This window comes from Pecten maximus, unplaced genomic scaffold (genome assembly GCF_902652985.1).
Source record: "Pecten maximus unplaced genomic scaffold, xPecMax1.1, whole genome shotgun sequence".
Taxonomy (NCBI): domain Eukaryota; kingdom Metazoa; phylum Mollusca; class Bivalvia; order Pectinida; family Pectinidae; genus Pecten; species Pecten maximus.
This window is the reverse complement of record NW_022982752.1, coordinates 9,167-72,469: the sequence shown is the minus strand read 5'-3', so window position 1 is coordinate 72,469 and position 63,303 is coordinate 9,167. Positions and strand designations below refer to the sequence as shown.

The 63,303-nt window shown below is 34.5% G+C and overlaps 1 protein-coding gene and 1 long non-coding RNA gene across 2 annotated transcripts; both read right to left on the bottom strand.

The window, feature by feature from the left end:
• Positions 1–3,406: 3,406 nt before the first annotated feature.
• Positions 3,407–38,490, bottom strand: LOC117320901. The gene is made up of 3 exons (XR_004531173.1): positions 38,395–38,490; positions 27,963–28,048; positions 3,407–3,528 (listed from the first exon to the last, which is right to left on the bottom strand). It is a non-coding gene; the product is annotated as an uncharacterized LOC117320901 (long non-coding RNA).
• Positions 38,491–59,008: 20,518 nt separating this feature from the next.
• LOC117320902 (60S ribosomal protein L35a-like) lies at positions 59,009–62,861 on the bottom strand (the record flags this gene model as incomplete). Its single annotated transcript, XM_033875386.1, is given in 3 exon segments — positions 59,009–59,062; positions 60,785–60,932; positions 62,709–62,861. Coding segments are annotated over 3 exon segments (325 nt in total), but the record flags the coding sequence as incomplete, so codon positions are not given.
• Between the last annotated feature and the right edge of the window lie 442 nt (positions 62,862–63,303).

The window sequence follows — 63,303 nt, the reverse complement described above, 5'->3', positions numbered from 1 at the left end:
ATAAAAATTTGAAAATTTTTGAGATAAAGAGTTATCCAAATAAAGAAAACAAATAAATAGATATCTATTACAATTTTAAAATGAGAAAAATGTTTAAATATTAAATGATTGTTTGAGATGATGATGCAGTTTTCTCTTTTTATTAAGCCTTCTTTTTGCATTTTCCCCTTCTAATTAATGAATGGATGCATTCATTTTCCAATTGTTATAAAGCGCACATTTTTGTATTTAATAAATAAATTTTCCAATGACAACGCAAGGTACCAGGATAATTTTTTTTAACTCTTTAATGTATTTGGATTGGTTTCAAATGCATTACAAATTCAATTCATCATAAATTATGATCAAATACGAAACAAGTTTCATAACATTTAAGCCATTGATTAAGAAACAGAATCAACCGAGATTTGACATTTTCAGCGTTTAGCGAAAATGCCTCGTATATTTTCTAAACGACTAGCTAAATATTGATAGTTTTATCAATTGTGATCATTTACCACTTGGATCACTTATGGGGCATTGGACAGACATATTTCTCACCAAAAAGTACCAAGAAGAAAGGTTTTATGTCCGCAATGATTAGAGTGATATTCTAATTGAAGTGGTTTACCTAACATTCCCGGTGATTATATGTGACATTGCAAGAGGTTTACTACGTAGACATAACTGTTGATAATCTTGTTAAATGTGAGATGTTCCAGAGAAACGAACTTTGACTCTAGTATGTTAAGATTGAGACAAGACTGTGCGATAGCTGTCGTAGTAGGAATCGATTACGAATAATGTTAAAATGTTCGGAGTTTTTTTTTTCTTTTCTTCTTTTTTTTTTTAAATAAAAGAAACGATAATATTCACATCGTTTCTGTAACATCTTACATGAAATTACATATGTTATGTAATTCGTTTTGGATTATTTTGTTAGAAATTGAATTAAATGTTGTGGCTTTTGTCAAATGTATAGCATGGACTTGTGATAAAACAAGTCTCTGGTCAGTGGCCTTGTTTATTATCTGCAGTCGTTCCTTGACCCACATTAGGCTGTAATTTTACACTCACATTTACAGTTTTTATAAAATTTTGTTTGACAGTTTACCGAGTAACAAGCAATGTGTGTACATATATGCATGCATATGTTGTATATAAGAAGGGAGCAGTGCACTTTTGTAGGGATTCGTCTACTATAATGTTGTATAATCTGTGTATTTTTTTTGTAGTGGAGTACTAAATATAATTAGACCATAGCCAATCAGAGAGGGTGAAGAGCTAGTGAAGGTCAGAGGAGCTGGAAGAACGGATTGATCTGTGTGAGGATCGTTGGGGGAGCCGGGAGGAGCGGGTTTCGGCCAATGAGATAGCACTATGTATAGGGAACAACCAACCAATTGAAATGTTTTTTTTTTTTTTTTTTTAAGCAGCCCCTGTGTAGAAAGTTGAGTCAAGGATAAAATGTCTGGCAGCCACTGATTGGCCAGTATGTTATAAAGCGAAAAAAAGATATGAAGCCTGATAGGATAAAATAAGAATTTTTGATATAAAGTCTGATTGATTTTTTCAGGTAATAATAATTTACAGGTAAACATTTAAGATTTTTGAAAAGTTTTACTGCGAAATTCACCCATTTTCAAAATGGCCACTCTGGAGAAAATTTGCGCTGAAGGACCTTTTTTTATTAGGTGTTATATCAGACCAAAAAACGTTTGTTATAAACCATAATTGTCATATTAAATTCAAGAATTTGAATGAAATACTCCAAAACGTTAACACTAAAGTCTATCGGAATACAATTGCTTGGTTAGTCCCTGTATGTGGTATATTAGGGACTAAAACTAAGGGAAGAGAAATAACACAGTAACATTTTGAACTAATTTCACGTATCTTGATTGTAGGAATTTTACAGTTGATTTAATTGAAGCACTTCCTTAACATGAGATTTATACGTCATTAGTACGAAATGTTTCTATGAAGTTCTGTGTTTTCTGACAGCATGGATGTGTAAATAAATTCATGTGAACTTATTTATAAATGATGAATATTTCGTTTGAGTTATCCTATGCACTGCTACTGAAAATAGAATGACGTAGGATCACAGGTCAAAAAGGCGGAAATTTCCCAGATGGGGGCTCCCTGTCCACTATAAAAGTCATGTTTACCGTCTTTCGAGTACCCGTTTTTGTCATTATACCTATACAATGACATAATTTATAGTTAACAAAAAAGGAATAACATTAATACGATATCAATTTCACATCGCTTGAACTTCAAATGAGCAATTGGGGGATGGAGACACTATAAGTAAAATATTTGTGTGAGTCCTAAATAGATATGTCTTTACTGTTCTCCCATCGGTATGTATTATCAAAGCAATTCAGCCTTTATACTGATTAAATACAAAAGAATGCGACATTGTAAACAACTGTACTGGTGTATTTTGAAAATAAAAATATGTATTTATTATGTTAAAATACTTTGATTCAATTTGGGAAAAAAAATGTTTAAATGTCATTCTATAAGTTTATTCTATGATGCATTTAAGTTTTAGTTTTTGCTGATTGATTGTTCTTTCTGCATTTTTTGTTTCTTATTAAGCGAGGTTGATGATTGCCGTTTCGTAATTTGATAGTATTCTCTGTTGTAGGTTCAAGACCAAAATTCTTGTTAACCAACAATTACATTTTTTTTCGGTTTCTTGAAAACATTTTTTGGAAATTTTCACGCAACCGGAAAACAATCTTTGGTGAGTGGAGTTAAAACCAAAATTGTGTTCATATATGCGAACACCTTTGCGGTGTTTCAAACGCTGTACTTTTTTCCCCTTTACGTACAGTGGCCAGGTAGTGCAGAATTATGAACTGGACCTCATGATGAATATCCATGACAATCGAGCGTCATGCATACTCATTTATGTTTAACAGGAGGAAACCGATTACGTTCTAAACTTGTGTCTGATATCAAATGTATATTTGTCATTACAATATGTTTAAATAAAATCATAATCTTATGTATAAATATGCTTATTTACAAGTTTACATGTCATACATTTTTATTATAGATGATTTCGATCATACGACGTTATTATCTCGGTATAACCGTATTCTTACTATTTGTTTAACGTTCCTGATGTATATCGACACACCTACATCGGATCCGTTTATTTCACCTATTCAAAAACTAGGTGTATCATCAAAAGTCTTAATGAAAGAGAACCGTTTATAGCTAAGAAACAAATCCCTTTGACAGCTGACCATATACAAGTTGAATTGGAACCATCACAAGATTTAATATTATTTACAGGAGAAATCTCGGAAACAATTCTAACTCCCTCACTGGTTGTTTGAACTAGGAGCCGATGTGACCTATACTTAAGTTTATAAACGTCACACCGAGACCCTTGCATCTGCACACAGGTCTTATCTACTACAAAAATGTACAAGTACATAATACTTACGCCGATATATCCGATCACCGTCGTTTGAGCCGGACGCCATTTCCAAAAGTAGACCAGAGTATCTTTCTGTGCTTATGTAGTCACTGTTAACCGAAATAAAATAATAAGTACTGTCGGTACTGAAGGAAGTCACATGTAACAGTAATATTTGTAATAAAGCAAGAAAAGAAATCATTGATCCGATACATTCACGAACGAGATTTTAAGTAGTTCAACATTTTTATTTAAATGTTTAAAGCCATAAGACGTAATGGTTTAAACTGCTCTGATGTGCATGATATTTTAACCATCTTGAAAGTTTCAAACAACCTTCTACTTAAGTTATTAAACATTTCCGATTCAGTGCCTAAATTCAACTTTTACCGAGTTGGTTTAATATTTCTACTTACAAGTTTAAGTGTTAAAGCCACCTTCCATTAAGTAGTTAAACATTCCTACTTAATTGTTTCAAATACACTTCCACTGTAATGGTTAACAATCATACTTAAGTGTTTCAAACCAATCGGATGTACATAATGGTTTTAACATCCTGTTGGATTTAATTGTTTTTAACCATCGTGATGCATATAACGCTTTTAACTGTCTAAGTTTCAAACAAACTTCTACTTAAGCAGTTAAACATTTCAAGTGTCAAACTTAAACAGTTCAAAATTTACCCTGATCTTTGTTTAAACCCAATTTCTACTTAAGTATTTAAACATTTCTATTGAAGTATTTCTAACCAATTTCTACTTAAATAGTTTAAGATTTATATGTACAATTTGTAAGTCTTCAAAACCAGAATAAATTCCTTCAGAAGTGGAATGTGAATGATGGCAGGTAATACTACCTGCTTGCTAAAAACTCTGCTAGAAACAATTTCCCCTTTAGCTCAATTATAGCCGAATGCTACTCTGGCTATAGGCAGCTGCCCCAGGTTCAATCCTGGGTGCAGATATTAAGATTAAATGTAATGTTATACAATAAAAACTTCGATCGCACATAAATTAAGTAGCAATGTATATCGTTTAGGTGTTTTGTGTTCTTTAATTTATTATTGTTTTATTGTAGCTTGAAATAAAATAATTATTTTACTATATTTACCCATCTTTGAAGTAATTTCTAAAATAAAGCATGCATGTTACTCTGTCCATATGTGTCTTTTCCTGTCTGTAACCTGTTTGTTTTGTTGTATAATGTGTAAAGTGCAGTCATGCAAGTATGTGAGTGTAAAAACTAAGTGGTTGTTAGAATGGGGGATAGGGGTGGGTCGTACTTAATTTATGTATTTTCAACAAAGGGCCACAGGACAAGCGCCAAAACATCTTACTTGCCACAACAATAGTCAGAGGCAGCTTAACTTCGCTAATTTTGGTTAAATGCCATTAACCTCAGACTAATAACTATAAAATTGCTTTATCAAAGAAGAATTATCATACTGATCTACAGAAATTGTCAACCATACTGTTGTGTAATATAATACTATTGTTATTTACGGGGTTCAGTTAATATTGCATTAGATGGCAAGTAAACATATTATTAAACATTTGCAATGTATTTTTACATTTAAAACTGTATCTGTGCATTTTAGGTTAATTCAATTTGAAACAGAACTTACAAGAACACATATTATTAATATGTTGAATGCATTAGGTGAACAAAAACAGTTATATAATATGAGTATGAATTAGGTGAACAATGTAAATACCAAACACAAAAATGTTTTTTCCAAGAAAAAAAAATAGAGCATAAGTATTATGGCTATGATGATGTAAATTGTATTATTGTATTACGAGCTGACAGTTGAAAAGGATCGTAATTCGTAAATCCTGTATATACTGAACTATAATCATATTGTCAGCATAAACCTATTATGTAGCTCCATCTTTGCCTTGTTTGAAGTTTATCAGTTTTCAACGATACTTTTCATATTCAGATGTTCGAAACCTTTTCGAGAGTTGGCTAAATACATTTGTCATTTGTGAAAAACTTTTATCTTCTTAGTAGGTTCAACGACGTTGTTAACGTACATATCCACACTTCTGACATAAAATCTCCGTTCATATTTATTTTACCTGTAAACCCAGGGCTTCTTACGAAGCAACTACGGTAATCACACCTGGTCGTATATGCCCGGGGCTATTGAGACACCACTATCAGTGAGTCTTATTGTTACACCTTCATGCTTGACTGCAGACACCACACTGACTTCCAAACAGTTTTGCTGGTGAGGTACTGCATTGGGTATTTAACGAAACTGAAACACGTTAAGTAACATTCCAATGAAAATTATTCTATACCCGCAATGGACCCCAGGTTACCTTGCACTTTTGCAATCTAAGGACATACTATCTGTGTATTTCACCTATACCTTGCCCAATATTAACAAATCCAATGGCAAAATGTATTTCCTTTCCAAAAAACCCAGAGCCATTTCTGGAACTAGCATCATTTATGCAAAATCTGTTCTCCTTCCCCCAATGATGTTTCTGACCAAATTGGGTTCAAATCCATTAATAACTTCATGACTAGTAGCGATTTAAAGGAATTGCCTCAATTTCCCATATTTGGCCCCGCCCCTCCGGCCCCTTGGGGATCAGAGTCACCATTTATGCAAATTCTGATCCTCTTTCGCCAAGGATGTTTCTGACCAAATTTGGTCAACATCCAATAAGAACTTTAAAACAAGAAGCGATTTGAAGCAAATTTTGACGGACGGACGCCGGACGCCGCACTATGACATAAGCTCACCGGACCTTCGGTCTAGGTGAGCTAAAAATCATTGACAAATGTACCTTCCCCCTCTGAAGTGGTCTGTTGATACATTCTTCTATTCATACAGAAATTGTCATACTCTATAATAAGCAAACTGTTATTAAAAAAAACATATCTACATCAGTTTTTGATATGATCGTAATTAATAAACAATGCTATTAATGTTATTTTATCCATGGGTACACGTACAGTGTAGGGAGGGCGGGGTTTATGCGTGAGAGAAGGTTGTGATAATGTATTGCTATGGTGTTTGCCACGTAGCCACGTGCTTTTAGTGACCCTAAAAGGTGTTTTCGGTGCGCGTGGCCATCGAGCCTTGTATAGTCACTAAGAAAGAAAGAAGAAAAAAAAAAAATAAAAAAAAAAAAATAAAAAAAAAAAAAAAAAAAAAAAAAAAAAAAAAAAAAAAAAAAAAAAAAAAAACACGAAAAAAAACAAATAAAACAAATACAACAAAAAAAAAAAAAAAAAAAAAAAAACACAAACAAAAACCCCCCCCCCCCCCCCCCCCCCCCCCAAAAAAAAAACCATGGGCCCCAAAAAAAACCCAAAAAAAAAAAAAAACCCCAAAAACCCTTTTGGGGGGAAAAAAAAAAAAAATTCCCCACAATAAATTTCTTTTTAAAAAAACCCCCCAAAAAAGGGGGAAAAAAAGGGCCCCCAAAAAAAAACCCAAAAAAAACTTTTTTAAAACCCAACCCCCACCCCAAACAACCCAATTTCCCCCCCCCCCCCCCCCCCCACCCCCCCCCCCAAAACCCCCAAAAAAAAAAAACAAATTGCCCGGCCCTTTTTTATTGGTCTTCCCTTTAAATAGGGCCTTTGAAATTTGAGGGAAAGACCCCAGGTTTTGGAAAAGGAAAAAAAAAATTTTTCAAAAACAAAAGGGTGGGGCCATTTTTTTTTTCCCAAAATGCTAAACCAAGGCCCCGGGGGAAAATTAAATTTAAAAATCCCTTTTTTCGGTGGGAAAAAAATTTTTGTCAGGGACTAGAAGGAGACGGGATTATTCATGGACCAATTGTTTTGCCTAAATCCCAGAGTTTCGCATCTGTCGATTTAATTGTAAAAATCTCCCACAATAAATGGTGCTTTGCTCACTACAGAGGCTTCCTCCCATACAAGTGTTTGTGTTGTGATGATAAATTATTTATGTGCGTTTGAGACGGTCGAATTAGCACATAAATGATATTGATTTGCATTATATATCCCAGAGGGATCTTGGCGCCCACCATTGAATGATCTTTATAGGTTCCATGTCAGATTGATCTTTTCTCTACTTTTACCTTCCTCTAAGTCTTACTAATCTGTGTATTTTCATAAACAGCCCTCTATAGCTAGTACATTTCAAACAAGGGGAACCTATATATAAAATTTAAGATTTAGCGATAATGGCTGTCTGTCGGCCATGCTGTTTTCGGATTGGTCCCAATATGCATAACTAGGCACTGAGGGAAACCTACATATGAAATTTGAGAAAGATCCCTTCAGTGCTTTCTGAGAAATAGCGATAACAAACTTCAATTGTCAAAATACAAGATGGCTGCCTGTCGGCCATGTTGTTTTACGATTGGTCTCAAAATGCAATATGCATAACTAGGCACCAAGGGGAACCTACATATGAAATTTGGGAACGATCCCTTCATTACTTTCTGAGAAATAGCGATAACAATCTTCAATTGTCAAAATCCAAGAAGGCTGCCTGTCGGCCATGTTGTTTTCTGATTGGTCTCAAAATGCAATATGCATAACTAGGCACCAAGGGAAACTTACATATGAAATTTGAGATAGATCCCTTAAATACTTTCTCAGAAATAGTGATAACAAACTTCAATTGTCAAAATCCAAGATGGCTGTCTGTCGGCCATGTTGTTTTCAGATTGGTCTAAAACGCAATATGCATAACTAGGCACCAAGGGGAACCTACATATGAAATTTGGGAACGATCCCTTCATTACTTTCTGAGAAATAGCGATAACAATCTTCAATTGTCAAAATCCAAGAAGGCTGCCTGTCGGCCATGTTGTTTTCTGATTGGTCTCAAAATGCAATATGCATAACTAGGCACCGAGGGAAACCTGCGTATGAAATTTCAGAAAGATCCCTTCATCACTTTCTGAGTAATAGCGATAACAAACTTCAATTGTCAAAATCCAAGATGGCTGCCTGTCGGCCATGTTGTTTTCCGATTGGTCTCAAAATGCAATATGCATAACTAGGCACCAAGGGGAACTTACATATGAAATTTGAGAAAGATCCCTTCAGTACTTTCTGAGAAATAGCGATAACAAGAATTGTTTACGGACGGACGGACGGACGGACGGACGACGGACCACGGACGCAGGGCGATTTGAATAGCCCACCATCTGATAACAAACTTCAATTGTCAAAATCCAAGATGGCTGCCTGTCGGCCATGTTGTTTTACGATTGGTCTCAAAATGCAATTTGCATAACTAGGCACCAAGGGAAACCTACATATGAAATTTGAGAAAGATCCCTTCATCACTTTCTGAGAAATAGCGATAACAAACTTCAATTGTCAAAATCCAAGATGGCTGCCTGTCGGCCATGTTGTTTTTCGATTGGTCTAAAAATGCAATATGCATAACTAGGCACAAAGGGGAACCTACATATGAAATTTGAGAAAGATCCCTTCAGTACTTTCTGAGAAATAGTGATAACAAACTTCAATTGTCAAAATCCAAGATGGCTGCCTGTCGGCCATGTTGTTTTCCGATTGGTCTCAAAATGCAATATGCATAACTAGGCACCAAGGGAAACCTACATATGAAATTTGAGAAAGATCCCTTCAGTACTTTCTGAGGATTAGCGATAACAAGAATTGTTTACGGACGGAGGGACGGACGGACGGACGGACGGACGACGGACCACGGGCGCAGGGCGATTTGAATAGCCCACCATCTGATGATGGTGGGCTAAAAATATGGATGTTAAAGGGACAATTTAGTCAAGCATGATTTTTATAATTTAAGCAGAATCGATAAAACGTATACCCAGACTAAATAATCCGCGGTCAACAGTTATCTGCTACGTAGCCAATGTCCATTATGGTCAGTTTAAGTTTTGGGAAAGCCCACGTCAAATATAGCTATGCTCCAACTATAGTGCAACTTGTTACGCCCTCTGGCGGAAACATAGTAAGTGACGATACGGTAGATCCGATGTATACTCTTTCTTTGGATTTCGATTTAAAAACATGCATGGCAAACAGTTGTTACATGTATTATAATTGATAAATTCAATAATTATTTATTGTTTTGACAATTCAAATCGACCAAACACAGGTTTATCCCAGGATCACCGCACGGGAATTCGTGTTCAGGTAATTGTGTACACACATGCATGTATACGGCCGATACGTATGCAGAAAAGATTGTATTTTCATTTGTGTACGAATGCAATCAAACGCTAACACCGATCTAGGTGATTTATTTCATCCATGATGTAATCAGAACAATACTTATAACAAGTACGAATGGAATTATGATAATGGAAGTTGTACAGAACAACAAAAGATCCCAGAGGGATCTTGGCGCCCACCATTGAATGATCTTTATAGGTTCCATGTCAGATTGATCTTTTCTCTACTTTTCCCTTCCTCTAAGTCTTACTAATCTGTGTAAATTCAGAAATAGCCCTCTAGTACTTTTCAAACAAGGGGAACCTATATATAAAATTTAAGATTTAGCAATAATGGCTGTCTGTTGTTTTCAGATTGGTCTCAAAACGCAATATGCATAACAAGGCACCAAGTGAAACTTACATATGAAATTTCAGAAAGATCCATTCAGCACTTTCTCAGAAATAGCGATAACAAACTTCAATTGTCAAAATCCAAGATGGCTGCCTGTCGGCCATGTTGTTTTCAGATTGGTCTAAAACGCAATATGCATAACTAGGCACCAAGGGAAACTTACATATGAAATTTGAGAAAGATCCCTTAAATACTTTCTCAGAAATAGTGATAACAAACTTCAATTGTCAAAATCCAAGATGGCTGTCTGTCGGCCATGTTGTTTTCAGATTGGTCTAAAACGCAATATGCATAACTAGGCACCAAGGGAAACTTACATATGAAATTTGAGAAAGATCCATTCAGTACATTCTCATAAATAGCAATAACAAACTTCAATTGTCAAAATCCAAGATGGCTGCCTGTCGGCCATGTTGTTTTCTGATTGGTCTCAAAACGCAATATGCATAACTAGGCACCAAGGGAAACCTACATATGAAATTTCAGAAAGATCCCTTAAATACTTTCTCAGAAATAGTGATAACAAACTTCAATTGTCAAAATCCAAGATGGCTGCCTGTCGGCCATGTTGTTTTCAGATTGGTCTCAAAACACAATATGCATAACTAGGCACCAAGGGAAACCTACATATGAAATTTGAGAAAGATCCATTCAGTACATTCTCATAAATAGCAATAACAAACTTCAATTGTCAAAATCCAAGATGGCTGCCTGTCGGCCATGTTGTTTTCTGATTGGTCTCAAAACGCAATATGCATAACTAGGCACCAAGGGAAACCTACATATGAAATTTCAGAAAGATCCATTCAGTACTTTCTCAGAAATAGTGATAACAAACTTCAATTGTCAAAATCCAAGATGGCTGCCTGTCGACCATGTTGTTTTCAGATTGGTCTCAAATCGCAATATGCATAACAAGGCACCAAGGGCAACCTACATATGAAATTTGAGAAAGATCCCTTCAGTACTTTCTGAGAAATAGCGATAACAAACTTCAATTGTCAAAATCCAAGATGGCTGCCTGTCGGCCATGTTTTTATCCGATTGGTCTCAAAACGCAATATGCATAACTAGGCACCAAGGGGAACCTTCATATGAAATTTGAGAAAGATCCATTCAGTACTTTCTCAGAAATAGCGATAACAAACTTCAATTGTCAAAATCCAACATGGCTGCCTGTCGGCCATGTTGTTTTCAGATTGGTCTCAAAACGCAATATGCATAACTAGGCACCAAGGGAAACCTACATATGAAATTTCAGAAAGATCCCTTAAATACTTTCTCAGAAATAGTGATAACAAACTTCAATTGTCAAAATCCAAGATGGCTGCCTGTCGGCCATGTTGTTTTCAGATTGGTCTCAAAACACAATATGCATAACTAGGCACCAAGGGAAACCTACATATGAAATTTGAGAAAGATCCATTCAGTACATTCTCATAAATAGCAATAACAAACTTCAATTGTCAAAATCCAAGATGGCTGCCTGTCGGCCATGTTGTTTTCTGATTGGTCTCAAAACGCAATATGCATAACTAGGCACCAAGGGAAACCTACATATGAAATTTCAGAAAGATCCATTCAGTACTTTCTCAGAAATAGTGATAACAAACTTCAATTGTCAAAATCCAAGATGGCTGCCTGTCGGCCATGTTGTTTTCTGATTGGTCTCAAAACGCAATATGCATAACTAGGCACCAAGGGAAACCTACATATGAAATTTCAGAAAGATCCATTCAGTACTTTCTCAGAAATAGTGATAACAAACTTCAATTGTCAAAATCCAAGATGGCTGCCTGTCGACCATGTTGTTTTCAGATTGGTCTCAAATCGCAATATGCATAACTAGTCACCAAGGGGAACCCACATATGAAATTTGAGAAAGATCCCTTCAGTACTTTCTGAGGATTAGCGATAACAAGAATTGTTTACGGACGGACGGAGGGACGGACGGAGGGACGGACGGACCACGGACCACGGACGCAGGGCGATTTGAATAGCCCACCATCTGATGATGGTGGGCTAAAAATATCGCACTCAACATAACTCCGTAGGCCGATCTAGGTCAAGTCTCGGCAAACTCGCTCGCAACTGTATGAACTTCTTCATTGTTGTCGCATCCGTTCGAAAAACTCCCATTTGTTATATTCATGACCTAACAGTAAATCTCCATATATTCTGTATATCAATTCACTGTCTATGTTTGGTACGAGACCTGCAACCTATAGTTTAAATATCCGCTAACAGCTTCAAATGCAAACCAATGTTGTTTACAGTCACGAGACGGGGCTGTGCTTGCACACATGTATACAAAGTGTAGAGACGACTTGCTCATTTGCATATAAATCGTATATAATATATAACCAAGGAAAGTTCATAAGGAGAACTGAAGTACACTTTCATGAAATAATGTGTGAAATGATTAAAAAGTAAACAAACTTGACTAAATTGTCCCTTTAACGAATTTAATGAAATTCTAACAAAAACTGTCTTGATTAGTTGAAAAATTTGTACAATTTAAATCTATAACTGTAAGGTCTTTTGATAAACCGTGGATGACCAACACAATCAGACTTAAAATGCGTCAAAGGAAAAGAAAGCACAAAACTGCAATAACAACAAACTTAGAACAACACTGAGCAGAATATAGGCAGATCCGTAATACTGTAATTGACCTAATTAAGGAAGAAAAAATGAAATATGTAGAAAAACTACAAACAAAACTGGAAAATAATTCTGTTCCCCCAAACAAATGGTGAAAAATAGCTAAATGTATCAGTAATTTTAATAACAAAGACAGATGTACTAGTACACCACCCTTTGAACATAACAATACACTACTTCACCATCCCATAGAAAAAGCAGAAGCACTTAATGACTATTTCACCTCAATAGCAACTTCATCAGAAACTATAGAAGATCCACCAAATATTCTTAATGCACCACCCTATCACCTGCATTCAATACACATAACTGAACAGGACATTGAAGTCCAAATCACTCTCTTAAATGAAAATAGTCCATCAGGACCAGACGAAATACTCCTGAAAGTTATTAAAAACCTTAAAAGTCTAGTAAAAACCCTATATATCCTCATAAATAAAACAATTGAGACAGGCAGTATACCAAATAAATGGGAAATGGCTAATGTGAGTGCTATATATAAAGGATCTGGGAAACAAAATGACACATCTAATTATCGACCTATATCAGTACTTAACGTCCTGTTTTAGCAAAATAATTGAAAAGGCTATCTTTAAATACCTTTATAATTATATAAAGGAACATAACATTATATCTCAACATCAATCTGGATCTACAGTCTGTGGACAAAAGTAGTGGAACGATTGTGACGTTGCACCGTTAAAAATTGTAGCTGGTGCTTTGTTTCAATGGCGATATTGGCAGTTTGCATACACCTACAACAAAACAAAATATACCACTGCAAAGAAGAAGATCGAAGCAATATTGAGTATTAATTAAAAATAGTATGTTGAATTATTTACCTAATATTTTGTGATGTATCCGCGGGCTCTTCTTACAGCAGAGATTCTTTTTGGAATTGACCGGTAAAGATTTCGGATTGTTTCGACCTCAAAACTAGTCCAAACAGAAACTATTTTCTGATAAAGTTGTTCAGAAGATTCTATTCTTTCAACTGACTGTTCAATTGCCCTCTTAATTATCAACCACAAATTTTCTATAATGTTAAGGTCGGGGCTCTGTGCCGGCCAGATCATTGTGTTTATTTGGCTTGTTTCCATATATGCTTTTGTGACTCTGGAACGGTGGACATGAGCATTATCATCCTGAAATACATAATTATTATCTGGAAAATGCCTAGCAATTACTGGCCACAAGTTTTGGTCTAAAATTTCAATGTATTTGTCAGAATTTATGTTCCCGTCAACACGAGTGAGTGTCCCTACACCGTGATAAGTGATGCAACCCCAGATCATAAGGCTCAGTTTTTTATCTTTTACTCGGGGAGAAATACACTCAGGACGATAAGCTTCGTCAGATTTTCTCCAAATACACACTCGATTGTTCTTGCCAATCACAATATGACTTTCATCTGAAAATATAACTTTTCTCCAGTTCTCCTCCGTGTACAGGCGCTTTTCATTACACCATGTTACCCGTTTCACCCTATTGACAGGAGAAATCCTAATTTGTTTCTTGCAAACACATCTACTATATCCATTTGATTTTAAAAACCTCCATACAGTTTTAGAAGAAACATTTTTGTTTTCATTAGTGTTGAAATTGTTACAAATATTGTCCAAAGACATTCGTCTGTCGGCTTTCAATTCTTGTAAAATTTTCCTTCCGTCACGCGCAGTTAAACTTTTTGGTCGGCCCGTTTTTTCGCCGTTTTTCAAACTTCCACGTTCACAGAAATTTCTATAAATTCTATGTACTGTAGTTTTAGGCATATTCAGTAGCTCACCAACTTTTTGGAAAGATACGCCTTTCTGAACCATAGCTACAACACTTTGTTTCTGGCCTTCACTCGCGTATCTCGAATTTGGCTCCATCTCGCTTCTTCTATTTGTAAACAAAAACCATGCTAGCAGACGACAAAAATAGAACGCCAATCAAAGCACGAGACCATGACCTTTCCGATGATGTAAGCGGTGTCGGTGTGCTTTATATACCGCGTTTATAGTTCCGACTTTGACAACGCGAAAACCGATGTGCCGTCATCGTGGAACGATTATCGTTCCACTACTTTTGTCCATAGACTGTATGCCTGGTGACTCAACTACTAATCAATTTTCATCTATCTATCATACAAAAACTAGTAATTTGGACTCTATAAAAGAAGTCAGATTCATATTCTGTGATATAAGCAAAGCTTTCGACCATGTCTGGCGTAAGGGACTACTTCATAAATTAGAATGTTATTTGAAATATTCTAAATTGGTTTAATAGCTATCTAACTAATAGAAAACAAAGACTTATAACAGAAGGGCATTTTTCTTCATTCAAAAATGTCAATGCTGGGGGTCTGTACTGAGGCCTTTTTTTTTTCTTCTATACATTAATGACCTATCAGATGCCTTATCAAATCAAGTAAAACTTTTCGCTGACGATACACCCCTATATGCAGGAATTGATGATAACCAAGCAGAGATAACTAGTACCCTGAAAACAGATCTAGAAAATATTAGTTTTTGGGCCAATAAATGGGATGTCAAATTCAACCCTAATAAAGCAAAATCTTTTTCTCCAGGAAAAAAAACCACACACACACACAAATTATCCCCCAGATATATTTCCTAGACACACCAATAGATAACTCACATACTCATAAGACCAATACTAGAATATCCATCTGTAGTTTGGGATAATTGTAATAATACATGTAAACATTTGATAGAATCAGTATAGCTAGAAGCTACATATGTACACGTATTATCACTGGACTTAGGAAAGGAACTCCACATAATAGATTATACCGAGAACTTAGATTGGAAACTTTAGAAAGTCGCCGGAAAATACATAAACTTATCTTAATGTACCAAATATTACATAATAATGCACCCCAATACCTAATTGATATATAGTCACTCAATACTTAAATGACAATGAAGACACAGTACATCATCTCCGTAGGCAACGATTATTCAATCAGCCACTATGTAGATCAAAAAATTATTACAACAGCTTTTTCCCAACTATGCTACGTGAATTTAATTCCATTGACACTAAAATTTTAAATTCACCATTCCTAGGTGTTTTTAAGAAACTTATCACTCCCGTCAACTTAGACCAGGGTCTAACCCGTAGAACGGACATCTTTAAAAACAAAGGTAATAGAAAAGAAAATAGTATATTATGTCAACTTAGAAATAATGCAAGTAATTTAGATTTTGACCGTTTTAATGATCATCTTATAGATTCACCATTGTGCAGATGTAATCAAGGGGATGAAACTTCATACCATAACTTTTTGAATGCTGCTTATATGAAGAGCAAAGGCAAGAGTTGAAAAAAAATATCAATAACCAGCATCTTCTAACCACTATAGTATTAACACATGGAAATTACTTGTTGTCTGATGAAATTAATATCAACATTCTGAACGCCGTTCAAAAATACATCAAAGATAGTAAGCGATTTGATCAAACTCGAAATTAACCATAATTATTCAAATGTTTTTTTTTCTAGACCAAGACTCACTCAATTAGTATTTGATTATTATTTTACCTGTATTTACACATATTATATATTGTTCATATTCTTGATATAAGAATGTGGTGAACCTGCGACCTGCTTCAAAAGTCAGCTTATCCCTGAATATCTCGGATTGATTTATTTAATTCAGAACTAGTATATTCAACTACAATATTTTTATTCCAAAGTATAATTACACAGTTTATTATATCTAACATGTGAAAGCTTTGCTTGGATGCAGGGGCCTTCAGTCTGAATCTAGCACACTTAGATGGATGGCTACATTAGGAGGAGTAATGACATTTTATGCATGAAATCTAGTGCTGCTGGATTTAAGACTGGGTGCCAATCCTGTATCTAAGCAAAAGCTATTAACTGAAGACAAAAACTGTTTATAACTCTGAAACATTATCATAATTTGACAAAGGATATACTAGAGCCTGATTACCTCCCTTTTCCACTATCTGTTAGTTCTTTTTATAATTACATCCCTTTGGCCATTAAAATCAATATATTCATAAAAGATGTTTCATCTCCATAGATATTTCATCTCCATTGACTTAATTTATATACATATTTCTTATACTTCTTCACTTTCAATTGTTTTAGTTTAATTCTACTATTGTTCTGTTTGTATTGGGGAAGACTTATATAGGGCTAGCCTGCTGTCTAACCCATTTGTACAATAGATCCCAGAGGGATCTTGGCGCCCACCATTGAATGTTCTTCATAGGTTCCATGTCAGATTGATCTTTTCTCTACTTTTCCCTTCTTCTAAGTCTTACTAGTCTGTGTAAATTCAGAAGAAACCTCTAGTACTTTTCAAACAAGGGAAACCTATATATGAAATTTAAGATTGAGGTACCAAGGGGAACCTATATATGGAATTTGAGAAAGATTCCTTCAGTACTTTCTGAGAAATAGCGATAACAAACTTCAATTGTCAAAATCAAAGATGGCTGCCTGTCGGCCATGTTGTTTTCCGATTGGTCTCAAAATGCAATATGCATAACTAGGCACCGAGGGGAACCTACATATGAAATTTGAGGAAGATCCCTTCTGTACTTTCTCAGAAATAGCGATAACAAACTTCAATGGTCAAAATCCAAGATGGCTGCCTGTCGGCCATGTTGTTTTCCGATCGGTCCCAAAATGCAATATGCATAACTAGACACCAAGGGGAACCAACATATTCAATTTGAGAAAGATCCCTTCAGTACTTTCTCAGAAATAGCGATAACAAACTTCAATTGTCAAAATCCAAGATGGCTGCCTGTCGGCCATGTTGTCTTCCGATCGGTCCCAAAATGCAATATGCATAACTAGGCACCAAGAGGAACCCACCTATGAAATTTCAGAAAGATCCCTTCAGTACTTTTTCAGAAATAGCGATAACAAACTTCAATGGTCAAAATCCAAGATGGCTGCCTGTCGGCCATGTTGTTTTCCGATCGGTCCCAAAATGCAATATGCATAACTTAGGCACCAAGGGGAACCTACATATGAAATTTGAGAAAGATCCCTTCAGTACTTTCTCAGAAATAGCGATAACAAACTTCAATGGTCAAAATCCAAGATGGCTGCCTGTCGGCCATGTTGTTTTTCGATCGGTCCCAAAATGCAATATGCATAACTAGGCACCGAGGAGAACCTACATATGAAATTTGAGAAAGATCCCTTCTGTACTTTCTCAGAAATAGCGATAACAAACTTCAATAGTCAAAATCCAAGATGGCTGCCTGTCGGCCATCTTGTTTTCCGATCGGTCCCAAAATGCAATATGCATAACTAGGCACCAAGGGGAACCTACATATGAAATTTGAGAAAGATCCCTTCAGTACTTTCTCAGAAATAGCGATAACAAACTTCAATGGTCAAAATCCAAGGTGGCTGCCTGTCGGCCATCTTGTTTTCCGATCGGTCCCAACATGCAATATGCATAACTAGGCACCAAGGGGAACCTACATAAGAAATTTGAGAAAGATCCCTTCAGTACTTTCTCAGAAATAGCGATAACAAACTTCAATGGTCAAAATCCAAGGTGGCTGCCTGTCGGCCATCTTGTTTTCCGATCGGTCCCAACATGCAATATGCATAACTAGGCACCAAGGGGAACCTACATAAGAAATTTGAGAAAGATCCCTTCTGTACTTTCTCAGAAATAGCGATAACAAACTTCAATGGTCAAAATCCAAGATGGCTGCCTGTCGGCCATGTTGTTTTCCGATCGGTCCCAAAATGCAATATGCATAACTAGGCACCGAGGAGAAGCTACATATGAAATTTGAGAAAGATCCCTTCTGTACTTTCTCAGAAATAGCGATAACAAACTTCAATGATCAAAATCCAAGATGGCTACCTGTCGGCCATCTTGTTTTCCGATCGGTCCCAAAATGCAATATGCATAACTAGGCACCAAGGGGAACCTACATATGAAATTTGAGAAAGATCCCTTCAGTACTTTCTCAGAAATAGCGATAACAAACTTCAATGGTCAAAATCCAAGATGGCTGCCTGTCGGCCATGTTGTTTTTCGATCGGTCCCAAAATGCAATATGCATAACTAGGCACCGAGGAGAACCTACATATGAAATTTGAGAAAGATCCCTTCTGTACTTTCTCAGAAATAGCGATAACAAACTTCAATGATCAAAATCCAAGATGGCTGCCTGTCGGCCATCTTGTTTTCCGATCGGTCCCAAAATGCAATATGCATAACTAGGCACCACGGGGAACCTACATATGAAATTTGAGAAAGATCCCTTCAGTACTTTCTCAGAAATAGCGATAACAAACTTCAATGGTCAAAATCCAAGATGGCTGCCTGTCGGCCATGTTGTTTTTCGATCGGTCCCAAAATGCAACATGCATAACTAGGCACCAAGAGGAACCTACATATGAAATTTGAGAAAGATCCCTTCAGTACTTTCTCAGAAATAGCGATAACAAACTTCAATGGTCAAAATCCAAGATGGCTGCCTGTCGGCCATGTTGTTTTTCGATCGGTCCCAAAATGCAATATGCATAACTAGGCACCGAGGAGAACCTACATATGAAATTTGAGAAAGATCCCTTCTGTACTTTCTCAGAAATAGCGATAACAAACTTCAATGAGCAAAATCCAAGATGGCTGCCTGTCGGCCATCTTGTTTTCCGGTCGGTCCCAAAATGCAATATGCATAACTAGGCACCAAGGGGAACCTACATATGAAATTTGAGAAAGATCCCTTCAGTACTTTCTCAGAAATAGCGATAACAAACTTCAATGGTCAAAATCCAAGATGGCTGCCTGTCGGCCATGTTGTTTTTCGATCGGTCCCAAAATGCAATATGCATAACTAGGCACCAAGAGGAACCTACATATGAAATTTGAGAAAGATCCCTTCAGTACTTTCTCAGAAATAGCGATAACAAACTTCAATGGTCAAAATCCAAGATGGCTGCCTGTCGGCCATCTTGTTTTCCGATCGGTCCCAAAATGCAATATGCATTACTAGGCACCAAGGGGAACCTACATATGAAATTTGAGAAAGATCCCTTCAGTACTTTCTCAGAAATAGCGATAACAAACTTCAATTGTAAAAATCCAAGATGGCTGCCTGTCGGCCATGTTGTTTTCTGATCGGTCCCAAAATGCAATATGCATAACTAGGCACCAAGGGGAACCTACATATGAAGTTTGAGAAAGATCTCTTCAGTACTTTCTGAGGATTAGCGATAACAAGAATTGTTTACGGACGGACGGAGGGACGGATGGAAGGAGGGACGGACGGACGGACGGACGGACGGACCACGGACGCAGGGCGATTTGAATAGCCCACCATCTGGGCTAATAAATGTTATACAATAAAATATGTTGACATGAAATGAAATATATAGGGTATGTAAGATTGCGACACTAAAAGTCAAAATCTAAGATGTAATTTGAGAATTTAAGCATAGGAGTACCTTTGTAAATGTCATATGGTTATATATAGAAAAGAATAATTTCGAACCTGTTACCTGTTTTGAGATAGATATTTTTGAAGTTTCTACTTATTCTCGCAATAAACGAACAAACACTTTGGTTTATTAGGAAGAGTTGGTATGCATTTGTGAATACAAGAGTGTTCCATTTTCAAAAGAAACACAGGTAAAACCATAGCTAATCTCGCAACCCCCTGGTGTTTGTACAAACTATTTCAATAGCAAGTAATATTTACTGGAAGTTTTGTCATGAATCTTAATAGCGGTCGATATATCCCAGACATGGCAACACGAACCACGTATGTATATTTTGGTATTTTATCCTGAATTGGCCGCCCATATGCGCGATAGCCTTCAGATTGCTGCGCGTAGTTTCAACAGAAGATTTAAGGCCAATATTGGAAGATACTCCAATGATTCAATTACTATATATTCATAACATAATCAATAAAATCATTGATATTTTTATTAATTTAATTGTGCTTGGTTATAATGCGAACTATATTTCTTGTAGTGAAATGGTTTTCCCCATCTGCAGAATAACCTCGGCATCTCGCAGTTATCTCCCTTCCAAAAGTATTTTCAATAAATTGATTAATGCAAAAATCGATGCAGGGCAATATAGTATAAAATTTTGATTGACAATAATTGTTGTTTTAAAAGTCCCTGAAATATTCACAACATTATCAGCATATTTCAATAATTGTTTGTACAAGTCTACTTCGAACGACTTACTACAATGACGTGTCTCACACTTAGGGTTGGATACCGTTAAGAACGAAATGAAATGATAGATACCCACAAAACGATACTGAAACTTCATTAATACCGATATCAATATCTTTTCGAGTGTTTAATCATGACTATAATATTTGGATTTGCATGTTTAAGAAACCTTAACCCGAGTTCCCTCTGGCAGTGACACCATGTCTGACATGGCACCACTTTCTTATTTAGATAACAAAAATAGCTTCATACGTTTTAGCTTCACGACTTAAACCATTGATAAAAATATTCGTAAGTAAAGAGCAAAAAATTGATATAAAAAACAGACTTATAGGGTATAATATAAGGCAAATTCAGGACGTTCTAGAAAATTCGGGGAAATTCTAGATTTGATATGGTAGAGTAGAGTGTATGGTTGCTTGGACAAAATTGGTTTTGGTCGTTCAGTCATCGAAAGATTAAACTAGTGTTATATACCAATATCAAAGGCTGCGTTAAAAACAATGACTGTTTGGCCGGAAGTTGCGTCGTGTCACGCGATATCCCACAGGGGTGCCCTCTACCATGTTTTACCTTCGTTTTAGTTTCTGAACTACTCGCTGAAAAATATGAACATCTGTTCATATAAGCGGTATCAAGATTAGAAATAGGAATATGAAAATAGTCCTACTAGCAGATGGCACTACAGGTATAGGGACATCAGAGCGTTATTAATCGTTGAGCAGTTCGGAAAAGTGTCTGGTCTACAATTGAATAAACCTAAGACCGAGGGTTTGTATTTAGGCTGTAACAAAAAACACAGATAATATGTTTATGGGTATTAACAGGGTGAAGAAAATTAAGTTGTTGGAAACTTCGGCACAAACTCAAAGGTAAGTTTCGCTCTTAATAAAAAAATAACAAGTATTGATGAAAATTTGAAAAAAGAAAAGGAAATGGACCATTATATGAAAGTTTGTCGTTGTGCATGTTCAGGCTAAAATAATAGGCCTCACATAACTAAATCAGCCAATTAGCTGGTGTTTCGCCTGAAGCAAGTCCTGTTTCTTCGATTTGTAGCGTGGAATGAATTTGGTGATTTCTATATACGAGAATCGGGGATCATATATGTTCCTCTGTTATAGGGGATCATACATGTTCCTCTGTTATAGGGGATCATACATGTTCCTCTGTTATAGGGGGGTCATACATGTTCCTCTGTTAGAGGGGGATCATACATGTTCCTCTGTTATAGGGGATCATACATGTTCCTCTGTTATAGGGGATCATATATGTTCCTCTGTTATAGGTGGATCATACATGTTCCTCTGTTTGGGGGGATCATATATGTTCCTCTGTTATAGGGGACCATATATGTTCCTCTGTTATAGGGGATCATATATGTTCCTCTGTTATAGAGGGATCATACATGTTCCTCTGTTATAGAGGGATCATATATGTTCCTCTGTTATAGGGGATCATATATGTTCCTCTGTTATAGGGGGATCATATATGTTCCTCTGTTAAAGGGGATCATACATGTTCCTCTGTTATAGGGGATCATACATGTTCCTCTGTTATAGGGGATCATACATGTTCCTCTGTTATAGGGGGATCATACATGTTCTTCTGTTATAGGGGGATCATATATGTTCCTCTGTTATAGGGGGATCATACATGTTCCTCTGTTATAGGGGGATCATATATGTTCCTCTGTTATAGGGGGATCATACATGTTCCTCTGTTATAGGGGATCATACATGTTCCTCTGTTATAGGGGATCATACATGTTCCTCTGTTATAGGGGGATCATACATGTTCCTCTGTTATAGGTGATCATATATGTTCCTCTGTTATAGGGGATCATATATGTTCCTCTGTTATAGGGGGATCATACATGTTCCTCTGTTATAGGGGGATCATATATGTTCCTCTGTTATAGGGGATCATATATGTTCCTCTGTTATAGGGGATCATATATGTTCCTCTGTTATAGGGGGATCATACATGTTCCTCTGTTATAGGGGGATGATACATGTTCCTCTGTTATAGGGGATCATACATGTTCCTCTGTTATAGAGGGATCATACATGTTCCTCTGTTATAGGGGGATCATACATGTTCCTCTGTTATAGGGGATCATACATGTTCCTCTGTTATAGGGGATCATATATGTTCCTCTGTTATAGGGGGATCATACATGTTCCTATGTTATAGGGGATCATACATGTTCCTCTGTTATAGGGGGATCATACATGTTCCTCTGTTGTAAGGGATCTTACATGTTCCTCTCTGATAGGGGGATCATACATGTTCCTTTGTTGTAAGGGATCTTACATGTTCCTCTGTTATAGGGGGATCATACATGTTCCTCTGTTATATGGGGATCATATATGTTCCTCTGTTATAGGGGGATCATACATGTTCCTCTGTTATAGGGGGATCATATTTGTTCCTCTGTTATAGGGGGATCATACATGTTCCTCTGTTATAGGGGATCATACATGTTCCTCTGTTATAGGGGGATCATATATGTTCCTCTGTTGTAGGGGATCATATATGTTCCTCGGTTATAGGGGGATCATACATGTTCCTCTGTTATAGGGGATCATACATGTTCCTCTGTTATAGGGGGATCATACATGTTCCTCTGTTATAGGGGGATCATACATGTTCCTCTGTTATAGGGGATCATATATGTTCCTCTGTTATAGGGGATCATATATGTTCCTCTGTTATAGGGGATCATACATGTTCCTCTGTTATAGGGGATCATATATGTTCCTCTGTTATAGGGGATCATATATGTTCCTCTGTTATAGGGGATCATACATGTTCCTCTGTTATAGAGGGATCATATATGTTCCTCTGTTATAGGGGGATCATACATGTTCCTCTGTTATAGAGGGATCATATATGTTCCTCTGTTATAGGGGATCATATATGTTCCTCTGTTATAGAGGGATCATACATGTTCTTCTGTTATAGGGGATGATACATGTTCCTCTGTTATAGGGGATCATATATGTTCCTTTGTTATAGGGGATCATACATGTTCCTCTGTTATAGAGGGATCATACATGTTCCTCTGTTATAGGGGGATCATACATGTTCCTCTGTTATAGGGGATCATACATGTTCCTCTGTTATAGAGGGATCATATATGTTCCTCTGTTATAGGGGGATCATACATGTTCCTCTGTTATAGGAGGATCATACATGTTCCTCTGTTATAGGGGGATCATATATGTTCCTCTGTTATAGGGGATCATACATGTTCCTCTGTTATAGGGGATCATACATGTTCCTCTGTTATAGGAGGATCATACATGTTCCTCTGTTATAGGAGGATCATACATGTTCCTCTGTTATAGGGGGATCATATATGTTCCTCTGTTATAGGGGATCATACATGTTCCTCTGTTATAGGGGATCATATATGTTCCTCGGTTATAGGGGGATCATACATGTTCCTCTGTTATAGGGGGATCATACATGTTCCTCTGTTATAGAGGGATCATACATGTTCCTCTGTTATAGGGGGATCATACATGTTCCTCTGTTATAGGGGATCATATATGTTCCTCAGTTATAGGGGGATCATACATGTTCCTCTGTTATAGGGGATCATATATGTTCCTCTGTTATAGGGGGATCATACATGTTCCTCTGTTATAGAGGGATCATATATGTTCCTCTGTTATAGGGGGATCATACATGTTCCTCTGTTATAGGGGATCATATATGTTCCTCTGTTATAGGGGGATCATACATGTTCCTCTGTTATAGGGGGATCATACATGTTCCTCTGTTATAGGGGATCATACATGTTCCTCTGTTATAGGGGATCATATATGTTCCTCTGTTATAGGGGGATCATACATGTTCCTCTGTTATAGAGGGATCATACATGTTCCTCTGTTATAGGGGATCATCTTGTTCCTCTGTTATAGGGGATCATACATGTTCCTCTGTTATAGGGGATCATCTTGTTCCTCTGTTATAGGGGATCATACATGTTCCTCTGTTATAGGGGATCATACATGTTCCTCTGTTATAGAGGGATCATATATGTTCCTCTGTTATAGGGGGATCATACATGTTCCTCTGTTATAGGGGGATCATATATGTTCCTCTGTTATAGGAGGATCATATATGTTCCTCTGTTATAGAGGGATCATATATGTTCCTCTGTAATAGGGGATCATATATGTTCCTCTGTTATAGAGGGATCATACATGTTCTCTGTTATAGGGGGATCATACATGTTCCTCTGTTAGAGGGGGATCAATTTGGAAAATCAAAAATACACATTCCTACTGAAAATAGAACGACGGAAAATTCAAGGTGTAAAATGGCGTGAATTTCCCAAGTGAGTGTTCCTCATTGCACTTATAAATATTAGGATTACTGTCTTTTGAGTACCGGTATGCTCTTATGTGCCATTAAACCCATACAATAACAACATTAATCTGGTAGAAAAAACTCAAAGTTTAATTTGATATACATTTCACACCATTTGAACTTTAAACGAGCGAGTCACTAGTAATAACATATAGTAAATGATTTAGTTGTGTGAGTCCTAATACCACAGATAACATACTCAGCAAGTGTCCAATACGGAAATAAAGACATCAAACTTAACAGAAGTTCACTAATCTTTCAGACCTGGATGGAGTCCGATTTATTTTTTATCAACGATATAATTAATAATGATGGTATAACTAAAACAAAAATAAAATACTAACAATTAAAAGAAACAAGAGACTAGATGAGTGAGGTAAGTCAGGTAAAGAAATAGAGGGATATGATAAAGGGAGATAATGCATGTGTGAATGTACTGATTTATTAGTCATTGATAGAGGAGTTGGTATAAAAAATGATCAAGTGAATCATAAGTTTCTTTGATTAGCATTTACACTGCTGTATAAGAAAAAGAAATCAGGGTCATACTACAGAGGTATGTGGTAAGATTTGTTTAAGTTAGAAAACAGTGGTTTGATTTTCCATGGAGTAATGGAATTTATCAATATCATTTTAAAAGAGAATAGCAGAAAAATATTCAAATGTCAGCTATTCCATAATATTCTTCCAAATGGAATCTTACTAAAAAGATTGGATATTATTGATAATGATGTTGTACTATATCATATAAAATTAAGGATAACTATAAGCACTGTTATATTATATGTCAATATGCCGATTCATTGTGGAATTTAATAGATAAACTTTTTCAAAAACATAATTACAATGTTCAGTTAAGAAATATGTATCACATTGTGATAGGATATAACTCCTACAACAATATAGAGATATAAAATTATGAAAAAACAGCAATGTATTTAAACGAGTAACAAGTATAAAACGAACAAGGATGGATAGTATTGCAACAGCAATACAAAGTCCCCTGCCTGACCCAGGAGTTCAACTATTTATTTCCCATTTTTAAACTACGTGTTATACTGATCACGTATGCCAAGTTTCGTTAAAATCAGAGTAGTCGGCGGCCGCTGACTTCTCATTGGTTGAGACTTGTCCGGACAACTCCTCCTAAAGTGCTACTCCGATTTGAACGAAACTTGGTATATATGATCAGTATAACATGTAGTTGTGCATCCTACATTTTGTTTTTTCTTAAAAACCAATTTTCAAAATGGCCGCCAACTTCTCATTGGTTGAGACTTGTCCGGACAACTCCTCCTAAAGTACTACACTGATTTTAACGAAACTTCGTATACATGATCAGTATAACATGTAGTTGTGCATCCCACATTTTTTTTTCAAAAATTCATTTATCAAAATGGCTGCCGGCTTCTCATTGGTTGAGGCTTGTCCGGACAACTCCTCCTAAAGTACTACTCCGATTTTAACGAAACTTGGTATTCATGATCAGTATAACAGGTAGTTGTGCATCCTACACTTTTTTTCTGAAAGACAAATTTTCAAAATGGCCGCCGACTTCTCATTGGTTGAGACTTGTCCGGACAACTCCTCCTAAAGTACTACTCCGATTTTAACGAAACTTGGTATACATAATCAGTATAATATTATGTAGTTGTGCATCCCAATTTTTCTTTTCGAAAAAAAAAACAAATTCAAAATGGCCGCCGGCTTCTCATTGGTTGAGGCGTGTCCGGACAATCCTTAAGTACTACTCCGATTTTAACGAAACTTGGTATACGTTATCAGTATAACAGGTAGTTTAAAAAATGGGAAATAAATAGTTGCACTCCTGGGTCAGGCAGGGGACTTTGTATTGCTGTTGCAATACTATCCAACCTTGTTTATCTTTAATACAAACAGGATTTTACAAAATAAATTCGAGTTTTCTACATTTTCCTTAATTCTGGATACTTCTTGCAAAATACACGTAATTTGCTAAGGATTTACACAGGTCTAACCTGATATTTATTCCAATTAACATAAAAAGTCAATTTGTTGACATTGAATAAAGATTTTAACACTTTTGAAACCAACGACATTGAGAGCAGGTCAAGACCTGTCATTTTAATCAAACTTACAAACTCTTTATCCAACATAATGCTGACAAATTTAAAAGTGACCATTGTTTTTCGGTTAATGAGTAGTGGTTTCAGGATTTTAAGATATTTGGTCACCTTGACTTTGACAGTAGGTGAAGGTCAGGCGTATGGACAAAATTGGTAGCGCTCAATCCCAGTGTACTACTGCCCAATATAAAAGCCAGTATATACAATGAGATTGTCAAGAAGTCGTTTAAAGATTTTAATCAATTTAACACATCTAAAATAGATCATGGTCAGACATTTGGCCAAACTTGGAGAACATTTATATTCGGAAAATTAAGAAATATTCTTGAAGTTATAAAGCAAAAAATATGCTGTTGTTGTCATCTTTGTTGTGTCTAGCCCCGATTTTAATTAACTCATACGCTGCATATACCTATATGTACATTTTGTATATTTTGAATTGCAACGTGTGATAACCATTGAACCATCAAAACGCCATTTCTTATATCCTTAAAGTTGGATATTAACACATCGATACCGTATCTCAACCTCGAGTTTCCCTTATTGTTTCAATATTGAATGATATTTCATGCACGTCGCAAACTATTCATTTCTAAGTATGCATAAATCATTCAATCAATATTTACCTTTCTCAGCTCTTTACTTTCATTTTTGAGTCCATCTTCGAACTACTTATATTCTTTCGACTGCAGCATCTTGTTTTGAATTGAATCTGTAATGAAAAACATAAAACCATATAAAGAAATATTTGGTAATATTTCGATCTAATTACTACCTTCTTTAGCACATGAGTGCATGTTATGTACATTTTAAACTTATCTAAAATATATTTTTATTTTAGGCAAAGTGATATTGCCTTCAGTGCTTTAGAGCACATACTGACAACGGAAATCTAGCACCTTTAATCATGTCTCAGTATATACATTAATAAAGCACGATATTCCATTGCAATCTAACAATCGATAGCTTGTTACTGAAAATCGAAGAAGTTGTTCACTACAATATGGTGATAAAATATGGAAAGAATTTTTTTTTTTTTTTTTGTGAAATATATTGAACAATTCTTTTAGAATCAAAGAGGAAGTTAGGACACACAAAAGGCAAGTGAAATTAAAAGAAAAGAAGAGAATGCAGAAGCCAGCGGGAGAAAATATGCAGTTAGATGAAAAAACCTCCAGAGCTGTATTTGGAGAGAGTAAAATATGTATTATGCAAGTGGACGTAGCCACAATATATTGGATATAACCAGACTTACTATCCACAGGAAACATGCAAGGAAGGCATTGATATTGATCTTATTTGATAATTTTAAGAACTATATATGTTCCGGATATTGCCAAACGAAAACCTTTTGCAAGGAAACAAGTCATGATGTAGCTTGGGGTGGCCCGCTCATTGCCGTACATCCTCAGACAGGTTTAGAACTTTTATGCATCTCGATTACAAAGTGTCAAGGGTACAATCCCCATTTAAATTCGTGTTGCAAATGAGGATGAGGCTATCAATGAACCATTACATATACGTGCGGTAGGGGGTAGTATGTGCACTGAAAAGTGTCTGGACCAAGGGCTACTTCTAGGGGCTTTTTGTTTACACCAATTTTCTTCCCGAAATGAGACAAAAAGACCACATCCCAAACAAGTAAGAAAAACATGAACGGTATGTGTAACGTTTGAAAACGGAACCCGTTGAAACGTGAGCCACATGTACATGTTGCTCTGAATAACAGCACTGTTATAAGATACAATTCTGTATACAATTTAACAAGCATAAAATATTCGATCCATATAATGACCTTTGGTATATCTTCAAACTGTAATGTGATATACATATAAAATGTAAACGATATTGATCAACATTGATAAACAATTTGACATTTGACATTTATTGACCCATATTATAACCTTTGGTACAACTTATCACTATGATAAGATATTGATATAACACGTACACGATATTGATCGACACTGATTAACAATTTGACCCGTGACCTTTGTGACATATATAATGACATTTGGTATATCTCATCATTGTTATCAGATATACATATGACATGTACACGATTTTGATCGACTTTGATTGATAATTTGACCTGTGACCCTTGGTGACCTATATAATGACCTTTGGTATATCTTCAAACTGTGATATGATATTCATATAAAATGGGTACGATATTGATCAACCTTGATAAAATATTTGACCTTCGACCTTTGTTGACATATATAATGACCTTTGGTAAAATTTATCATTATGATAAGATATTCATGTAACAAGTACACGATATTGATCGACATTGATTAAAATTTGACATGTGACCCTTGGTGACCCGTATAATGACCTTTGGTATAAATTGACTTATATAAGTTATGCATATATGTAACATGTACAAGATATTGATCGACAAGGATTGACGTTGTGACCTGTGACCTTTGGTAACCAATATAATAACATTTGGTGTATCTTCAAACTAAAATAATATATGCATATAAAATGTATACGATTTTGATCGATATTTACCTTTGACCTTGGTTGACGCATATAATGAGCCTTCGTATAAATTAAACAATAATAAGATAATTATGTATGATATTCATCGACATCGTTTTTTTTTCATAAACCGGGATCCACTGTAACATTTGAATATGGAATCGGTGTCATTTTAAACATATAATCTGGAAATGGGTCAGTATGTCATGTGGTCCATTTTCAACGTGGAATATGGAACCGGGGTCATTTTCAGCAAAGATATGGAAATGGGTCAGCTTGTTGTGGGGTCCATTTTCAACGGGGAATATGGAACCGGGGTCATTTTCAGCAAAGATATGGAAATGGGTCAGTATGTCGTGGGGTCCATTTTCAACGTTGAATACGGAACCGGGGTCATTTTAAAAAAATAATAATATGGAAATGGGTCAGCTTGTTGTGGGGTCCATTTTCAACGTTAAATATGGAACCGGGGTCATTTTCAGCAAAGATATGGAAATGGGTCAGTATGTTGTGGGGTCCATTTTCAACATTAAATATGGAACCGGGGTTATTTTTCAGCAACTGATATGGAAATGGGTCAGTATGTCGTGTGGTCCATTTTCAACGTTGAATATAGAACCAGGGTCATTTTCAGCAAATGAAATGGAAATGGGTCAGTATGTCGTGTGGTCCATTTTCAACGTTGAATATAGAACCGGGGTCATTTTCAGCAAATGAAATGGAAATGGGTCAGTATGTCGTGGGGTCCATTTTCAACGTTGAATATGGAAAGTTTATACCAAAGGTCATTAAAATGGATATCAGCAGCCATGACAAAAGGTAGCAAGTCAGATTCTTCATAAATATGGACCAATGTCATGTACATGTCATATGCATGTCTTATCAAGTTAAAAGTTAAACCAAAGGTCAATAGTTAGGTCATAGGTCAATTTTTTTACCAATGTCGATTAATATCGTTTTCGTGCTAAGTGAACATCTTATAGCAGTGATAAGCTATACCAATGTTTACTAAATGGGATACCAAAGGTCAAAGGTCAAATTATTAATCAATGTCGACCAATATTTAATACATTTCATATGCATATCATATTAGTTTGAATATATACCAAAGGTCATTATATGGGTCACTAAAGGTCACAGGTCAACTTCTTAATTAATTTGGACCAATGACGTATAAATTTCATATGCATATCATATAACGATGATACGTTATACGAAAGGTCATTATCTAGGTCAACAAATGGCAAAGGTTAAATTGTTAATCAATGTCGATCAATATCGTGTACATGTCATATAAATATGTTATAACTGTGATGAGTTATTGCAGTATATTGGTCATCAAGGGTCAAAGGTCAAATTATTACTCAATGTCGATCAATATCGTATACATTTCATATGCATATCATACTACAGTTTGAATATATACCAAAGATCATTATTTGGGTCACAAAAGGTCACAGGTCAAATTCTTAATCAATATGGACCAATGTCATATACATGTCATATGCATATATTATAACGGTGGTAAGTTATACGATAGGTCATAGATTTCAACGTTGAAAATGGAATGGAACCGGTGTCCTATAAAATTCTGATCCCCATGAAATACCGACCCGGGTCAGTATTTTATGCATAAAATACTGACCCGGGTCAGTATTTTATGCATAAAATATTGATCCCCCCCATAAAATCTTGACCCCCCCTAACTGTGCTGAAACAGTTCACCTCAGTACATTATTAAATCATCTAATCTGTAATTCATTGTTTCCACAAGTTAGCCCAGGTAATACACAGGGTGTCATATATGTGTACCTGAGTTGGGGACCCCGGGGGCTATTGATAGTTATAACAGTACAGGTGTGAGCAGGTGACACAGACAGGTGACCAGCACACCTATTTAGATGTGATATTTTACTGAAGAGAAATTAATTTGAAGCCTTATAAAGCTTGTAATTATCAAATACTGTAGAAGTGAAATGAATTAAGATTATACACTAAAATTTTACTTTTATAAACATTCATATCTTATGTTTTGAATATACTGCATTCAAACAAAACATGAGTTTTATGAGGGTAGATGAGTGCTCTATGATATGTTTAATTATATATACAATGCAAACTTCTTCATATTTTCATATTTTTAAACAACTTTTGGAAGGAGGTGTGTAAGTGAAATAAGTTTTTACCGATGGTAAGATTATAGAATTCCATCAATCATTGATTATTTCATTGATTTAATTGGTGATGCTGTAAAATTCATTCGATATTGAAGAACTGAACATAAACACCATGTTGCCAAGTAGGTGACCATAAATAGGTAAAAAAAATTTCTAACTGATTGGCATACATGCATCTATAATTATTGTATAGTTTCCATAGATTTAATATATAACAATAACATTAATACAATTATCATTTGCCAAAGATATAGCATCCCCCCCCCCCCCCCCAAAGGGATTTTTTATTCTGTCCTTTAATGAGGAATTTTCTTGACAACATTATGTATAATTATGTGTACAATTTAATTAAGTGAAACAAGTTTATACCATATAACCATTTAAATGAATCCGTGTTTTTAATATATATATTACTGATGATATTTATATTGTTATCAAGGTATTTCACCTAGCTTCATAGGGCAATAAAAAGTTCTTTGTGCGAATGAAAGGTTTTATTTTTGACATCACTGATCAAGTATACAGTAACATGAATGTAAATCCTCATAGGATGATACAATGTATAAAAAAAGAAAATAGTATTTTTACAAAAAAATTAGTTCAGGATATATCTTAGCCCAGAGGTGTGTAATGTGGGAGTTGATAGTGTAGTTATAAAGGGGTTAGGTCAGTATTTTATGGGGGTAGGTCAGTATTTTATAGGGGTAGGTCAGTATTTTATGGGGGTAGGTCAGTATTTTATGGGAGTACATATTACTTAATTGGTGATGATTTGTATATTATAGAGGGTAGGTCAGTACTTTATGGGGGTAGGTCAGTATTTTATGGGGGTATGTATTACTTAACTGGCGATGATATGTATATTATAGGGGGTAGGTCAGTATTTTATGAGGGTATAGGTCAGTATTTTATGGGAGTATGTATTACTTAATTGGTGATGATATGTATATTATAGGGGGTAGGTCAGTATTTTATGGAGGTAGGTCAGTATTTTATGGGAGTACATATTAGTCAATTGGTGATGATATGTATATTATAGGGGTAGGTCAGTATTTTATGGGGGTAAGTCAGTATTTTGTGGGGGTAGGTCAGTATTTTATGGGGGTAGGTCAGTATTTTATGGGGGTAGGTCAGTATTTTGTGGGGGTAGGTCAGTATTTTGTGGGGGTAGGTCAGTATTTTATGGGGGTAGGTCAGTATTTTATGGGGGTAGGTCAGTATTTTATGGGAGTACATATTACTTAACTGGCGATGATATGTATATTATAGGGGGTAGGTAAGTATTTTATGAGGGTAGGTCAGTATTTTATGGGAGTATGTATTACTTAATTGGTGATGATATGTATATTATAGGGGGTAGGTCAGTATTTTATGAGAGTAGATATTACTAGTGGTGATGATATGTATATCCTTTAGGGTAGGCAGGGCATCCAATAGGCCCATGAGAATATGTTTTTGACTCCTCAAAATTATGTTTGACTCTTCGATGTGATAACTCAAGTCCATTTTTCAAATGTTTTGAGCCTAGATTTCTGAGAAACAGAAGATGTATGATAGAGGTTGTTTCTGTAAGAGGCTGTATGATAAAGGTTGTTTCTATAAGAGGATGTATGATAGAGGTTGTTACTATAAGAGGATGTATGATAGAGGTTGTTTCTATAAGAGGATGTATGATAGCGATTGTTACTATAAGAGAATGTATGATAGAGGTTGTTACTGTGGGAGGCTGTGTGATAGAGGTTGTTACTATAAGAGGATGTATGATAGCGGTTGTTACTATAAGAGGATGTATGATGGAGGTTGTTACTGTAGGAGGATGTATGATAGAGGTTGTTACTGTAAGAGGATGTATGATGGAGGTTGTTACTGTAGGAGGATGTATGATAGAAGTTGTTACTATAAGAGGATGTATGATAGAGGTCGTTACTGTAGGAGGAAGTATTATAGAGGTTGTTACTGTAGGAGGATGTATGATAGAGGTTGTTACTTTGGGAGGCTGTATGATAGAGGTTGTTACTATGAGAGAATGTATGATAGAGGTTGTTACTATAAGAGGATGTATGATAAAGAGGCTGTTATTGTAGGAGGCTGTAGGAAAGAGGTTGTTACTATAAGAGGATGTATGATAGCGGTCGTTACTGTAAGAGGATGTATGATGGAGGTTGTTACTGTAGGAGGATGTATGATAGAAGTTGTTACTATAAGAGAATGTATGATAGAGGTTGTTACTTTAAGAGGATGTATGATAGAGGTTGTTACTATAAGAGGATGTATGATAGAGGTTGTTTCTATAAGAGGATGTATGATAGAGGTTGTTACTATGAGAGAATGTATGATAGAGGTTGTTACTTTAAGAGGATGTATGATAAAGAGGCTGTTACTGTAGGAGGCTGTATAATAGAGGTTGTTACTATAAGAGGATGTATGATAGAGGTTGTTACTATAAGAGAATGTATGATAGAGGTTGTTTCTATAAGAGGATGTATGATAGAGGTTGTTACTATAAGAGGATGTATGATAGAGGTTGTTACTATAAGAGGATGTATGATAGAAGTTGTTAGTGTAAGAGGCTGTAAGATAGAGGTTGTTAGTGTAAGAGGCCGTGTGATAGAGGTTGTTACTGTAAGAGGATGTATGATAGAAGTTGTTACTGTAGGAGGATGTATGATAGAAGTTGTTACTATAAGAGGATGTATGATAGAGGTCGTTACTGTAGGAGGAAGTATTATAGAGGTTGTTACTGTAGGAGGATGTATGATAGAGGTTGTTACTTTGGGAGGCTGTATGATAGAGGTTGTTACTATGAGAGAATGTATGATAGAGGTTGTTACTTTAAGAGGATGTATGATAGCGGTTGTTACTATAAGAGGATGTATGATAGAGGTCGTTACTGTAGGAGGAAGTATTATAGAGGTTGTTACTGTAGGAGGATGTATGATAGAGGTTGTTACTTTGGGAGGCTGTATGATAGAGGTTGTTACTATGAGAGGATGTATGATAGAGGTTGTTACTGTAAGAGGATGTATGATGGAGGTTGTTACTGTAGGAGGATGCATGATAGAGGTTGTTACTATAAGAGGATGTATGATAGAGGTTGTTACTGTAAGAGAATGTATGATAGAGGTTGTTACTATAAGAGGATGTATGATAGAGGTTGTTACTGTAAGAGGATGTATGATAGAGGTTGTTACTGTAAGAGGATGTATGGTGGAGGTTGTTACTGTAGGAGGATGTATGATAGAAGTTGTTACTATAAGAGGATGTATGATAGAGGTCGTTACTGTAGGAGGAAGTATTATAGAGGTTGTTACTGTAGGAGGATGTATGATAGAGGTTGTTACTTTGGGAGGCTGTATGATAGAGGTTGTTACTATGAGAGAATGTATGATAGAGGTTGTTACTTTAAGAGGATGTATGATAGCTGTTGTTACTATAAGAGGATGTATGATAGAGGTCGTTACTGTAGGAGGAAGTATTATAGAGGTTGTTACTGTAGGAGGATGTATGATAGAGGTTGTTACTTTGGGAGGCTGTATGATAGAGGTTGTTACTGTAGGAGGATATATGATATAGGTTGTTACGATAAGAGGATGTATGATAATGGTTGTTACTGTAGGAGGATGTATGATAGATGTTGTTACTGTAGGAGGCTGTATGATAGATGTTGTTACTGTAGGAGGATGTATGATAATGGTTGTTACTGTAGGAGGATGTATGATAGAGGTTGTTACTGTAGGAGGCTGTATGATAGAGGTTGTTACTGTAGGAGGATGTATGATAGCGGTTGTTACTGTAGGAGGCTGTATGATAGAGGTTGTTACTGTAGGAGGATGTATGATAGAGGGTTGTTACTGTAGGAGGATGTATGATAGAGGTTGTTACTGTAGGAGGATGTATGATAGAGGTTGTTACTGTAGGAGGATATATGATATAGGTTGTTACTGTAGGAGGATGTATGATAATGTTTGTTACTGTAGGAGGATGTATGATAGAGGTTGTTACTGTAGGAGGAAGTATGATAGAGGTTGTTACTGTAGGAGGAAGTATTATAGAGGTTGTTACTGTAGGAGGATGTATGATAGATGTTGTTACTGTAGGAGGATGTATGATAGAGGTTGTTACTGTAGGAGGATGTATGATAGAGGTTGTTACTGTAGGAGGAAGTATTATAGAGGTTGTTACTGTAGGAGGATGTATGATAGAGGTTGTTACTGTGGGAGGATGTATGATAGAGGTTGTTACTGTGGGAGGATGTATGATAGCGGTTGTTACTGTGGGAGGATGTATGATAGAGGTTTTACTGTGGGAGGATGTATGATAGAGGTTGTTACTGTAGGAGGATGTATGATAGAGGTTGTTACTGTGGGAGGATGTATGATATAGGTTGTTACGATAAGAGGATGTATGATAATGGTTGTTACTGTAGGAGGATATATGATATAGGTTGTTACGATAAGAGGATGTATGATAATGGTTGTTACTGTAGGAGGATGCCCCATAGAGGTTGGTGTTCTTTATTGGGGACTGTTTCTAGCATATAATAAGATGGTGATGGTATGAATTTATTCACATTATAGCTCTAATATAATATATCACTCGGAAAAAAAGTTAATTATAAAAATTGATATGTCTAAAGTATTTGCCAACACTGTCTATTTAGAAAGTCTTAATTGCAACAGTTGGTCTCCCTATTATTCATCCTATTCATCAAACCATGCAATGTGAAGTATTTTTTCTGCACAAATTATATGTATGTATTAAAGTAAAATTGGTAAATATTCTATAAATTTTATAAGTTTTTGGGGCATCCAGGATTTCAGTTTTTGGGAAAACAGGATGACACCTTTATGATAATTGAATTTTATTTGAGGCATTTATTTTATTTATTTAGATTATAGTTTGAAAGTAATATTATCTATATACATGTATATCCTCATATAAGCAATGAAAATGTACTTGTATATACAGGTATATATATAATTACAACACATTGTTTTAAAGAAGGGTTTAAAACATCTTCAATTTATGCATCATAACTTATATATCTTAAGTTTTTAAGTATGATTTACCCCAAAACTAACATAAACTACATAATTATGTACATCATATTTTTCTTGTAAAGTACAGAAAATGCAGATGTTAGACATTAGACAGCATTGAACTTTCTTTTGTCAAAGTTAAAGAATCAATTAATATATATAATCAGAGATGTATATATAACTTACTTCATTTTCATTTGTATATACAGTATATAGTTATACAGATTTCTTATATGAAATCCTCGTTATACATGTATACCATGTTCAAATGAACAAATATGGATAGATTAATTGATACTAAATCATTAACACTATAAACTTTCTTTAGCCATATACATGTATGTATATACCTGGTCATATTGTATAGGCCTGAAGGCCACACCTGAGTGCATGGTCACCTATAGCAACTGGTCATGATCTCACCTTTGCAGCTGATTATAATTAGCCCCCTGGCCCTATCCTCAGGTGTGAGACCGACAACCTGTTTATTTCTTGCAGGACTGACATGTAAGAATTATGTATAAAAGCTTAGAAGATTTAATAATGCTGTCAAGTTTGCTTTTATGTAAATTGTTTCATCACAATGTAGGGGGGGATCAATATTTTATGGGGTAGGTCATTATTTTATGCATAAAATATGGGGGGTCAATATTTTATATGACACCGGGTTCCATTTTCCCTGGGGGTCCATTTTCAACGTTACACCTGTACCTGCCACGATAGCCCTGGTCAGACACTACTACACTAATCTATTCGTTACATATTTTTTAAAATTATTTTATCCCACTTTTTTTATCATAGAGATCTAAAAACACAATACGAATCTTTTAAAAAATGTATTTTTATCTGTTTTTAAACTCAAATAAAATAAATTTAATAGTATTTTGTTTGGTCCTTAATGACAAAGAACAAAGCCTCATTGAGTCATATAACCGGAATCATGACAACGGATAAAGGACTGACACAATTGTTTAGCTTCATGGAAATGCAGTAAGCTATATTCACTTTCACTTTCAGTACCGTGTTGTTTTGAGACTTCGTTTCGAGTGATCGAAAACGAAAGTGCTTTCTAACAGGCCATTGACTTCAAACTTAGCACCGGTGAATATATCAATATAGCTATATAAAATCAACATTATCAATGGGGATCCATCATGTTTCGAAAATATTCTGCTTTTTAAGATATGGTCGAAAATCACTGAGTGTTCATGACATGGCTGGAACTCCCACTAAAAAACTTCCTGGTTGCTAAGTATTTACACTTGGAGTAAATACCTTATAATTGTATAAGGTAATATGAAGCAAAGTAATTATGACAAAGTCAAAAACAAAGTATAAAGTAAATACCTACATACCTTCCTTAGAGACAGGTGAGCAGAGACCTATATACTAGTATATAGGTCTCTGAGGTGAGGGAGTGAGTGGTATACTGCCTGAAAGAAGGCTTTTCCTTCGGAGCCTAAATTACAATTAGCAATGCGCATGCGTGCTGTATCTAAATCAATATTATTGATAATATATATATATAATTAGTCGTAGACATAGCTCTACAGAGCTAATGTGCTTTGTTTTACATGTACGACTTTAAATAAATCTTTTTGTATCTTGTAACATACGGTATCCTCCAAGACTTCTGAACGGCTTCCCAGGGCGGCACGACGAATTACCCAAATCTACCAAATCTACCCAAATCCACCCAAATCTACCCATATATTCCACACAAAATAATATAATAATATATATTACATCAATAACGTATCAAAAAGATGTTTTTAACATCTTATAATGATTATTACGTACGGTCTTTGTCGATTGGTTTACAATTTAAAATTTAAGTAGGGGTTACCTACCTTATAAGGCTGCTAACATGTTGGTACGGGTCGTGATATTTCGTGTTTTTGTTTAATTTTTTTTTCAAATGGATTGACTTTAAACATATTTCATTGCCAACTGCCTGATTACATTGAAATAGGCATAAACATAAAATAGGCATATAAAATATTTAGCATAGACACTGGTCTGTAAGAATATAAGAATACCTAGCAATATTTGTTGCTGTATTTAATGTAGTGTAAATGGATCTATAGAACTTTACTAAATACTATTGAACCTATAGAATTTTACTTAATACTATTGAACCTATACAATGTAGTTATTTGGATGTAATTGCGATATTATAGTTCATTTTTGGAAATAAGTTTATAATTTTTCTAAAGGAAATTAAATGGATGTAGCTGCTGCCGAAAAGAAGTGATGTCATGTTGAATTATTAACTTACTTGCAATGGATACAGCGGTAAATAGTGTCTTCTGATATATACTGGTCTATGATCTTACGAAGCTCCGCCCTCTAATTAGATGGGCGTGGCTTGAACTGTAATTACACCAATCGCGGTGCGTCTGCGTAGCCCAAGACATTTTGTAGGTATCCCGCCCACGTTTCTCATCAGTTTTTAAAGATTTTTTTTATTATTCCGTAATTCTAGAACGTACAATTGCATATTTTTGATTTTGTAAAGTTTATTATATTAAATAATATTCGTTTCTGATAAAAAAACCAAAAAAAAAACAATTGAGAATAGATAAATATCGAATTTAAAACAATAGAAAAATATTGAATTTAAAACAATTGTATTGCTAACAATACACAAAAGGATTGGACGCTAGTTCAAATTCACAACTTATCAATGTCCTCTCCGTAATACAATTATACATATAACTTATCAATGTCCTATCCGTAATACAATTATACATATAACTTATCAATGTCCTCTCCGTAATACAATTATACATATAACTTATCAATGTCCTCTCCGTAATACAATTATACATATAACTTATCAATGTCCTATCCGTAATACAATTATACATATAACTTATCAATGTCCTATCCGTAATACAATTATATATATAACTTATCAATGTCCTCTCCGTAATACAATTATACATACAGTATAGAAACTTAGCAATGGTATAATGATCATCACCATATAATAATTCTATCACAGTATTTTTAGAAAGCAGAAAGGAAAGTGAAGGATATGGTAGGAGGGATTTCATAGACATAGACATCAAGACTAAATATGCTCTCAAAACGATATATATAGCATCAGTATTAGAATACTCAGATAAAGTTTGGGATAACTGTACAAAAAACGAATCTGATTTACTGAATCTGTTCAACTAGAAGCTTTAAGGATTATAACAGGTTTAAAATTGTCAATTACGAAACAAAGCTAGTGATTTAAATTATGATAAATGTATGGATCATTTGGTTGATGATGGTTCTTGTACATGTGGTGTTAATATTAAAAACGAAATTCATTTCTTCTTCCAATGTCCACTTTATTTGAATATTTGACATCACATCATAACAGTTTATAACCTTCTAGGATATGTCAATCTTCACGTTATATTTATATGGTACCGTTGACTTGCCAGCTGATATATATAGAATCTTATTAGTTCTTATCTAAAAAAGTTAACGCTTTCAAAATCATAAGTAATATAATATTATTATGTCTATATACTCATTTATTTATAAATATTTATACAAAAGTTCTATCAATTAAAAATACATCATGAGTACATAGTAGTATGAGAGTGAGTGAGAATGTGTTTTCTTTGTTTATATACATGTACATGTATATCAATTATTAACTTCTAATATTTTCCTACTACATACTAATTTTGTAATACTCATATGTTCATTAAACTGGAAATCTATAGGAAAAAACTAATATAGGCTGAGCCTGTTGTCCAATCCCCTTTGCCAACACCAAATGTATATTCTGAACTTGTAAGATTAAACAACATCACAAGAGGAAATAGAATATGTACATGTAATATGTTGCAACCAGAACGAAATAGGAGACGAGTTCCATTATTTATTTAATTGTAGCGACCAACAAATATCATTTATCTGGACAAATATATATCTAGGTACTATTAAGAAAGACCCAGTACATTGAAGCATAATATCCCTTTTCTATTTTTAGTAGATTTCGAGGAATTGAAATCACTAATGAAGTTTGAAATGGAATCTTTGTCATTGTTTAACCTAGTTTTTCTTACTATTTTGTCCTTTCATATGTTGAAATGACGGTCGTCTTCAGTGCTAATGCATTTATATCGACATAATGATTAATCTTTATTTTAAATGTAATCAATAAAATTATAACAAATAAACATAAATAACAAAAGTTTATTTTTTCAGTAAGAGATAGTGATGTAAACCTCTTGCACAAACAGCAAATATATATATGTATGTTTGAATATCAATTTTCGTGTAAAAATAGATTATGATTTTAGTTGAGCGGCAAATATAAGTTTCTGCTAAAGTTGAAAACAAATGGAAATGCGGTTGTTTTGTAATTCATGTCTTCTTTTCAAACATGGATGCATACTTATATCTACACAACTCCGTTCAGACAATAACGCGTGTACCTGACTGCGATCGGGTATACCGCTAAACAATCAGCAGGTGTGAAAATTTCGGTCCACGCTCGTCTACCTGTCACAGCATCACGGGGGTCTGTGATTTCGAGTATACTAATTGACACGCGCATATAATTGTTTATGATTTGATGCATGTCACGGTCTCACGACATCAAATATATCCTGAAAATAATATGTTATAGAGTCTATTCAAAACAAAACAATCTCCCATCTTTGGACTAACAACAATGCAGAATCTATAAATAACAGACTGAAACAGGTAAGTTGACTGGAAAGTACAGAAACTGCCCGACCTCGAAAATGGCACTGGTTTCAGAGATGCAAATGCTGGATCTCAGGCGTGCTCTGCACGGTACAGGCAATTTTAGACTAACATATCAAACAAAATCTTTTCAAGTCGCTCCACATATTTGGCAAGATAAAACATCTGAAGAAAAGTCAATTCATTTCCGTAGATTTTTGGCAAACAAGAAACGTTCCCAAATCAGCAGCTTTAAATTTGCTATGGCCTCAAATGTTGAGTTTCAGTGTCCGAGGCCAAAACAATCTTGCGGCAAAAAGCCATATCAACTCAAATGCGTGAAATCGTCAAAAACCAGGACACAGAAAAACTGTTGAAACCAGACCATTTTCTTCATGGGCTAGTCCAGTATATTGACTTGACACTGACATTGGATACACATTTTAATTATTTTTATATTTTGCATTTTTTTTTATTTTAGTGGTAAATACACCACGTTACAGTAGTCAATTTCAGACTCGTCACATCGTCAGGTGCACTTTGCGTTCGGGCTAAAGTGAGAACTGAAATTTGTCTACTGTATCAGTCAATGACAGTATTGTAAGTGTACATTTTAGAGTGTGTAGAGTTTTTGATATATGTGGTTTTTATATATGTGGCACAGATTATGAGATAAATTACTATATATACGTATATTGTTGTTCGACATAATTTTAACGATATTCGAAATTACTTTAAACAGTATTTTATTCAATTCATAGACATTACATACAAATATACAAAATAACAGTTCATATCTCCAGAGTTCCATAATTTTAAAGCTGACGGCAAGAAAGATGATTTATAATAATTTGTTTTTGTCTGAACTGATAACAGCTGATCAGCTTGTCTGGTTCTATAATCATGAAGATCTGAGTGTAAGGAAGGTACAAGGGAACATAGATAGTTTGGTGTTTTATTGTGAAACATTTTGTGAAATTGGACAATTTTATGCTTTTTTCTTCGTTCTGATAATTTTCCCCAGCATAAGTCTTTATATAACAGTTCTGTGTTAACAATTTTTGTAGCACCTGTCACTATCCTGCCAGCTTAATTTGAACTTGCTCTATTTTGCCTATACGATATTGTGGTAGTGCATCCCAAACAGTATCGGCATATTCTAATATTGGTCTTATGAAAGATATATATATAGAGTCTGTAGAGAGTTTCTATCAAGAACATATTTCAGTTTCCTCAGTGTACCTAAACGTATGGAAGTTGTCTTTAAAATGTATTCAATGTGGTCAACCGAGTCAAAGCTAGAGGACAAGTATACACCAAGATGCTTACGAGATGTCTGCATTGGATACGACTGTATTGTTCATAAAAATATTCGAAATTATTTAAATGTACAGAATAAATACATAGTAATGTTATGAATGTATGTAAAAAATTATATGGGTATGTAACAACTGGATTTTAACATGATATACAGACGTTTATATTTACATATAGGCTTTGCTTAGAATTAAAGAAGACTTTTGTCTAAGAATTATTTCATACTATTTTTATACATCGACTTCACGAATTGCTTGTTATATAATCAATATTCTACGTACTTTGTTGTTCCTTGACATTATATGCATAAGGGGAGATAACCGCTACTGAAGTTAGAGTGTATGTGTACATTAGATCGATTCATGGTGCTTTACGCGACAATGGTGCACTAAAATATTGATTTTACAAGTTCACTTTCCCAAATTATAAGCTTCAAGTATGATTTTGCTAGATTTACATAGTAGATTAAAGTAGATTTGGGTAGATTTGGGTGGATTTGGGTAGATTTGGGTAATTCGTCGCGCCCGGTCAGATCAGACCTGCAGACCAGTCAATTTTAAACAAAGATGCACTGTACATGTGAAGTACAACTATTCTTAATAGAAAAAGAAAAATCCCGCGGATAAGCAATTAGATCGACTATGGTTGAGAAGATGAATTATTTATACGATCGTATCTGTAAGCTGTAAAACGAAAGTAAGTCTAGCCCAACTAGGTGAAGCAAATGCTGCTATTTTCGCAATAATTGTTCGTTTTACTTGATACGATAGCTATGAACAAAATCAGTGTTACCTTCCGTTGTACTTTAGCACATTGGTGTTTCAACAAGAAAATGCAGCAAAGCTGCTGGATAGATTCATTAAAAAAAATCTTCAAAGACAAGTAAATCATGTAATTGTTTTATTCATCACTAATGACTAATCTCAAGAGATATTTACCATTCAAAATTTTAATTTCCTACGTATAGTCGGACGTCTTTAAAGCCACATACTCCCGAACAACCTAAAATTCTAGTTGCACACATGCATTAATAGCAATCCAATATGCTCATTCACGCTCTCCTAACATTAAAATGACTACTGGCTTAGACGCTTGACCGAGGGAGTCCTTGAGACATCAGTGTATAAAATAGCCTAATAATGCTTAAACATATTAACAGAATATTCGCGTAATACACAGGTAACTGAACAAAGTAAACAAACATAGTTAACATTTAAATCCTTTATTCTATAATGTAGCAAAATGCAAACAACATATTAATAAAATCATAGATCGGTAAAGTTGACAATGTTCAAAAGCTAACCAGTAATCAAATAGACGTCCAGAAAAATCGGAATTCGAGTCTATTCCGTTTTCTTCTCTCATTAAGTTCCAGTGAATCATTTCCTTTCCTAAGAAAATACTTGGGTTTTGCAGATTCCACACACTTTTGTGTCTTTTTTTTTTTTTTGGCAGAATCTGTCTGCGTTTTTGCAGTTTCACGCTTGCGGCGTTCCGCCATTTTGTATGGACTGTAAAACCCGCCGTTGCATTGTGGGGCTAATTTTCAGAGAAACTTGGTCAAGCAGCCACAGTTATTATGTTTGGGAATTCCCCGTATACTTTCATAAATACACATTTTCTTTCAGTTTCTGATTCACATCAATCTGGTAGGTATGCATCAAGTCCGAAAACTGTAAAAAGCTCAAAATGTAAACATTGATATACCGGTATATGTTTCTTTGTGGGTATGTGGCTTTAAGTGCATGTAATTACAGTTACTTTTTTTTTTGTTGAATCTGCAAAATACAAGTTTTAAATTTTTAACTTTGCAAGCATAAGTGTGTTATAGTTTAAAGATAAAAATATTAATTTCAAATGATACACAATTTCTCTTTGGATTCAATATCCTTTTAAAATGACTAATCAATATAGTGAAAGTAGTCAATCATCAAATTATCTCTCTTTAGAAGTATTTAAGTTCTAAACTGTGTATTACTTTCATTTACTAATTATCAAGGATTCTTGCATGGTGTGGTTCATGGAAAGCAATTAAATTTCTCACAAGTAGATATAAATTATTCCTCCTTTCCTCACAACTAATTTCATCAGCAGAACCATTAAGTCATTGAATCAATCCATTTAATTAAAACTATCGAAAATTCATTTGGCAATCATAAAACTTTCACTAGCTAAATCTATAACCATCCGTCAAAACTATATATTTAAGAATGGACTAATATAAAGGCAAATATTCCTTAGCAACAATATTGTGATTGATCAATATTACATATCCCTTAACAGCATATGCACAAATCCATTTGATAAGGTACTATCACTATCTGCATACAGAAATCAAGTCCAAATAGCTACATGTACACCCACTGGTAAAAAAGTGTATAAGGTATATATATATATATCTATACGTATAATCCACCATAACTATTTACAGAATGGATTAAAGCAAATCTCTATTAGAAACAGCTGGATATTTATGTAAACAATTATCTGCAGCAATCTTTACAAAAATACTATGTGAGTTTATAATTACATTAGTCAACCTTTGTACTTCAATTGATGCAACCCTACGTATTATAAACCCAATATTCTAATCTACTGGATAAAGGGGGGTTCCAGTAATTTAGTGGTAATCCGAGCGCCATAGGCGCGAGCAGAATGTTTTTGGCCAGAGGTCCGGAGGCTAAAATTTCGGAAAATGAAAAGATTATAGCAAATTTTGCAATCTTTCGGGGATAAGATTTCTCGTCCGAAAGAGAAGTTATTTGCTCTAGAATATACCCAATTTAGATATATCCATTCTCCAATACACCGAAATGCAACAAAAACTACAAGCAAGAACTTCTGGAACAACGAAACTGTTGTCTGTTGACTCCAGTAGTAATATTCTGTGATGCACACATGACAATTTTCAATGTAAAAAGTTTTAGAAATTTTAAGCAATAATTGTATCTAACAAAGAATAACAAAGAGTCTGATCTGGATGAACATTTTTCTCCGCACTTTCTTGCTAGACTTCCAGTTAATATTTCAATTAATATTCTATATTCAAATTACCGCAACTGAGCCTTCCGAAGTGTATGTAAACATAAATATGATCGGTTCAGTATCACTTCATTCAATAAACTTTATCAATGAACGTTCAAGTCAGCACAAATAGTCTTCTATCTTACCTGAAAAGTCCACTATATCCTTATTTAAAGATGTAAGTGGCATAAGAAGACCAAAATTAGCTGATATAAACACTTATAAACGAACTTACCTTTCAAATTGTTCCCACAAAACAAACTCTCTCCTCTCTATCGCCGAGCGTCTGCTTCCACTTGGCAACCATGACACCTTGTCGATTTCCGGCCTAATCTCGAACCCAATCAAACTGTCCGACAGATATTTCTACTAAAATACTATAGAACTTCAACTACACATTTACTTTTATAATAAAATATCTATTGTATGAGAATTCTCTCGATTTTAGCTCTTGAAATCAGTTTATTTATGTTTCTTATTCATAAAACCCGCGAGATCTCGAAACCGCGATTTCCGGTTTACAGTTACTTCCGTTTTAGAGGGGCAAAAACAGATTAAAAGCCTCTCGGCAAAGACCGGCCTCCGCGCGCTGAGGCTTTTAAAAAAAATGCGAAAATAATCCGGTATAATGTTCAATGACCTTCTGTTTTTATTATCGTTCATGCATGTTTTCCGGGTCACGTTCTAATAGCATGTGGGCTTCCGGTTACGTCATCAAATTCATTTCCCGCGAATTTATTTGGAAATCTAAATTACCCTTTAAAATCAACTGAAGTGAAAGAAATAAAAAATGTCTAAATAGAAATATTGTAATTAGTATTTAGTGCAACATTAAAGTTTCATCGTAAATGATTGCTACGATTCGCTAACCTAAAGCTTAAGTAATTGAAATCAAATTATTTTAAAATTCACATTCCGTTTCTATTATAATTTTAAAATTTTTATCACAAGATCGTTTAGAAGCTTTGCAGTACTGACTCTTTCAAACGCACAGATGCTTTGATTTGAGCAAAGACGGCGACCTGAAGCTGTGAGGCGGTTTGGATTGGAATTAAATTGCGTATATTTCGGCAAGTAAACATCGTACAATGTTCCCGTGTGGTCAGATCATCTAAGTTTGTCAATGTGTATTCAAAACAGTTGTTGTTTAGTCGCTACGGTCATTAACATAAAAATTTGGATTATTATATAAATACTTATTTAATTATAGAGTTTATTAAAGTAATTACTTTTGGAATAGCATTAACACATAGATTTCGGAGTTTTCTAAAATTAGCCCAATCGTCTTCATTTCCAGATCGTTTAGCTTTACGATGTAGGTATTTTTTGCGTATCATTCTCCTTACCATGTTGGTTAACCATGTAGGAGAATTATTTCTTACGGTTATAGAAGTCTTGAATGGTATACATTTTTTGGCTGTACTGAGTATAATATCGGTAAGTTGGTTTGTGCTTTTGTCAATGTCAGCATAATCAAATATAGTGTCCCAGTCGATTTGAGAAAGTCTATCTCTATAATCATTGTAGTCACCATGGTCGTATAGCCATATACTGCGTTTAAAACATTTTTGGGTAGGTTTAGATATATTGATACTACCATAAATAGGACAGTGGTATCTCAAAGGTTGGTCGAGAAAGCTTTCGCCAACATGACAAATGTTAACTAATGATGGATCGCTAGCGTATACTATATCAAGGAGGGAGGATGATGATTCAGTGAAGAAGGTGGGGCTCGCGACGCTCTGCGTGAGGTTTAAAATAGTTAGTAAGTTACGAAGATGTGTGGAGTGGTTGTTATCGCTTAAGAGATTTGCATTGAAGTCGCCAGTAATTATAATATTGGAAATTCCAGTGTTAAATGCAAGTTCAATGGAATGAGCAATGTGATCCCAGCAAGCGACAGGGGCGTTTGTTGTGATTAGTTGAAGTAAATGTAGTGATTTGTGATTATGATTTGTGAGAAGTAGTCTTAGTATAAAATAGGAATTCAGAGCAAAACAAAATAGCAAGATGTTTACCCCAAGTACAAGCAAATATATATGAACAGCATAAAATAAGAGAAGTTTGAAACATTTTTTTTTTCAACTTTGAAGTCAGTCGTGTCATGTCCGTGTGCAAAGATCACACCTCGGCCGAAACTACGTAATCTGATCACGGGGACCAGCTAGTCGCTTTAGTTTTATTTTCTATTTGGATCAATCTGAGTGCACAATTCCCCCCGTACTATAAAAAATGTCTAGGCGGAAAAAATCCAACTCATCCTCAAAACAAGTTATCTGAATGATAATAAACGTACTTTATTAATCAAAATACATAATTGAACAATCGATGTGGTCTAAAATATACAATGATATCTACTTTGCTGGTTAACGTTTTTGAAGGTATACTTTGATATAATGAACTTTATATAAATACATAGCTTTGCTCAAAAATGTATTTTTGTTATTTCTTTCTATATAAAATCTTTATCAGTGACAGCTACCGGTATTAAATCTAATTAGTCTGGTCAACATAATTAAAAACATAATTAAAACTAGATGTATAGGGGCGAGACGAATAGCCAGACGTTTGGAACATTTTAGAGTTCCTGTGTATACTTACTATATTTATCGACCAATCAGACGGCCTGTTTTAAAACAGATCTCTTCAAAATATACCACAGGGGCTAAGGGTGTGTTCTCCATTTGCCCACTTTTTTTAGAACAAAGAAAAGTGTATACATAGGAGAACAATGGAAAACCAATTATAGTCAGTTCCATAATAATTTTACCTGTGTTTACCTGTATGATTTACCTGTGCTAAAAAGTGGGCAAAAAGAGAGGTATATTTATGTACCCGAGAAGTGGGGAAAATAACACTAAGTTATAGTTTTTTTTTTTTTTAATTTTATCATTTATTCGTGAATTTAATTAACATCAGCTTGGATAACGACCGGAATTCTCTTTACATAAACATAGATAGTAGATAGGTAAACGAAATTTAAATGCTGACATGAATTTTGAATTGTACAACATCAAATGAAAATACATCTTATTACTTTTAATATTAAACATTAATAGCTTTTAAACAATATTATTTTTTTTCATATAAAGTACTGTATATTTAAATATAAATACTTATAAACAATCATAAATAACAACAAAATAATAATACTGTATTAAATCAATGTGTATTTTTTCCTATATAAAGTACTGCATAAAATTATACATGTAGCTACTTATATCTTATAGTTACTTATAGGTATGAGCCATGTAGCACAGGTAACACAGGTGAAAATCACAGGTAAATCACAGGTAAAAACAAGGTGAACTACTTTGAAATAGACTATAATCCCTATCACAACATTTTCCCCATATTGTGATTTTAAAAAGTGGGCAAATGGAGATACAGCCGGGCTAAGTGATCTAGGGGTCGAACCCTGGGGTTATTTTTCCATTCAGGGTCCTGCCCCTGTCATAAGTAAGAGTGTCAACAACATATTGGTACAATAATTCTCTCATTCTTCTCACGTCAATGGTTAAATATGTAAATATAGATATACAATAGAGTGTACAGTAATGTTTACGCATCACGCTTAGATTAACACCCATCTGTCAATCCAATTCACGATAATCACGTGACAGGTGTCTACTACCGACAGGAAGATGATTAAGATTATGAGATAACTTTATTCAATTTATTCTTGAAAATAAGATAATATTTCTCAAACTTCACATGTAGGTTCCACTTGTTCTTGCATCATAGTCTCAGTCTGTAATCTTGTTGAAATGCCTGTGTGTTCCTTTATCAACACCGTAGCTCTCATTTTGAGAAGGAGACGTAACCAAGCTTTGACCTCGACTTACATGGCTGACGTCATTGATGAAACAGAAGACGTTTACTCAGCCGGATCACCTGGTCATTTTCTCTTTGTATTAAATAGCTCGCCCTCGTTTTAGATATTTTGATTATTATATCGGTATTCTTCCCGCGGTCAGTACCTTACGTCAGGAGAACTGTACACTTGCATCCTTTGTCTTTTTTCCGGACATGAACATAAAACCTTCACGCATGTCTATTTTGACCACGCCTCTTTGCTTCCTAGATTGACCATCAGACCCAAACACTATGAAGCACGGACACAATGAAAACCATGACCCTCACACGGGGACGAGACACAACTAGGAAGTCTCGATATCACTTTATCTACGCTTAGACGATGAGAAATTGATATATGGTGGTTTTAGTTGTAACCAAGTGGGAACGATTTCTGGATTTTTAGTAATATATATAGCATCACTATAAATTAAGTATCGATCGGTATGCATTCTGAAACCTTATCAAAATCGGGGTTATCGATATATATATACATTTTTTACACATAGAAAAAAAACCCATTTTTATAAGGTTTTAGAATGTTTATGGATATTTACATTGTAATTGTGTTGTGGTTATTTAATGTCATATAATATGTTACTCAAATCCAGAAACCGTGACCGTGCTTAGGTCTGGCTCAAATGATATCTATCATGGTTTGTATAACATTTCTAACTTTGGGTCTGGCTCAAATGATATCTATCATGGTTTGTATAACATTTCTAACTTTAGGTCTAGCTTCAGTGATATCTATCATGGTTTGTATAACATTTCTAACTTTAGGTCTAGCTTCAGTGATATCTATCATGGTTTGTATAACATTTCTAACTTTAGGTCTAGCTTCAATGATACCTATCATGGTTTGTATAACATTTCTAACTTTAGGTCTAGCTTCAATGATACCCATCATGGTTTGTATACAACATTTCTAACTTTAGGTCTAGCTTCAATGATATCTATCATGGTTTGTATAACATTTCTAACTTTAGGTCTAGCTTCAATGATATCTATCATCGTTTGTATAACATTTCTAACTTTAGGTCTAGCTTCAATGATATCTATCATGGTTTGTATATAACATTTCTAACTTTAGGTCTAGCTTCAATGATACCTATCATGGTTTGTATAACATTTCTAACTTTAGGTCTAGCTTCAATGATACCTATCATGGTTTGTATATAACATTTCTAACTTTAGGTCTAGCTTCAATGATACCTATCATGGTTTGTATATAACATTTCTAACTTTAGGTCTAGCTTCAATGATACCTACCCTAGTTTGTATATAACATTTCTAACTTTAGGTCTAGCTTCAATGATACCTATCATGGTTTGTATACAACATTTCTAACTTTAGGTCTAGCTTCAATGATACCTACCCTAGTTTGTATATAACATTTCTAACTTTAGGTCTAGCTTCAATGATACCTACCCTAGTTTGTATATAACATTTCTAACTTTAGGTCTAGCTTCAATGATACCTATCATGGTTTGTATAACATTTCTAACTTTAGGTCTAGCTTCAATGATACCTATCATGGTTTGTATATAACATTTCTAACTTTAGGTCTACCTTCAATGATACCTACCCTAGTTTGTATATAACATTTCTAACTTTAGGTCTAGCTTCAATGATACCTACCCTAGTTTGTATACAACATTTCTAACTTTAGGTCTAGCTTCAATGATACCTATCATGGTTTGTATAACATTTCTAACTTTAGGTCTAGCTTCAATGATACCTACCCTAGTTTGTATATAACATTTCTAACTTTAGGTCTAGCTTCAATGATATCTATCATGGTTTGTATAACATTTCTAACTTTAGGTCTAGCTTCAATGATACCTACCCTAGTTTGTATAACATTTCTAACTTTAGGTCTAGCTTCAATGATATCTATCATGGTTTGTATATAACATTTCTAACTTTAGGTCTAGCTTCAATGATACCCATCATGGTTTGTATAACATTTCTAACTTTAGGTCTAGCTTCAATGATACCTATCATGGTTTGTATAACATTTCTAACTTTAGGTCTAGCTTCAATGATATCTATCATGGTTTGTATATAACATTTCTAACTTTAGGTCTAGCTTCAATGATACCTATCATGGTTTGTATACAACATTTCTAACTTTAGGTCTAGCTTCAATGATACCTATCATGGTTTGTATATAACATTTCTAACTTTAGGTCTAGCTTCAATGATACCTACCCTAGTTTGTATATAACATTTCTAACTTTAGGTCTAGCTTCAATGATACCTACCCTAGTTTGTATATAACATTTCTAACTTTAGGTCTAGCTTCAATGATACCTATCATGATTTGTATATAACATTTCTAACTTTAGGTCTAGTTTCAATGATACCTACCCTAGTTTGTATATAACATTTCTAACTTTAGGTCTAGCTTCAATGATACCTATCATGGTTTGTATATAACATTTCTAACTTTGGGTCTAGCTTCAGTGATACCCATCATGGTTTGTATATAACATTTCTAACTTTAGGTCTAGCTTCAATGATACCCATCATGGTTTGTATATAACATTTCTTACTTTAGGTCTAGCTTCAATGATACCCATCATGGTTTGTATAACATTTCTAACTTTAGGTCTAGCTTCAATGATACCTACCCTAGTTTGTATATAACATTTCTAACTTTAGGTCTAGCTTCAATGATACCTATCATGGTTTGTATAACATTTCTAACTTTAGGTCTAGCTTCAATGATATCTATCATGGTTTGTATAACATTTCTAACTTTAGGTCTAGCTTCAATGATAGCCATCATGGTTTGTATATAACATTTCTAACTTTAGGTCTAGCTTCAATGATACCTATCATGGTTTGTATACAACATTTCTAACTTTAGGTCTAGCTTCAATGATACCTATCATGGTTTGTATACAACATTTCTAACTTTAGGTCTAGCTTCAATGATATCTATCATGGTTTGTATAACATTTCTAACTTTAGGTCTAGCTTCAATGATACCTATCATGGTTTATATAACATTTCTAACTTTAGGTCTAGCTTCAATGATATCTATCATGGTTTGTATAACATTTCTAACTTTAGGTCTAGCTTCAATGATATCTATCATGGTTTGTATATAACATTTCTAACTTTAGGTCTAGCTTCAATGATATCTATCATGGTTTGTATAACATTTCTAACTTTAGGTCTAGCTTCAATGATATCTATCATGGTTTGTATATAACATTTCTAACTTTAGGTCTAGCTTCAATGATACCCATCATGGTTTGTATATAACATTTCTAACTTTAGGTCTAGCTTCAATGATATCTATCATGGTTTGTATATAACATTTCTAACTTTAGGTCTAGCTTCAATGATATCTATCATGGTTTGTATAACATTTCTAACTTTAGGTCTAGCTTCAATGATATCTATCATGGTTTGTATAACATTTCTAACTTTAGGTCTAGCTTCAATGATACCCATCATGGTTTGTATAACATTTCTAACTTTAGGTCTAGCTTCAATGATATCCATCATGGTTTGTATAACATTTCTAACTTGAGGTCTAGCTTCAATGATATCTATCATGGTTTGTATATAACATTTCTAACTTTAGGTCTAGCTTCAATGATACCTACCCTAGTTTGTATATAACATTTCTAACTTTAGGTCTAGCTTCAATGATATCTATCATGGTTTGTATATAACATTTCTAACTTTAGGTCTAGCTTCAATGATACCTACCCTAGTTTGTATATAACATTTCTAACTTTAGGTCTAGCTTCAATGATATCTATCATGGTTTGTATATAACATTTCTAACTTTAGGTCTAGCTTCAATGATATCTATCATGGTTTGTATATAACATTTCTAACTTTAGGTCTAGCTTCAATGATATCTATCATGGTTTGTATATAACATTTCTAACTTTAGGTCTAGCTTCAATGATATCTATCATGGTTTGTATATAACATTTCTAACTTTAGGTCTAGCTTCAATGATATCTATCATGGTTTGTATAACATTTCTAACTTTAGGTCTATCTTCAATGATACCTATCATGGTTTGTATAACATTTCTTACTTTAGGTCTAGCTTCAATGATATCTATCATGGTTTGTATACAACATTTCTAACTTTAGGTCTAGCTTCAATGATACCTACCCTAGTTTGTATAACATTTCTAACTTTAGGTCTAGCTTCAATGATACCTATCATGGTTTGTATATAACATTTCTAACTTTAGGTCTAGCTTCAATGATACCTACCCTAGTTTGTATATAACATTTCTAACTTTAGGTCTAGCTTCAGTGATATCTATCATGGTTTGTATATAACATTTCTAACTTGAGGTCTAGCTTCAATGATACCTATCATGGTTTGTATATAACATTTCTAACTTTAGGTCTAGCTTCAATGATATCTATCATGGTTTGTATACAACATTTCTAACTTTAGGTCTAGCTTCAATGATACCTATCATGGTTTGTATATAACATTTCTAACTTTAGGTCTAGCTTCAATGATATCTATCATGGTTTGTATAACATTTCTAACTTTAGGTCTAGCTTCAATGATATCTATCATGGTTTGTATATAACATTTCTAACTTTAGGTCTAGCTTCAATGATATCCATCATGGTTTGTATAACATTTCTAACTTTAGGTCTAGCTTCAATGATACCCATCATGGTTTGTATAACATTTCTAACTTTAGGTCTAGCTTCAATGATATCCATCATGGTTTGTATAACATTTCTAACTTTAGGTCTAGCTTCAATGATATCCATCATGGTTTGTATATAACATTTTTAACTTTAGGTCTAGCTTCAATGATACCTATCATGGTTTGTATAACATTTCTAACTTTAGGTCTAGCTTCAATGATACCTACCCTAGTTTGTATAACATTTCTTACTTTAGGTCTAGCTTCAATGATACCTACCCTAGTTTGTATATAACATTTCTAACTTTAGGTCTAGCTTCAATGATACCTACCCTAGTTTGTATAACATTTCTTACTTTAGGTCTAGCTTCAATGATACCTACCCTAGTTTGTATATAACATTTCTAACTTTAGGTCTAGCTTCAATGATACCTATCATGGTTTGTATAACATTTCTAACTTTAGGTCTAGCTTCAATGATACCTACCCTAGTTTGTATATAACATTTCTAACTTCAGGTCTGGCTCAAATGATATCTATCATGGTTTGTATATAACATTTTAACTTTAGGTATAGCTTCAATGATATCTATCATGGTTTGTATATAACATTTCTAACTTTAGGTCTAGCTTCAATGATACCTACCCTAGTTTGTATATAACATTTCTAACTTTAGGTCTAGCTTCAATGATACCCATCATGGTTTGTATATAACATTTCTAACTTTAGGTCTAGCTTCAATGATATCTATCATGGTTTGTATATAACATTTCTAACTTTAGGTCTAGCTTCAATGATACCCATCATGGTTTGTATATAACATTTCTAACTTTAGGTCTAGCTTCAATGATACCCATCATGGTTTGTATATAACATTTCTAACTTTAGGTCTAGCTTCAATGATACCTACCCTAGTTTGTATATAACATTTCTAACTTTAGGTCTAGCTTCAATGATACCCATCATGGTTTGTATATAACATTTCTAACTTTAGGTCTAGCTTCAATGATATCTATCATGGTTTGTATAACATTTCTAACTTGAGGTCTAGCTTCAATGATACCTACCCTAGTTTGTATATAACATTTCTAACTTTAGGTCTAGCTTCAATGATACCTATCATGGTTTGTATATAACATTTCTAACTTTAGGTCTAGCTTCAATGATATCTATCATGGTTTGTATAACATTTCTAACTTTAGGTCTAGCTTCAATGATACCTACCCTAGTTTGTATATAACATTTCTAACTTTAGGTCTAGCTTCAATGATACCCATCATGGTTTGTATATAACATTTCTAACTTTAGGTCTAGCTTCAATGATACCCATCATGGTTTGTATACAACATTTCTAACTTTAGGTCTAGCTTCAATGATACCCATCATGGTTTGTATATAACATTTTAACTTTAGGTCTAGCTTCAATGATATCTATCATGGTTTGTATAACATTTCTAACTTTAGGTCTAGCTTCAATGATACCTACCCTAGTTTGTATATAACATTTCTAACTTTAGGTCTAGCTTCAATGATATCTATCATGGTTTGTATATAACATTTCTAACTTTGGGTCTAGCTTCAATGATACCTATCATGGTTTGTATATAACATTTCTAACTTTAGGTCTAGCTTCAATGATACCTACCCTAGTTTGTATATAACATTTCTAACTTTAGGTCTAGCTTCAATGATACCTACCCTAGTTTGTATATAACATTTCTAACTTTAGGTCTAGCTTCAATGATACCTATCATGGTTTGTATATAACATTTCTAACTTTAGGTCTGGCTCAAATGATACCTACCCTAGTTTGTATATAACATTTCTAACTTTAGGTCTAGCTTCAGTGATATCTATCATGGTTTGTATAACATTTCTAACTTTAGGTCTAGCTTCAATGATATCTATCATGGTTTGTATATAACATTTCTAACTTTAGGTCTAGCTTCAATGATACCTATCATGGTTTGTATAACATTTCTAACTTTAGGTCTAGCTTCAATGATACCTAACATGGTTTGTATATAACATTTCTAACTTTAGGTCTAGCTTCAATGATACCTATCATGGTTTGTATAACATTTCTAACTTTAGGTCTAGCTTCAATGATACCTACCCTAGTTTGTATATAACATTTCTAACTTTAGGTCTAGCTTCAATGATACCTATCATGGTTTGTATATAACATTTCTAACTTTGGGTCTAGCTTCAATGATACCTATCATGATTTGTATATAACATTTCTAACTTTAGGTCTGGCTCAGATGATATCTATCATGGTTTGTATATAACATTTTTAACTTTAGGTCTAGCTTCAATGATACCTATCATGGTTTGTATAACATTTCTAACTTTAGGTCTAGCTTCAATGATACCTATCATGGTTTGTATAACATTTCTAACTTCAAATCACGACTACTTCGACACCAAATTCATTAATACCATTTCAATAAGTGGTACATGTTACATAGTTAAACAAGATATCTTGGCGCCAACCATTGAATTATATTTATCGGTTCTATGTCAGACTGGTCCTCTCCATACTTTTCAAGTAGAACCCACATGTGAAGTTTGAGAAATATCCTTCACGTCCTTTTTAAAAAATAACAATAACAAACTTCAGTTCTGAAAGTCCAAGATGGCTGCCGCACGGCCATTTTGTTTTTTCTGATCAAAAATCTCAATTGAATTGGCATAACTTAGTAACCAAGGGGAACCTACACATGAAGTTTGAGGAATATCCCTCCGGTACTTTACAAGAAATGGTGATAACATGGATGGTTTACGGACGGACCACAAACGTACGGGGTCAGACATCAGACTATTAAGACTCCAGTACTTCACTAACAGTAGTAGGACCGAAAACCATTGGAGTTTGGACCGGTTTGAAAAATAAAAAAAAACACTTAATTTGGACCATCCCTGGCCAATTTAATTAAAATTATATTTGTATTTAGATTTGTAACTTCCGCTCCTCTACGATACACTGCAATAGTATTACAGTGTATCATAAGAGTATCGAAGAGGAATATGGAAATTACAAGTATAAAATGTAATTTTAAATAGATTGATCCCTGGTAAGTTTCAGCTAAAGAATAATGGTCGTTTCCCGTTGGGAAAGCCCGAGCTAAAAATGTGATTTCCACAGTACTGAAATAGACCGCCATGGTGCATTGTGCGTTTTGTAAAGTAAAATCGACATATTTATAGGAATTTCATACTACTCATTCCATGTACAAATGTATAGGTCTGTTGTCGACACTGCAGTTCATTTACGTTGAATGGTACGGAGTAAATCGGTTATTTTACTCTTTCTTTTTATCCTTTTATTGAAAATGTTCTTTCTCATTTTAACCTTTACACAAAATACCTATATTTAACATCCTTTCAATGTTGAAAATCTTTTTCAAATATGACCAAAAAAAATAATGGTATTAAGAAACAAAACAAAATATAAAGATACGTCTTGGTGATTCGAACCCCAAACTTTATGAGGCTGCAAAGCGGTGGCTTTTTTCCATACCAGCGCATCGGATGACCATTTTTTATGAATAGGATTTTAGTCGTCTTTTTGTAGATAGGATAAATAGGACATTAGAAAAAAAATTGGCCATACGATGCGCCTTGTCAAAAAATGAATTCGGAACCTACATGTGAAGTTTGAGAAATATCCCTAAAGTTATTTTCAAGAATAAGCCGATAACAAACTTCAATTATCATAATCCAATCAAAATTCGTTTTCCTGATTAAAAACCCTGAATCAACTTGGCACGAAGGGTTACCTACACATGAAGTTTGAGAAATATCCCTCCAGTACCTTTCAAGGAATAGCGACGTTTATGGATGGACGACTGGCCACAGATGAAGGGCGATCTGAATCAACATGTACCTCTTTAACCCTTTTTCTCTCGTTTATCAGAGTTCTGTTAGATATGCCACAGTAATTAAATTTAACAAACTTAGTAGCCAATTATCAAGGATAAATGAAAAGTCAAAAGTTTTTGACACATTTGACCTCCTTTATTTTAAACTTTATCCCAGCATGTCACTAGTCCATTATCATTACCCTAGATGTCCGACTTATGACTAATAAGTCGTATGAAGTTTTTAACATATTTGACCCCAGTGACATTTAATGTAGGTCAATGTGATTGACACGGACGTTGCACCACAGCACAAGTTCACTTGTTCCTGGGGCAGGTTAACTAAAAATGACACCCTTCTATGCTGTTTACATTGAGGAGAAATATTTCTGTACTCCCAGCATTTTCTTTATTGACAACTTCCGTGAAGTTTAGTGTGGTTGATTTATTTTAAACATGGCCAGCTTTCCACTTGTCATAGCATAAACAACATAGAGGGGCGAGACATTAGTTACAGCATCTTTTTGAAAAGAAAAACACAAAGTCTTCATTGATTTTTCTTTTTTTTTTTTACTGTACATGTCCCGAGAATTAGATACTGGATGGATACAGCATCTGAAAAACAAAGAAACAGGAAATCAGGAACAATGGAGTGATACAATGGACATTTTATCGACATTCAACAAAATCTTTTTAAATACTATTGTTCATACTTGCAATATACCAAAACCTACAAGAAATGTATCTCCTCTGAAAATATCACATTAAATAAAATAAAAAAGCTTCAGAAATCACACAGCTTGTACCTTCTAAATGGCTTCTAGAATCGTGAAGTTAATTTTTGTTCATCTGTACGGTCTTTATTGTAACCATTACAGTTATAAGAGTTATTTCCCTTACGCCATGGGAATTTTGTGTGTAATTGTGAGATTTTTGGGGTTGGCGATTCAAGCGCCTTGGCAATGTTGACTGTCAACAAAAATTCGGGCAGACGACAGCAGCAGACATCAATACAAAAAGACTGAAGAGCGAGTGTTGTTTCTATTTAGTGTGTGTAGAAAATGTCCTCGATGTGATAAATTTGTTACATAGTCACTAAATGACCCTCTACAGAGCCGTAGAGGGCGAGGGCTCCTCCGCCCTCGCCCTATATATATAACAAAATCTATATAACCTATATATTTTACTGACCCTCTATGGCTCTATGGAGGGTCAGTTAGTGACTATATATAACTTATAATGTAAATACATGAAACTTGTAATAATGACTTAGTATCTTGTAATAATGACTTAGTATCTTGTTATAATGAGTTAACTCTCTATAACAAAGTAATATCTTGTTATAATGACAAAGTATCTTGTTATAATGAGTTAACTCTCTATAACAAATTAATATCTTGTTATAATGACAAAGTATCCTGTTATAATGACTTAGTATCTCATTATCACGATTAAGCATTCTGTCATTCATATTTGGACCCCTGAAAATTCAGAAGAGGGGTACACTTTACCCCCAACAGGAGGAAGTAATGGGGCACGCTGTAACTAACCGTTAACGTGCCCTAACAAGATTCGTTCTAACAAGATTACTAAGTTGTTATAATGAGATAGCAAGTCATTTTAAAAAGATAACTAACTTGTTATAACAAGATACTAAGTCATTTAAACATAACTAACCTGTTATAACGAGATACTAAGTCATTTTAACAAGATACCATGTTGTTTCAACATAACTTATTATAACGAGATACTAAGTCATTTTAAAAAGATAACTAAGTTGTTATAAAGAGATACTAAGTCATTTTAACAAGATAACTAACTTGTTATAATGAGATGCTAAGTCGTTTTAACATAACTAACTTGTTATAACGAGATACCAAGTCATTTTAACAAGATAACTAACTTGTTATAACGAGATACCAAGTCATTTTAACAAGATAACTAACTTGTTATGAGATACTAAGTCGTTTTAACATAACTAACTTGTAATAACGAGATACCAAGTCAGATTAAGGAGATACATAACTAGCACCTCATGACGAGATAATAAAGTTGTTACAATGAGATAACTAACTTGATATAATTAGATAAATTTAATTATTTGGCTGTCCTCAATCGGCCATTGTATTTAAGCCATTATATATATACTCATTATTAGGAGACTTCTATTGTTTTTTTTCCACATTAGTTGGTGTTAGTAAGGTATATATATCTATTGTTTTTTCCCCTATTTGTTGGTGTTATTTTTTCCACATGAGTGGGTGTTAATAAGATCAATCTATTGCCCCCCCCCCCCCCCCCACCAATTTGTTGGTGAATGTACTACATCACACTTACAACTCTGATTCTGCGTCCCATGGCAGTGGCAGGTAGGTTCTTCCTGAACTTCGCTCTCACAGATCCGCTGTTTCCGTGTGGGCGTGTGATCTTTCCCCAGACAACACGGATACGACTAGCATTTTCGTGGCCCGGACATGCAGTCTTCCTGTAAAGACAATTATTTGATAGTGAGACTGAAAGTTTATCACTAGCATATCTTTGACATTTTTAGTTCTTTGCCAAAATGATAGCACAAGTCTATGTAAAAGCTAACAACTGAAGCGGTTGAGAATACCAATCTCAAGATCAACCTGGCCTGGGTATTGGAAAGGTCAAAACAATACATGATATGTATTACAAATACAGAATTGTCTGCTCATTTTTGATGATTGATGAACTTTTCAGAATTATTACTTTTTCAATCAATTCCATCTATATTAATATCAACAATAAGCTGTGATTTGTTATTTGCTGTTCTTTAATTTACCAGTACGATGTAGATACTAGCCTACTAGTAGGTATATAAAAAAAACAGAATTTCGTATACAATATTGAAGAAAACTTTCACTTTCAATACCATTATGATAAATTTTGATAATTCCCCCTTTTTTTTAAGTATGTGTAATTTAATTAACTTGTGAATCGCAGAGTAGGCATATCGCCTTGTTTTGTTCAGGAGCTTGTCTAAAGAGGCTTGCCTGCAGAGAGATCAGAAAAATTGGCTAATAGAAAAAGATTTTTTTACACATGACAGATTGTTGGAATTGTGGAGTTTTTCATTTTTTTTCCTTATAAAACGCTGAAAAGTGATATTAAAACCTCATTTTTTAAATATTATTTATTTAATCGCAACCCGCAATAAGTCCCCGCTATAAAGTGGAGTCTACTTTGATTGACACATCAAAGAAACAAGCACGTGCACAGTGCCGCACAGTGATAACTTCAAAGGCAGCGGCGATTTACAAAGAAGATTTGCCGTTATATTCCATACATTTCCCTCTCAGGTTGAGTTTTAAAACGTCTTTTAAATACATATTCTGTAATTGTTTTCAAGAAATAAAGTCGGAAAGCCTCTAATTTTGTCACATAGAAACGTGTACTGAAGTTTATTTAGTGATCGGAGATGTGCCGTTTACCGGTCCGTCTGCGGGTAAGCCTCTTTAAAGTGCAGCCATATTTTCGATTTCCAGACATAAATGTAGGCCTGTTGTCTGTCACTGGCAGCCTATGGTGTCTTTCACTTTCATAAAGTTGGTTACAAAAATACATTTCCGGTGCATCTAGATGACACTGATTAAGACATGTCTTTCCTGTTTTGTTTTTTGTATGTCTGGAAACATTGTCTGTTTAAAGTACGGTAGTTATGTTATGTATTTAGATAAAAAGAAAACACATAGGGACAAGTCAAAATGATATGCCGATACAGCGATATAACAGCGGTTTTCTGTACCTACATGAGAATTGCTTTACCGATCCAGCACTAAGACCAACTCTCTTTAAATTGATGCTTGTTTTTTTGTTTTTGTTTTTGTATTCAAGGTTTCAGAAAGAAAATTCTCCCATATATTCAAGACCAATAATAGTCTTTCTTTAAGATACAATTTGTAGTCTACCAGGAAATCTGAATTTGAAACTGAATATATGTACATATATTACTTCCAATGAAATATTTAGATAAGAAAACTTGCATCTTAGTAGTGTCCACTGCAGTCACATTTCTTGAAAAAAATTGGTAAATTGGAGTGCCATGATGGAACCAAATTTAAATTAAAAGATTTTTTTTTCCTGTAGTAAAATAAGTACCAAATGCACATTTTCATTGTTCAGTGGGGAGACTGCAGCTGTGGAGCTGACAGTGACAGAACAAAGACATTTTGTGGGAATTCAGACTAAAACCTGAATTCTCTCAAGTAGGAGAGCAAGTCATGCATGTTGAACAAACCTCTTTGCCTTGTACACATATGCACATCTCTTTCCCATATAGAATCTGGTGTCCTTGAGTTGGGTAACACCTTCTATCTTCAACAGTGCAGTGTTCTCATGCTGGTTTCTCAAACCTCTCTTGTAACCAGTAAACACAGCTTTACAGTAAAGCCTACAAACATAAAATGAAAAGTTATCTTTATCATACATTTCAATTCCAAAGGAAACATGCACATGGTGAAATCCTGGGGAATTTTTTTTTCTTCTTTAAACATACATTTTTGAAAAGTTTTATTGTTAAGATACGTACAAGTTGTTTTTATTTATAGTTTTCTGTCGATGTTTATTTATAGCCAGAAATACAGTCACTGTCCCATTTTGAAAGATAAATGTCTGTCTGGTGTTGGCCACTAATTGTGTCCACAACAACCTAAAGTTGGAATTATATTAATTAAAAGATTTATGGAGACATGGCCATCACAATGAAATAAAACTTGACCTTCACATGGATGCGATGGAATTCAAGAGAAATGATAGAACATCATCAGATCAATTCATGGATATCATGTCCTGTCAAAATTGATCACTTATACAAACTGAACCCTCTCTAAACC